This window comes from Triticum aestivum, chromosome 3A, assembly GCF_018294505.1.
Source record: "Triticum aestivum cultivar Chinese Spring chromosome 3A, IWGSC CS RefSeq v2.1, whole genome shotgun sequence".
NCBI lineage: Eukaryota > Viridiplantae > Streptophyta > Magnoliopsida > Poales > Poaceae > Triticum > Triticum aestivum.
The window spans coordinates 7,491,639-7,563,257 of record NC_057800.1 but is presented as its reverse complement, the minus strand read 5'-3'; the positions used below and the strand labels follow the sequence as shown (position 1 = coordinate 7,563,257).

Sequence of the window (71,619 nt, the reverse complement as noted above, 5' to 3'; positions counted from 1 at the left end):
TTAGGCGAAGCCCTGCTGCTGTAGTTCATCAAGATCGTCACCACGCCGTCGTGCTGACGAAACTCTTCCCCGACACTTTGCTGGATCGGAGTCCGGGGATCGTCATCGAGCTGAACGTGTGCTCGAACTCGGAGGTGCCGTAGTTTCGGTGCTTGATCGGTTGGATCGTGAAGACGTACGACTACTTCCTCTACGTCGTGTCATTGCTTCCGCAGTCGGTCTGCGTTGGGTACGTAGACAACACTCTCCTCTCGTTGCTATGCATCACATGATCCTGTGTGCGCGTAGGAAATTTTTTGAAATTACTACGAAACCCAACAGTGGCATCCGAGCCTAGGTTAATGATGTTGATGTTATATGCACGAGTAGAACACAAGTGAGTTGTGGACGATACAAGTCATACTGCCTACCAGCATGTCATATTTTGGTTCAGCGGTATTGTTGGACGAGACGACCCGGACCAACCTTACGCGTACGCTTACGCGAGACCGGTTCCCTCGACGTGCTTTGCACAGAGATGGCTTGCGGGCGACTGCCTCTCCAACTTTAGTTGAACCAAGTATGGCTACGCCCGGTCCTTGCGAAGGTTAAAACGGAGTCTATTTGACAAACTATCGTTGTGGTTTTGATGCGTAGGTGAGATTGGTTCTTACTTAAGCCCGTAGCAGCCACGTAAAACATGCAACAACAAAGTAGAGGACGTCTAACTTGTTTTTGCAGGGCATGTTGTGATGTGATATGGTCAAGGCATGATGCTGAATTTTATTGTATGAGATGATCATGTTTTGTAACCAAGTTATCGGCAACTGGCAGGAGCCATATGGTTGTCGCTTTATTGTATGCAATGCAATCGCGATGTAATGCTTTACTTTATTACTAAACGGTAGTGATAGTCGTGGAAGCATAAGATTGGCGAGACGACAACGATGCTACGATGGAGATCAAGGTGTCGCGCCGGTGACGATGGTGATCATGACGGTGCTTCGGAGATGGAGATCACAAGCACAAGATAATGATGGCCATATCATATCACTTATATTGATTGCATGTGATGTTTATCTTTTTATGCATCTTATCTTGCTTTGATTGACGGTAGCATTATAAGATGATCTCTCACTAAATTATCAAGAAGTGTTCTCCCTGAGTATGCACCGTTGCAAAAGTTCTTCGTGCTGAGACACCACGTGATGATCGGGTGTGATAGGCTCTACGTTCAAATACAACGGGTGCAAAACAGTTGCGCACGCAGAATACTCAGGTTAAACTTGACGAGCCTAGCATATGCAGATATGGCCTCGGAACACGGAGACCGAAAGGTCGAGCGTGAATCATATAGTAGATATGATCAACATAATGATGTTCACCGATGAAACTACTCCATCTCACGTGATGATCGGACATGGTTTAGTTGATTTGGATCACGTGATCACTTAGAGGATTAGAGGGATGTCTATCTAAGTGGGAGTTCTTTAATAATATGATTAATTGAACTTAAAATTTATCATGAACTTAGTCCCTGATAGTATCTTGCTTGTTTATGTTGATTGTAGATAGATGGCTCGTGCTGTTGTTCCGTTAAATTTTAATGCGTTCCTTGAGAAAGCAAAGTTGAAAGATGATGGTAGCAATTACACGGACTGGGTCCGTAACTTGAGGATTATCCTCATTGCTGCACAGAAGAATTACGTCCTGGAAGCACCGCTGGGTGCCAGGCCTGCTGCTGGAGCAACGCCAGATGTTATGAACGTCTGGCAGAGCAAAGCTGATGACTACTCGATAGTTCAGTGTGCCATGCTTTACGGCTTAGAATCGGGACTTCAACGACGTTTTGAACGTCATGGAGCATATGAGATGTTCCAGGAGTTGAAGTTAATATTTCAAGCAAATGCCCGGATTGAGAGATATGAAGTCTCCAATAAGTTCTATAGCTGCAAGATGGAAGAGAACAGTTCTGTCAGTGAGCATATACTCAAAATGTCTGGGTATAATAATCACTTGATTCAATTGGGAGTTAATCTTCCAGATGATTGCGTCATTGACAGAATTCTCCAATCACTGCCACCAAGCTACAAGAGCTTCGTGATGAACTATAATATGCAAGGGATGAACAAGACTATTCCCGAGCTCTTCGCAATGCTAAAAGCTGCGGAGGTAGAAATCAAGAAGGAGCATCAAGTGTTGATGGTTAACAAGACCACTAGTTTCAAGAAAAAGGGCAAAGGGAAGAAAAAGGGGAACTTCAAAAAGAACGGCAAGCAAGTTGCTGCTCAAGAGAAGAAACCCAAGTCTAGACCTAAGCCTGAAACTGAGTGCTTCTACTGCAAGCAGACTGGTCACTGGAAGCGGAACTGCCCCAAGTATTTGGCGGATAAGAAGGATGGCAAGGTGAACAAAGGTATATGTGATATACATGTTATTGATGTGTACCTTACCAATGCTCGCAGTAGCACCTGGGTATTTGATACTGGTTCTGTTGCTAATATTTGCAACTCGAAACAGGGACTACAGAATAAGCGGGCACTGGCAAAGGACGAGGTGACGATGCGCGTGGGAAACGGTTCCAAAGTCGATGTGATCGCGGTCGGCACGCTACCTCTACATCTACCTTCGGGATTAATATTAGACCTAAATAATTGTTATTTGGTGCCAGCGTTGAGCATGAACATTATATCTGGATCTTGTTTAATGCGAGACGGTTATTCATTTAAATCAGAGAATAATGGTTGTTCTATTTATATGAGTAATATCTTTTATGGTCATGCACCCTTGAAGAGTGGTCTATTCTTACTAAATCTCGATAGTAGTAATACACATATTCATAATGTTGAAACCAAAAGATACAGAGTTGATAATGAAAGTGCAACTTATTTGTGGCACTGTCGTTTAGGTCATATCGGTGTAAAACGCATGAAGAAACTCCATACTAATGGACTTTTGGAACCACTTGATTATGAATCACTTGGTACTTGCGAACCGTGCCTCATGGGCAAGATGACTAAAACACCGTTCTCCGGTACTATGGAGAGAGCAACAGATTTGTTGGAAATCATACATACCGATGTATGTGGTCCGATGAATATTGAGGCTCGTGGCGGATATCGTTATTTTCTCACCTTCACAGATGATTTGAGCAGATATGGATATATCTACTTAATGAAGCATAAGTCTGAAACATTTGAAAAGTTCAAAGAATTTCAGAGTGAAGTTGAAAATCATCGTAACAAGAAAATAAAGTTTCTACGATCTGATCGTGGAGGAGAATATTTGAGTTACGAGTTTGGTGTACATTTGAAAAACTGTGGAATAGTTTCGCAACTCACGCCCCCCGGAACACCACAGCGTAATGGTGTGTCCGAACGTCGTAATCGTACTTTACTAGATATGGTGCGATCTATGATGTCTCTTACAGATTTACCGCTATCATTTTGGGGATATGCTTTAGAGACGGCCGCATTCACGTTAAATAGGGCACCATCAAAATCCGTTGAGACGACGCCTTATGAACTATGGTTTGGCAAGAAACCAAAGTTGTCGTTTCTTAAAGTTTGGGGCTGCGATGCTTATGTGAAAAAGCTTCAACCTGATAAGCTCGAACCCAAATCGGAGAAATGTGTATTCATAGGATACCCAAAGGAAACTGTTGGGTACACCTTCTATCACAGATCCGAAGGCAAAACATTTGTTGCTAAGAATGGATCATTTCTAGAGAAGGAGTTTCTCTCGAAAGAAGTGAGTGGGAGGAAAGTAGAACTTGACGAGGTAACTGTACCTGCTCCCTTACTGGAAAGTAGTTCATCACAGAAAACTGTTTCAGTGACACCTACACCAGTTAGTGAGGAAGCCAATGATAATGATCATGAAACTTCAGATCAAGATACTACTGAACTTCGTAGATCAACCAGAGTAAGATCCGCACCAGAGTGGTACGGTAATCCTGTTCTGGAGGTCATGCTACTAGATCATGATGAACCTACGAACTATGAAGAAGCGATGGTGAGCCCAGATTCCGCAAAGTGGCTAGAAGCCATGAAATCTGAGATGGGATCCATGTATGAGAACAAAGTATGGACTTTGGTTGACTTGCCCGATGATCGGCAAGCGATTGAGAATAAATGGATCTTTAAGAAGAAGACTGACGCTGATGGTAATGTTACTGTCTACAAAGCTCGACTTGTCGCAAAAGGTTTTCGGCAAGTTCAAGGAATTGACTACGATGAGACCTTCTCACCCGTAGCGATGCTTAAGTCCGTCCGAATCATGTTAGCAATTGCCGCATTTTATGATTATGAAATTTGGCAAATGGATGTCAAAACTGCATTCCTGAATGGATTCCTGGAAGAAGAGTTGTATATGATGCAACCAGAAGGTTTTGTCGATCCAAAGGGAGCTAACAAAGTGTGCAAGCTCCAGCGATCCATTTATGGACTGGTGCAAGCCTCTCGGAGTTGGAATAAACGTTTTGATAGTGTGATCAAAGCATTTGGTTTTATACAGACTTTTGGAGAAGCCTGTATTTACAAGAAAGTGAGTGGGAGCTCTGTAGCATTTCTGATATTATATGTGGATGACATATTACTGATTGGAAATGATATAGAATTTCTGGATAGCATAAAGGGATACTTGAATAAAAGTTTTTCAATGAAAGACCTCGGTGAAGCTGCTTACATATTAGGCATTAAGATCTATAGAGACAGATCAAGACGCTTAATTGGACTTTCACAAAGCACATACCTTGACAAAATTTTGAAGAAATTCAAAATGGATCAAGCAAAGAAAGGGTTCTTGCCTGTGTTACAAGGTGTGAAATTGAGTAAGACTCAATGCCCGACCACTGCAGAAGATAGAGAGAATATGAAAGATGTTCCCTATGCATCAGCCATAGGCTCTATCATGTATGCAATGCTGTGTACCAGACCTGATGTGTGCCTTGCTATAAGTTTAGCAGGGAGGTACCAAAGTAATCCAGGAATGGATCACTGGACAGCGGTCAAGAACATCCTGAAATACCTGAAAAGGACTAAGGATATGTTTCTCGTATATGGAAGTGACAAAGAGCTCATCGTAAAAGGTTACGTTGATGCAAGCTTTGACACTGATCCGGACGATTCTAAATCGCAAACCGGATACGTGTTTACATTAAACGGTGGAGCTGTCAGTTGGTGCAGTTCTAAACAAAGCGTCGTAGCGGGATCTACATGTGAAGCGGAATACATAGCTGCTTCGGAAGCAGCAAATGAAGGAGTCTGGATGAAGGAGTTCATATCCGATCTAGGTGTCATACCTAGTGCATCGGGTCCAATGAAAATCTTTTGTGACAATACTGGTGCAATTGCCTTGGCAAAGGAATCCAGATTTCACAAAAGGACCAAACACATCAAGAGACGCTTCAACTCCATCCGGGATCTAGTCCAGGTGGGAGACATAGAGATTTGCAAGATACATACGGATCTGAATATTGCAGACCCGTTGACTAAGCCTCTTCCACGAGCAAAACATGATCAGCACCAAAGCTCCATGGGTGTTAGATTCATTACAGTGTAATCTAGATTATTGACTCTAGTGCAAGTGGGAGACTGAAGGAAATATGCCCTAGAGGCAATAATAAAGTTATTATTTATTTCCTTATAATCATGATAAATGTTTATTATTCATGCTAGAATTGTATTTTCCGGAAACATAATACATGTGTGAATACATAGACAAACAGAGTGTCACTAGTATGCCTCTACTTGACTAGCTCGTTAATCAAAGATGGTTATGTTTCCTAACCATGAACAATGAGTTGTTATTTGATTAACGAGGTCACATCATTAGTAGAATGATCTGATTGACATGACCCATTCCATTAGCTTAGCACCTGATCGTTTAGTATGTTGCTATTGCTTTCTTCATGACTTATACATGTTCCTACGACTATGAGATTATGCAACTCCCGTTTACCGGAGGAACACTTTGGGTACTACCAAACGTCACAACGTAAATGGGTGATTATAAAGGAGTACTACAGGTGTCTCCAATGGTCGATGTTGGGTTGGCGTATTTCGAGATTAGGATTTGTCACTCCGATTGTCGGAGAGGTATCTCTGGGCCCTCTCGGTAATACACATCACATAAGCCTTGCAAGCATTACAACTAATATGTTAGTTGTGAGATGATGTATTACGGAACGAGTAAAGAGACTTGCCGTTAACGAGATTGAACTAGGTATTGGATACCGACGATCGAATCTCGGGCAAGTAACATACCGATGACAAAGGGAACAACGTATGTTGTTATGCGGTCTGACCGATAAAGATCTTCGTAGAATATGTAGGAGCCAATATGGGCATCCAGGTCCCGCTATTGGTTATTGACCAGAGACATGTCTCGGTCATGTCTACATTGTTCTCGAACCCGTAGGGTCCGCACGCTTAAGGTTACGATGACAGTTATATTATGAGTTTATGCATTTTGATGTACCGAAGGTTGTTCGGAGTCCCGGATGTGATCACGGACATGACGAGGAGTCTCGAAATGGTCGAGACGTAAAGATTGATATATTGGAAGCCTATGTTTGGACATCGGAAGTGTTCCGGGTGAAATCGGGATTTTACCGGGTTACCGGGAGGTTACCGGAACCCCCCGGGAGCCATATGGGCCATCATGGGCCTTAGTGGAAAGGAGAAAGGGGCAGCCCAAGGTGGCTGCGCCTCTTTCCCCTCCCCTAGTCCTATTAGGACTAGGAGAAGGTGGCCGGCCCCCCTCTCTCCCTTCCCCTCCGAGGAATCCTAGTTGGACTAGGATTGGGGGGAGGAATCCTACTCCCAGAGGGAGTAGGACTCTCCTGCGCCTCCCTCTTTGGCCGGCCAGCCTCCCCTCCTCTCCTCCTTTATATACGGAGGCAGGGGCACCTCTAAACACACAAGTTGACACAAGTTGATCCACGTGATCGATTCCTTAGCCGTGTGCGGTGCCCCCTGCCACCATATTCCTCGATAATACTGTAGCGGAGTTTAGGCGAAGCCCTGCTGCTGTAGTTCATCAAGATCGTCACCACGCCGTCGTGCTGACGAAACTCTTCCCCGACACTTTGCTGGATCGGAGTCCGGGGATCGTCATCGAGCTGAACGTGTGCTCGAACTCGGAGGTGCCGTAGTTTCGGTGCTTGATCGGTTGGATCGTGAAGACGTACGACTACTTCCTCTACGTCGTGTCATTGCTTCCGCAGTCGGTCTGCGTTGGGTACGTAGACAACACTCTCCTCTCGTTGCTATGCATCACATGATCCTGTGTGCGCGTAGGAAATTTTTTGAAATTACTACGAAACCCAACAGTGGCATCCGAGCCTAGGTTAATGATGTTGATGTTATATGCACGAGTAGAACACAAGTGAGTTGTGGACGATACAAGTCATACTGCCTACCAGCATGTCATATTTTGGTTCAGCGGTATTGTTGGACGAGACGACCCGGACCAACCTTACGCGTACGCTTACGCGAGACCGGTTCCCTCGACGTGCTTTGCACAGAGATGGCTTGCGGGCGACTGCCTCTCCAACTTTAGTTGAACCAAGTATGGCTACGCCCGGTCCTTGCGAAGGTTAAAACGGAGTCTATTTGACAAACTATCGTTGTGGTTTTGATGCGTAGGTGAGATTGGTTCTTACTTAAGCCCGTAGCAGCCACGTAAAACATGCAACAACAAAGTAGAGGACGTCTAACTTGTTTTTGCAGGGCATGTTGTGATGTGATATGGTCAAGGCATGATGCTGAAATTTATTGTATGAGATGATCATGTTTTGTAACCAAGTTATCGGCAACTGGCAGGAGCCATATGGTTGTCGCTTTATTGTATGCAATGCAATCGCGATGTAATGCTTTACTTTATTACTAAACGGTAGTGATAGTCGTGGAAGCATAAGATTGGCGAGACGACAACGATGCTACGATGGAGATCAAGGTGTCGCGCCGGTGACGATGGTGATCATGACGGTGCTTCGGAGATGGAGATCACAAGCACAAGATAATGATGGCCATATCATATCACTTATATTGATTGCATGTGATGTTTATCTTTTTATGCATCTTATCTTGCTTTGATTGACGGTAGCATTATAAGATGATCTCTCACTAAATTATCAAGAAGTGTTCTCCCTGAGTATGCACCGTTGCAAAAGTTCTTCGTGCTGAGACACCACGTGATGATCGGGTGTGATAGGCTCTACGTTCAAATACAACGGGTGCAAAACAGTTGCGCACGCAGAATACTCAGGTTAAACTTGACGAGCCTAGCATATGCAGATATGGCCTCGGAACACGGAGACCGAAAGGTCGAGCGTGAATCATATAGTAGATATGATCAACATAATGATGTTCACCGATGAAACTACTCCATCTCACGTGATGATCGGACATGGTTTAGTTGATTTGGATCACGTGATCACTTAGAGGATTAGAGGGATGTCTATCTAAGTGGGAGTTCTTTAATAATATGATTAATTGAACTTAAAATTTATCATGAACTTAGTCCCTGATAGTATCTTGCTTGTTTATGTTGATTGTAGATAGATGGCTCGTGCTGTTGTTCCGTTAAATTTTAATGCGTTCCTTGAGAAAGCAAAGTTGAAATTACTACGAAACCCAACAAGATGTACCTTCTCAAATTCTTGAGCTTGAGGGGTACGGATATCAGTTTATTGCCTCCTGAAGTCTGCAACCTAGAGCATTTGCAAACACTTGATGTCGATGATACGCTCCTCGAGACGCTTCCAAACAGTCTGATAAAGCTGACCAAACTTGAGAGATTGATGTTCTCCCACAGGGAACACTGGTTGACCCTATGGACATTGCCCGAAGGGATCTCAAAAATGAAGGCTCTGCGTGAGCTGAGTAGAGTAGTTGTCAGAAGTGTTGAGGTTGCCAAAGAGATCGGTAATCTACAACAGTTGGAACGGATATTTGTCTATCTCGACAGTAACTCCAGGTCCAAGCTGGACAGTGACATTAGACAAGAGCTTAAGCGCTCCCTAAGTAAGACACCATCACTTCGGTGGCTGGACGTGGGAGAGAAGGTAGATATCCACAGAGATGACATGGACTATATCATAGATCTCGAGACACCACCTCAGCTTCTGCGGTACCTTAGATTTGGTGGATATATTTCTCGGATTCCAAACTGGGTGGGCTCACTCGCATTTCTCGCCGAGTTCACAATTTCAAGCACCAACCTTCTTGGAGACCAACCATTTGAGGTCATTTGTAAGGCTCCCATCCTGAATAGCATCTTGTTTCAGATGTATTTTTACGCTGGTGAAGATCTGGTTGCACGCAGTGCCCACAAGTTTCCGATGCTCAAGAACATGAGAGTGGCCCTTGCTGCTCAAACTCCCAAGGTGTTCAGTTTTGAGAAAGACTCCATGACAAAGGTTGAAGTACTTGAAGTGGACTTCGGACGCTGGCACAAGAGCATTGTTGGCGTCGAGCACTTGACAAACCTTAAACAAGTGCGGCTCAGTGGCAGAGGTTATAACACTTCACTGATCCATGCAGCGAAGGAGCTAAAAGCTGAGAGTGATAGGCGCAGCAACTCCAGTCTGTTCCCATTCACGGTTGTAGTGAGATACAGTTGATCCCTCTCTCCTCTGTTCTTCCTGCACACGAGTTGGTCTTGGTGGGTTAATTTGTTTGTCCGTTTTGTTATCTTAGTCAAGATGTTGCTGCTGCACATGTTTTCATCAGAACTGTTCAAGAAGTAGTTATGGTGCGTGAATTATCCCTATCGTCGTTCTTGAATGTGGTGGTGGTGTTTCTTGTCATGTAAACCTATTGTTCCTCTTATTGTTCAACTAGTTGTTTCTTTAATCAAGGCAATGCATTAGTTCGGCGAACGAGCACATGCATGGTTTCTGAAAGAGAAGGGCTGCAGGCACAAGATATGCAGTAAACAGTAACATAAAAATAACAGCTAGTGACACAACAGATGATCAGCAAGTCATTTGTAAGATGGAAATTTTGCAGACTACACTAGCGCTGACCATCATCGATAATTAATTTTTTTGGCAAAAACATCGATGATTACTTCAAAGAGACGGGTGCCGCAATCTCATCGGAAGAAACAAAACAAAAAAAGCGTAGCCACACAGCAGGGATTTCCATCACATTGGAATGTGCATTCGGTGAGAAACACCAAAATTAACATTGCAGAACTAAGGGTCAATCCACTGGGATTCAGATCAACAACAGTCAGTTACTTAGGCCCTAGCTAAGGAGCTGTGAGATTTCCCGTTCAGAACCACATGGTTGGGTCTCTGGTTTTTCTCCCCAGTTCTAGGGTTCTTGCGTGATAGGAGAGCATCCAGTTCAGGGGACTGGCCAGGGCGGAGGGAATAAAAGTTGATGGAGCGTACGTACCTCAACGGAAGTGGAAGCAGAGCTCCCGGCGACCACCGATGCTGTCGACGCGGCGGCGGCGGTGATCTCTTCCGGCTCCCCATCACTCCCTTTGCACCCACTCTGCTTCCTCGCTTGTTGAATGTAGGGGTGCCTTGTATGGGCTAGGCTGGACAGATTGATGGGCCAGGCCGGCCTGATCTGGTATTCTGTTTGCGTTATCCATTTGTATGATGACTTTTGGTTTGACAACAGTTTGCCCCCAAAATCACTGATTGAGGACTACTCACAAAGATCACTCCCACCCTCCCAGGTTGCGACAAGTGGAGTTTTTTTTTTCCGTAGATTTGTTTATTCAAAATGTTTTATCTCTTAAACCGTGTGTTCAAATCTCGAACCGTTTTCACCGTTGGATTCCTCGCGTCGAGATCTTCAAAAGAGATCCCATGTTGATAGGTTTTGACAAATTTTTTTCACGAAGAAAATCATACGAAAATACGAACCGGGAGTACGGGTTTTTTCCCTTTTCAAAAGAGGCACGCCCGTGCCTCTCATGAAGTCACAACCGTGCCTCTCGCGGAAACAAAACCTTACCTCTCGCGGAAGAAAAAATAGAAGAGAAAACGCATTTTTTTCCGTTTCCGAGAGGCACGGCCGTGCCTCTCGCGGAAGAAAAAAGGGAAGAGAAAACGCGGGGTTTTTTTCGTTTCCGAGAGGCACGGTCGCACAACCGTGCCTCTCGCGGAAGCAAAATCATGCCTCTCCCGAAAAAAAATAGAAAACACGTTTTTTTTTGTTTCCGAGAGGCACGGCCGTGACTCTCGTGAAAGCACAACCCTGCCTCTCACGGAAGCAAAATCGTGACTCTCGCGGAAGAAAAAAAAACCGAAAATATGTCTTTTTTCGTTTCCGTGAGGCACAGCCGTGACTCTCGCGAAAGCACAACTGTGCCTCTCGCGGAAGCAAAATTGTGACTCTCACGAAAGCACAACCGTGCCTCTCACGAAAGCAAAATCGTGACTCTCGCGGAAGGAAAAAAACAGAAAACGTGTTTTTTTCCGTTTCCGAGAGGCACGTCCGTGACTCTCGCGAAAACAAAACCGTGCCTCTCGCGAAAGAAAAAAAAATAAGAAAACGTGTTTTTTCGCGCAAATTTTTTTATCCAAAAGTTAAGAAAGACCGGTGGAAAACTGGAACGTCGAAAAGAACCAAAAAGAAACGGTTAAAAAGCCAAAAACATGTGTGAAAAAAAACCTAAATCCAGAGGGAGCGTCCAGAGCGCAACACATGGCGGGCGGCTGGGAGCGCGCCAAGTGGCGCTGATCGTTGTGAGGCTCCCGAAGGAGCACTCATTAACTAGTTGCTCCCACTTTGTCCCTTGCAAGTATTTCTCAAAAAAAAAGTTGACCCTTGTAAGCTGATTGTATGAAAACAATTGTTATACAAAACTACTAGTGTTAAAATCATAGTATATGTAAGAAAATATAGAACATCATCGCATTGTTTTAACTATCTATATTTGCTAAGTCTGGAAAAAAAATAAAAAGACATTAACAACAAAAATTTATAATAAACTTAAATTTTAGCCCACCAAAGATCAAACTTGTGGGCGTTCCCATCAATAGCAAGACGACTGTGGTAACTTCTTGAATTTTGAAACTCCATGGCTCTGTTTTAGTAGGCATTGTGTGAATATGTGTGTGAGGTGGCAGTGTGCGTGCATGTGTGTATCTACATTGTACTTCGTGTTTCTAGAGAAAAAACGTTCTTTAAAACAAATGTCTGAATTTGATGGTCGCGTCATGATATTTCTCCACGAGTCTGCTAATGAGCCTTTGTTGGATTATAGTTGTGTGGCAGAACCGCCTGCCACCCCTTTTTTAGGTTTTCATGTGATGTATGTTTATGTGTTGGATTATAGTTATTCCGACAATTAGTTTTTATGTATTGTGTTTATTTTTCATATATTCTTTTAAGTGCAGCATATTTGTTGTTTCGTGTAGTTAGACACCTGGTGTCTCGTTACATTTTAGAGCTTGGAGGCAAAAGGCATGGCTATTTTGTATTTTGTAGTAACTTATGGATGACATGGTGAGAACATTGTTTGGTTTGTTTGAAGTTTGATGTCGGTATAGTCACAATGGCTGAAGTCGTAACTACGTGTTTGTGAGCATTATTTGAGCCGTTTTGGTGGTAGTGTTCATCTGTTTGATGACGCATATTCCTTCCTCATTCCTTGTTTCGAGGATGATTGGGATGACGACCAACATTGTTTGTGATGGGGTAGGAATTGTTATCTCTTTGTTGTCATGTGAAATGTTTGGTGTGATGTAGAGATGCATGCCCGCGTGCTTTGGGTATGTGGCAGATCCATTGTTGCACGAAAGCTGAGTCCGCTACACTCAACATTCTTGAAGTTCAATTGTTATAGTGGCCGTACTTGTCTACAGTCAAGTCCAGAGAGTTGAACGTACTTGTTCAAGTCAATAAAATGTCTTATATTTTGATACGGAGGGGCTATCTTTTGTTTTGCAGGAATTGGGAGACTAACCACTAAACTTTGTTAAATAAAGCAAAATACTTAATTAATGAAGTATAAGGGAGAGTTGCCCACTTACTTACCAGAAAACTGGTGAAAACCATGGGAACCCACTAATCAGACGCACAACACATATATGTGAAAAAACATTGTCCTTCGAACTAAAAAACACGGTCGAGGTTGCACATTGACGTCATTGTCATCATTTTTATCGAGCAAGCGACTCCGACTCCTACCAAAAACCGCCCACAAAGTGCAGACAACAAAGGTCACGGTCAACCGCACGAAACGCCATGCCAATAAACCAACTGCACGTGTCGACGACAGTGCAACTCATATTCTAATGGCAAGCTACGAAGGATGCGCAAGGCTGGCGCCACCAAAGATCACAGAATGGATCACCCATTTCCTAGATCGTCAACACCCGGACCCGCCGCCACAACTCTTACTTCACAACTAGAGACAACCAACGCAATCTTATCCCATGCTTATGTGCTACTCTGTTATAATGTCTTGTCGTGCAGCTTTGCTACTCGTTGTTTTTCTTTTTTGCGGGAAAACTTCCAATCTATTCATCTTCAATCATGGTAGTGCAACGAACACTAGAATTAATAAAAATTACATCTAGATCCGTAGACCACCTAGCGACGACTACAAGCACTGGCCTTCTTGCATAGTCATGGGGATCATCTTTGAGCCATTAGTTGTCATTTATACAGATCTTAAACATCTAGAAGGAACGCAGTGATTTCATTTTCTAGGCCAAGATCCATCTTCCCTGAGCTGTAAGGTTTGGTTACAAAGTGATCTTCAAGTTCATATATTTCCTATGAAGTCGGACCTAGCTGAATCCCTGATCGATTTGTTGTTGCAGTTATTTTTTTCTAATTCTTTGTATTTTTCTTTTTCCTTTTCCTGACCGCTTCATGTAAATGTTGTGAAGCCTACTTTCTTACTCTAAAAGTAGGGGACCCCACCTAATTATGTTAGAAATAATAATTATGAAACATACACATTGATGTAGAACCCTCTATTGAGATTATTTCAAAATCTAAAATGGACACAAATCATATAAAGATATGGTACATCCAAGTGGTACAAAACAGCATTACAATGTTGTTAATTTTCTTCTTAGATTTAGATGGAATTCAGTTTAGCAAAATGTCCCAAACTATGTTTTAAATAGCATAACTTTCATAAGTTATACTTTTAGAATGGTGTATTTGTAAACATATATTTTATAATTGCATTACAATGAACTTGGGAGTTTGGATTATGGTAGCCCCGACACAGTTATATGGTTAATATTGTTGAACAACAAAAATGAATAGTATAAAGATTTAGCGATGCATTGATGTTAAAAAAGAAAAAAAATGTATAAAGATTTGATGGTCATTTATTATTAGTCGTCCTGACCAACTACACGACAATATTCACCTGATGTGAACACCGGTTCCAATCCCAAATCCTGATGCATGAGATCCATTTGGAGGACGACACCCTTCATCAAATTGTGGAAAGGCCAACGGCCGAGTCCTTGGCCAAGTGAATGTAACCAAGGAAGAAGGGGTCATACGCCATCTCCTCAAGGTCATCAACACCACAATGTCCGAAGAAGTGCATTGAGCCCGATGAGCTTTGCCGCAAGGGCACGACAGAGATGAAGGTCGTGCAGAATTAGGAGACAGGAGGCTTATTGAAAATATCATGTTTGACCTCCTTTTCGCTGCGAACATGATATGACGTTATGTCGGTTGATCCAATTGATATATAAAATATTAGATAACAATTATAATGTACCAAGATACTAGCAAAGTCAGAGGTATATGGAAGCCTTGGATGAAATTTTTTAGCCTTCTCACTCCCCTCTCCCCTTCATGGTTTGCCTTTTCCCTCTAGAAGAAGTTCATAAATCTAAAAATAGTTAATGAAAAAATAAGAACGAAAAAAAGAAAATAAAAAAGAAAAAAGGCTATAAAAACTCATCACAAGAAACCACTAAGAAACAAGCCAAAAAACAGCCAAAAAATGATGGAAGGTTCCCGATATCGATCCAAAAAAGAATGTTGAATCGCACTCACAACCCCACGATAGAGAGTAGGTGTTCCTTACCACTTGAGACACTGAGTGTTAGTGATTAATAGGCCACACGAACATTTAAGAACTAACGGAGCGGCAGATCCAACGAAATTGAAAATTTTCGACCATTTCTTGGAAATTTGTTAACACTTTTCTCTTTTCAAAAGCTAACATAGTTTAAATTATGAACTAATTCCAAATTTTGAATAAAAATGAAAATTTCAATTTAATAAAAAACTAAAAAAATCAAAAAAAATCAATATATGAGCATTTCTTGAAATTGTGAACAAATCTTAAAAGAGAACATTTTTTAGACCATGAACAAAATTTGAAAACACACCATTTTTTGAATATGTCATTTTTCAAAAACGAGAATATATTTTGAAATATATTTGTTTTGAAAATACAAACATTCTCAAATTTAGTGACTATTTTTTAATTGTAAAAATGTTTTATGAAATCACGGACATTTTTTGATATTTTGGAGAAAAAAAGGAAAAAGGAAAAACTAGCAGAAGATGAGCAAGAAAAACTTGAACAAATTTGGAAAACAAATTAAAATTATCTAAAACTTGAACAATTTTTTGAAGAACATGAACATTTTTTGAAATTATGCACATTTATTTGAAACATGAATTTTTTGAAATATGTAAAAAAAATTAATCTAGAACAAAATTTGGAATTTCGAAATGTTTTTAAAATTCGAAATGAATATCAAAATTCTAATGAATTTCGTACACCATGTATTAATGAAAGAAAAAGGGAAGGAAAATGAATGAAAAAAACGGATAGGAAAACCCAAAAAAACATGAAAGAACCAGAAAAAAATTCGAAAAACAACAGAAAAAATGAATAGAAAAAAGAACTAGCGAATGGCAGCACGCGCTGCCACATACTGGTCGGCCCACCCATGGGCGAAGCCAGTTATGTTTGCCGCCCGATCTGCCGGATTTACCGGTCTTTTTACTACAAAAAAGAAAAGAAGAAAAGAGACAATAAATGTTGTTGGGCCGTACATTGATACGCATTGTTATAAAGTGTAAAAAGGAGATGAAGGGAGCAACTAGTTGAAGAAGGCACAGGACCGGTCCTGAGATTTCGGGGGCCCGGGGCGAGAGTAAAAGTCGGGGCCCTTAATAGAGACATCTTAACAATAACATTGCATATAGGTACATGTATTATCAAGCACTTAAATGCATCCAATACTAGTATGCATATCAAATACTTTATAAATATTACCTTTAATAATAGTTCTAACATTCCTTGATGCAAAATCACTTATGATGGGGTCGTAGTCAATATCATCCAATAGTTTCTTCTCGATTCCATAATGTTGCCAAACCATATAACCACTCTTGGGTCATCGGTGACCTCAGATAGTTCCTCAATAATTTCAACTTCAAAAAGCTTCTTCCGCCTATACGATAGTCACAGGTATAGTAAATAAGATGCGATAAGCAATGGAGATATCTGGATAACAACCAACTTCTCTTGACATGCTCGAAATCTCCATAACATATATTACGGTCATCTGGCAAAGTGAATCCCGCAATTTTCAATTCAGAAATAAGATCATATACCTCAACATCACATGAACTATGAAGAGAGAAAGTTTTTGCAAATTTTGTGCACCACTCTTCAAGTTCATTATCATCTACCCTTCAAAAAAGTGATCGCTATCAACCAAAACAAAAAAAAATTATCTTGGACAGCCTTCTCAAATTCTAGAATTTCTTCTCGACAATCACTTTCCTCAAATTGTTTCTTCCTTGTAACATGACGTCTTACCGGAAACAATGGACCTACACTCATTTCATTTGTAATAACTTTGGCAATTATCAAACTAGCAGAAAACCCCTCATCTCTATATATACATCTTAAAATATTGTGTTATACCTTGTATTTTCTTTCTTTTTCCTTTTATCGCTAGCAGATGCATATTTTCTTCCAGATGATATGATGACACAATGCTGAAAAAAATCATTAATTGTTGAACAGTGCCACTGGGCCGGCTATGCATCTACAGAACCGCATTAAGAATACATGTTATATACCTCGGATGGCTGAATCACCGATGGACGCAAACCAGAGCCGGATTACGACGGGGCCCCGGCGAATTGAAATCGGCGGCGATGGAATGATGATCTAAATTAGGATTAGGAGAAAAGGAGAAAGAAGCGTCGAGCACGCAGTCGCGAATAATCGAAGCCTCGGCGGCCGCTAGAAATCGCTGCGTCAATGCAAGATGAAATAGGAAGGGATCAATCACTCCTACTTTTACGTGAAAAAAAGGAAAGAAGCAATTGCTTCTTTTTTTTGAGACAACGAAAGAAAGAAACAATTGCTGCCGCTGTGCCTCCTCACTGGCCTGATGCGTGCGTGCTGCATGCTGCGTGAGGCCCAGCCGGCCAGCCCGATACGGCATTTTTCTTCTGCCTCGCTGGACATATAGCCTATGTACGCATACCTGGCGAGGGGCCCCTAAACTTTGGGGGCCCGGGGCGGCCGCCCCCCCTGCCCCTCCCCAGGGCCGGCCCTGAGAAGGCACCTTCAGAAGCTTCCAAACGATCACTTGGACTTGGCGCAATCTCAGCCGCCACTACATGTTGCGCTCTGGCGCTCCTTCCAGATTTTTTTAAATATTTTCGTACGCGTTTTCGGCTTTTCAGGCGGTTTTTTCAGGGGTTTTTCGTTTTTTTTGTTTTTTCATCGGTCTTTCTTAGCTTTTTAGCGGAACAAAATTTAAATTCTTTTTCTTGTGAAAAACGTGTTTTTTTCTTCCGCAAGAGCCACGGCCGTGCCTCTCGTAAACGGAAAAAACACATCCCCCCCTTTCGTGAGAGGCACGGCCGTGCCTCTCGGAGACAAGAAAAAACATGTTTTTTTCCCTTCTGTGAGAGGTATGGATTTGCTTTCACGGGAGGCACGACCGTGCCACTTGGAAATGAAAAAAAATGTGTTTTTCTTTTCTTTTGCTTCCGTGAGGCGCGGATTTGATTCCGCGAGAGGCACAACTGTGCCTCTTTTGCAAAGGTAAAAAAAAAATGTGCTCGCGCTTCGTGTTTTTCCGGTTTTTTTGTAAAAAAAAGTTCATCAAAACCTATGAACATGGGATCTAATTTTGAAGACCTCAACGCCAGGAATCCATGGGTGAAAATAATTTGAGATTTGGACGCGTGGTTTAAGAGATAAAACATTTTAAATAAACGAATGTATGAAAAAAGGAAAAAAAAACTCACATGTTACAACAAGTGGCGCACATACAGTGTGCCACTTGTCGCAACCTTGAAAGGTGGGAGTGATTTTTGAAAGGAGTACTCCTCAATTAATGATTTTGTGAGATGAAGCAAAGAAACAAAAAGGACGTTTGGGTCAAAATGGGCCCACTTCTAGCCCATGACCACCAATTCCCTCTCCTACGAGACAAAACCGTAGTGACGCCACATTATATGAACTAGACGATGCCCCGACGCGTTGCTGCGGGAACCATGTTAAAACAAATGCATCAATAAGTGCTAAAACAACTGAAACTAATTAAAGTACAAATGTAAAAATGCTCTTAGTTTATGTTTTAGAAACAATTAAACATACAAAGCATCTGATAAAATGTGTATAAAAAGAGAAAACATTTTAAATTAAACATAATGTGACACCATCTTTCAATAAAAACATGGAACGCAAACTATTTAGATATAGTAGACATCTATTCACCTTGTGTGCCATTTGTTGTCGCCCGTACATCCCAGCACAACCGCCACACCACTCCACCGCCGCCGCCCGCATAGCCCAGCACAACCGCCACACTACTCTACCGCCGCCGAGGAGGAAGAGGAGCGTCGAGCGAAGAGGAAGACCATTATGGAGTCGGTGACGATGGAGATCCTGAAGGAGGACACCGTGAAGGTGTCGACGAAGATGATCATGGTAACGGGGCCGCTTGGAATGCTGACCCGCAACTTCAAGCACTTACAAAATGGGCAAGATTGAAATTCAACTGTTGAAGTAGCTCCAAATCCCGCCAAGTATCTAGGCAGACAGACATTAACACATGCATCTTGGTCGCATTAACATAACAGTAGACCAAGACAACCTTGGTGATATTAACATATATTCCGTAGAAGAAGAAGAAGAAGAAGAAGAAGAGTAACTGATACTGGGCCAGGGCCAGCGCAGATTGATTCACACACATGTTGTCAGGTGTCGTAACTGGGATCAAGAATAAAAGAGGAGTACTGGGCCAAACCAGGGCCACAGCCCACAGCCCACAGCCCACAGAGAGAAAACCCTAGCGACGCCAGCTATAAAAGATCTCACCTTGCCAGACGCGCCGCCGCCGCCGCCGTCCGCACAGCACAGCCCAGCACCGCCGCCGCACCACCGTCACAGAGGAGGAGGAGGAAGAAGCAGCGTCGGGCGAAGATGAAGACGATCCTGGCGTCGGAGACGATGGAGATCCCGGAGGAGGTGACCGTCAAGGTCTCCGCCAAGATGATCTCGGTGACGGGGCCGCGGGGGACGCTGACCCGCAACTTCAAGCACCTCAACCTCGACTTCCAGCTGCAGGAGGGCGGGCGGAAGCTCAAGGTGGACGCCTGGTTCGGCACCCGCAAGACCATGGCCGCCATCCGCACCGCCATCTCCCACGTCCAGAACCTCATCACCGGCGTCACCAAGGGCTTCCGCTACAAGATGCGCTTCGTCTACGCTCACTTCCCCATCAACGCCTCCATCACCGCCGCCAACCGCGGCATCGAGATCAGGAACTTCCTCGGAGAAAAGAAGGTAAATTTCTTTTCTTTTTCCTTGACCAAACAGTCAGATCGGCGAGCTCGATTTAGGGGTTTGGTGATATAAGCAGCTAATTGCCTGACAGTGTAGTGTTCCATTCATCAGATGCCTGGTTTATAAGTGATTGCTGAATTGTGAGTTATTTATAGGCAGTAAAATCTCTGTTCATATATCATTCTGCGTATGTGATTTGTGTAGCTTTTTACCTACCATGACACTGGTGTAGCTTGGGAAATCTGCTTAGAAATGAATGGTTTTTGTGAGTTCTTAAGAGTTTTATAAAACAGATGTTGAGACTGCTGCAATGATGGCAACCTTACTTGAGATGTTTGATCACTCCTTGCTGATATTCCTAGAACAGGCGTCACTACTACTGTAGTAGTGGTGACACTCGTGTCATAATCGGCTCATAGTGCTGGTATGATCAATGAATCTGACTGTGGTGTACTGCAGGGAAGCAAATGCCACTCTTGGCATCGTGTGTTTGCGATGCCCTGTGTGGATTTCATCTGTTTTGACGCTTTTATGTGTGTTACTTGAGTCATATATGAACTGTACTGAGATTCTCCTTTTCCTTGAACAGGTAAGGAAAGTTGACATGCTTGATGGTGTGACGATCCTGCGGTCTGAGAAGGTCAAGGACGAGATCGTCCTGGATGGCAATGACATTGAGCTCGTCTCTCGCTCTGCTGCCCTGATCAACCAGGTTAGAGCCCTTGCCTATGCTCATACTGAAAACTCGCATCATAAGTTGCGTCATTTTACCTGTTAGGCCTATCTCTGAATGAGATTGTATGTTACTGCCAGAATTTTCTGTATCACAATTAGTTGTAGTCATGTAGGTGTTGTAGCACACTGTGGAACGATTGTATGTTCCACTCTATCGCGCTCTTTGAGTGTTGATGCATCTTTTCTAGTTTAGGCGTGACAAGTGCATAGCCTAACCTAACCTGGAAGATGAGCTATAGAATAGAAGAATATCAATGTATTGTTGGTACACGACAAATGCATAACATTTACTGGCGTTGCACTGGCAGCATGTGGTTCCCTATATTGATCCTACACCACCGATCATCCCCATCCTGACCAATGGTTGTTTCGTTTTCCTTGAACCAGAAATGCCACGTGAAGAACAAGGACATCAGGAAGTTCTTGGACGGAATCTACGTCAGCGACAAGGGCGCCATCAAGGAAGAGTAGTGTTGTCGCGATCTATCCATCCGCAGCCCCTTTGTAGCTGGTAGCAGAAACTGTCCTAGAGTTCTTGGAGCTTGTCGAAACCAAGATCAGAAGCCGTCTCTTCTTTTTTTTGGCTCGAGTGAATCAACAGAAGTTTGCTGTAGTTTTGTACCGGATCAATTTATCAGGGATGTCATGTAACTGGAGCTTGGAGATGCCGTCTTTACCTGCCTATAAGACCTCTTGTTATCTATGCTGGTTCTGCTTGGCTTCATGCTGTCTGCTTTGCCTGTCACTGGCTCCTGGTTCTGTTTTTGTGGAATTCTTCTCTGAGATTTTCATAAGGATAATCGGTAGGTTGGTGTCTATTATCTGTGCTTGTGGGCCCTGTAGTTTTATTTCAAGGAATTGTGGGCCGTATAGTTGGGCTGTATGGGCTGGCGCGAGGTCAGGTGAGTGTTTTCCAGCCAAGAATGAAGAGCAGAGCATGGTCCGTGCTTTGGTGAAACCAGCCAGTCTCCAGCGGGCTGTAGCGTCAGTCGCCGCCGTTGTCCCTGCCCAGCCGGGGAATTTTGACTCATCGGAGTGTTTTGCAGGCCGGGGAATTTGACTCATCGAAGTGTCAGTCGCCGTCGTCCCTCCCTGGAACCAAAGGGCATTTCCCCTAGGCGTGTAAGCTTAAACTATATGGGCGCACTGATTCCTGTGGCAAAACTGAGCAATAGGAACCACCTTCATAAACCAACCAGTATCTTCTCAATGTGAAATTGTGGACATGGAAGACCTATTTACAGTTAAATTTTCTCGTTCAGTGAGCTATGAATATGATAGTATCTTATCTTTCTTTGTCAACTACAACTACAGCGCCACATCATGGACAGTGGGTGAAGCACACATTGTATAATTCAACTGTTGTCAGTGATCCACAAAGTCAACGATAAGGAGGGCCCCATGTCATTGTCATGTCATCCTTGAAATCGAAGTTGGTCAATTTTACCGGCGCGTGGCGCTTTCCATTTCCAATAATAGCAGCAATACTGTTTTTTTGTTTTGGAGGTTATCTGGCCCTTTCATTTTCAACGATAGATTAAAGTTGACTGAATCAACTAGTGTTTTTTAGGTCGGCAGACGAAATGCCTATATAAGGCTCATGCTTGGAGACCAAAGTGTATAAGCTGCCTCCCTTCTCCAACCAAAGCGCACGACGTTCTTCCTCATACAAGAGGTGCACAGGCACTGTGAATTTGCATACTCAGGTACTGTACCATTTATTTGCTGAAGCATTTCTGTAAAGGGGAAGAGAAATGTATTCTTTGCTGTGAAAATCGGATGACATGCTCACACTGTTTAATTTTAGATCCCTGCCTATAGCTGTTGCCCAAATGCCAAAAGCTAGCTGATGGAATGATGGCAGCCTAGCTTAAGGCTGATGGAATGGTCCCTGCCTATATTCTCCATCGGCAGTAGGTGTTTGTAATTGTCAGTAATCTTTTATGAGGATTTTATTTTTGTGTGTGTGCATTAGCAAGCTCCTTAAATATACCCGCGTGCAAGAATTTTAAAGAAACCGTCTGATTTGTCAGGTATCATATGCTGAATTTACACGATGCTGTTTTCTCGCAGTCACTTTGCCTTGCACTCCCTCCGTCCCTAAATATAAGTCTTTTTTAGAGATTCTAATATAGACTACATACGGAGCAAAATGAGTGAATCTACACTCTAAACTACTCTAAACTATGTCTACATACACCCGTATGTAGTCCAAATTGAAATCCCTAAAAAGACTTATATTTAGGAACGGAGGTAGTATTTTTTTAGCATCATATTAATTCATGAATAGCCAGCATATATGTGATAGGAAAACAACTGATTAAGTCTTATGAAATTGCAGGAGTTTGAAGAAATATTGCTACTCAGACTGGAAGACAATAGTTATAGTACTTGCTGAAGGAACTTTGAGCATATTCAGATTCCACAAAGAGGGAAACTCTCAAGTGCAACAAAATAATCTGCTCTGCTGCCAGGTACATCACATACCACAAATGGATTTTGCTAAGCGTCTAGTTGGTTATTACCTAAAATTTTCCTTGTTTTTATCTCTGCATATAGTTAACCACGGTCAGTTGAGCAAAGATGCCTGGCCATCCATGCATGATGGTCACTACAGCACGACAGTTTGTGATGGTGCTCATGGTGGCTTACAGTGTGCAGACCATGATCTGTAGTTCTTTGCATGGAAACGAGACAGATCGGCTGTCGCTACTTGAATTCAAGAAAGGGGTCATGCTTGACCCACAACAAGCCTTGATGTCGTGGAACGATAGCACCCACTTCTGCCACTGGGAAGGTGTCTCGTGTGGGACGATAACCACCCCTCCTCGTGTTATTTCGCTCAATCTTACAAGACGAGGTTTAGCAGGGCAAATATCTCCTTCTCTTGGAAACCTTACATTCCTACAGTCTCTATTCCTACCAAATAATTCATTCTCCGGAGAGATCCCTCCATCCCTTGGTCATATGCATAACCTCCAAACCATCTACTTGAATTTTAACAGATTGCAAGGAAGGATACCTAATCTTTCCAACTGTACCAGCCTAATGATGCTTCGGCTGGTTGGGAATAATCTAGCTGGTAAATTTCCTAATTTACCTAGTCATCTGCAAGAGCTGCGCCTCTCCGGCAATGATCTCATTGGAACCATCCCTTCTTCTCTTGCCAATATTACAACACTAAGAGGTATCACTTTCACGTTTAATCACATTGAGAGCAATATCCCAAATGACTTCGCAAAGCTGCACAAGCTGCAGATCCTATTAGGGGCTGTCAATAAGTTGACGGGCACGTTCCCACATGCCATCTTAAATCTTTCTGCTCTCAATCTTCTTAGCCTTGCCTTCAATTATCTAGGTGGGGAGGTACCAACCTACCTCGGTAACCATCTCCCTAACCTCCAACTTCTTCAATTGGCTGACAACTTCTTTCATGGGCATATTCCCTATTCATTGATAAATTGTTCCGAGCTGCACTACGTCGACATGTCAAGTAATAATCTTACTGGTGTAGTACATAGTACCATCGGCAAACTTAACAAGCTGTCCTACTTGAATCTTGAATTCAACCACTTCCACGCTCGTAACAAGCAGGAATGGGAGTTTATGAGCAGCTTAACCAATTGCACCGAGCTACAGAGTTTCTCAATGAAAGGGAATCACCTACAAGGAAATGTACCAAATTCATTGGGAAACCTTTCTGATCAGCTTCAGAATCTCCTTTTGGGAACAAATAAATTATCAGGAGGTTTTCCTTCTGGCATAGCAAATCTGCGAGGCCTATTCAAATTAGGGTTAGGAGAAAATCAGTTTACAGGTGTTTTGCCAGAATGGCTTGGAACTCTGCACAATTTACAAGGAATAGAGCTAGCTAACAACTCCTTTACAGGGGTTATTCCATCATCCCTTGCAAACTTATCTCAGCTGATAGAACTCTTTCTAGAATCTAACCATTTATATGGAAATATACCCCCAAGTTTGGGAAACCTTAAGGTCCTTGAAAAATTGAGCATTTCCAACAACAATCTTCATGGCAGCATACCAAAAGAGATCTTGAGCATTCCTACAATAAGTCGAATTGGGTTATATTCCAATAAACTAGATGGGGCACTTCCTATAGAAATAGGACATGCCAAGCAACTGCTGTATCTGCTAATTTCATCAAATAACCTATCTGGTGTCATCCCTGAGACACTCGATGGCTGCGAAAGTTTGGAAGTCATCGAGTTTGATCAGAATTCTCTTAGTGGAAGAATTCCAACTTCATTAGGAAACATAAGCAACTTGGAGGTGCTTACTGTGTCTCACAACCACTTATATGGATCCATACCGAAGTCCATTGCTGCTCTGAAATACCTTCAACAACTAGATATGTCATTCAACCGTCTTGATGGTGAAGTTCCAGAAGAAGGTGTCTTCAAGAACACAACTGCCATACGCATAGGCGGAAATCATGGGCTCTGTGGTGGAGTCCTAGAGCTACACCTACCTGCATGCCCTGTTACAATTTCAAGCCCGTCCAAGCACACTTGGCCACTATGTTTCAAAGTGATGATTCCACTAGCTAGCATGGTGCTACTTGCCGGTTTCGTGTCCATGCTACTTTTCTGGAGGAAAAAACAAAGGAGAGAATTGATGTCTCTACCTTCTTTTGGTAGAAAATTTCCCAAAGTTTCTTATGATGATATCGCCAAAGCAACTGAAGGGTTCTCCTTGTCCAACGTAATCGGCAGTGGAAGGTACAGTTCGGTATATAAAGCCAAACTGTTTCGAGATGGAAATGTGGCTGCTGTGAAAGTCTTTGCTCTCGAGACAAGGGGAGCACAAAAGAGCTTCATCACAGAATGCAATGCTTTGAGGAACGTGCGGCACCGCAATCTAGTCCATATCCTTACTACATGCTCTAGCATTGATTCTAGAGGAATCGACTTCAAAGCACTAGTCTATGAGTTCATGCCACAAGGGGACTTGCATAAATTTCTACACTCTGCTCGGGGTGACGAAAGCTCTTCAGATTCGAACTACATTTCACTGGCTCAAAGGTTGAGCATCGTGGCAGATGTATCAGATGCAGTGGCGTACCTTCACCAAGAGGGTATTGTTCATTGTGATCTGAAACCTAGAAACATTCTCCTAGACGATGATATGGTAGCTCATGTTGGGGACTTCGGGCTTGCAAGGTTGCCGATTCATACCACAACATCGTCTTCTGAATCAACTTCGACGTCTTCGGTTGCAATAAAGGGAACCATAGGATATGTTGCTCCAGGTACCATCCGTCCTTGCATTGGTTTTTCTTTCTTCATATGAACCTTGACAGTTTGATCATGCGAATGAGTCGGAACTAAACTCTTGCTGGATCTACAGAATGTGCAGGGGGCGGTCAGGTTTCAACTACTTCGGATGTTTACAGCTTTGGAGTCATCCTCCTTGAAGTATTCATCCGAAGGAGGCCAACGGATGCCATGTTCAAGGACGGATTGAGCATTGCAAAGTTTGCAGAGATCAACTTCCCCCATAAAGTGCTGCAGATTCTTGACCCAGAACTGCTGCAGGAGCTGAACCTCTGCCGGGAAACTCCGATGGATGTTGTCGAGAAAAATGGAGCGCAGAGTCTCATTTCTGTGATTAGTATTGGGCTGTGTTGCACCAGGTCGTCCCCAAGTGAGCGCATCAGCATGCAGGAAGTGGCTGCCAAGCTGCATGGGATCAGAGATGCATATCTCTTTACACAAGATTGAGACGAAAGCTAGATAAGGATTTGTCTATATAATTTATATGGCAAATATAACAACGAGTGTTTGCCTTCTCTTACTATATTTGGTCCTTTGTTTGCTCGAAATGAGAAACTAAGCATGTAACCGATTGGGAAAGAATGGTACTAGTATTTCTTGGTAAAGTTTTGATATTACTTTTCCCAAACAGACCCTTATTGTTATTCTTCTTTTGACTTTCACCATCACTAATTGATTCACCATGATCGAACCACCTTGTATAGGTACTGGACATACCATTGTTTAGGTGAGTCTTAACTATCCTTGAATTATGCTGCATCAAATCCTGGCATTGGATGCATGAGCACAAGATGGCACAAGATTGAATCACCTTCATTGTTGTGTTCACGTGTGAATTTCATAAACTCCTTAACACGATTTATGTATGGCGGGGTAAGCTTGATTGATTTAGTCATTCAATCTCGATCCATAGCCTGCAAAGCATTATTGGCATAACAATGTGTGTCAACTAATCGAGCAGATCGAAACACTTTTGCTATGATGTATGTTAATAACTGGATCACACCTGAAATCGCTTGTGCTTCGCCGTGCCGTCCTCGCGCATCGCCTCGCCTCATCGGGGACATGGTCGTTGGTCTTTTCGTAGGCCAATATGGGGATGTTCCCAATTCCTTTCTTTACAAGGGAACTGAACGATCCCTATTCCATGCAATTTTTGTCTATTAACAATGGACATGCCACAAAATAATTCAGCTACAAATATAATCACTAATTTTCTATTATATTTCCTTTATTAACCCATCCAAGATACTCCGTGCCACTGAAAATCGTCACCGAATAAGTACATATCTTGTGATAGTGAACATGCGTCACCTAAAACCAGAGCAAATGGTCATCAAAAGTGCTGAGAAGGGAGGGTGGGGGGGGGGGGGGCTGCCTTGGGAGCCCATCAGCTACAGATGGTCACCGTCACCGAAAATGTTTTTAGGGATCGTTAAAACTTACTCCCCAGGATTTTCATCACAACAAATAGGGATTTTATAGTGACATCTTTGATCATTCAAATGACGAGGTGTAAGTCGGTGGCGGGTGGGAGTTTTCATGGTAGTTGGGGGTTACTGGAGGAACGGTGTTCTCTTCCTAGATATGTAGGGGGGATGGGATTGACCGGAGGTTCGTAGAAGAGGGAGGTGAGTAAGAGGAGGCTTGGACTCTATTTTGTTTGTTTTTACTAAAAAAAACCCTAATGTATGGGATAGAGACAGTAAATAGTTGGAGTTGTTGTCCACAACCAGAAGATCATCCTCTTGGACTCAATACAAGATCCGACACTAAATACATATCCACGAGAATATCATGTATATCTATTAAAAAGCTTGTACAGTGGTGCGCCCGCCAAATAGGGGGTGGAGAAAAAATAACTTGATTCGCAATTGACGAGTCGTCCCCTACATTGTCGCATGGAGATCCAAAGATGATGCCGATTTGGGAACCTATGGGCGGGACATGCATGGAGCTACCGTCCAACTCAGAGGACACTCGAGGTCTTCATCGTCAAGGGTTTCATGGTGCTCTAGACATGCGAGGTCGAGCATGTGGAGGCGCGAATCCTACTCTTATCCGGAGTAGTGTCCTATGACTGACACCGACATGCCTACAAGAATGAGGGGCTAATGCAGGTCTTGGCAGTAAGGCCATGGTGTGGGCTGGATCTGGCGACACGACTCTGTATTAGAAGGATAAATCACATTGATTGGGGCGATGGTAGACGACGCTAGGGTGGTGGCCCCGGGGACATGGTGGGAAGATCCGTGAGGTGGCCGCAACGACGACAATCTACATGGTGGTTGTAATGGTGATTGGATCTGAAGACCATCCTACGTCCAAGAGACTCTTACTCTCTCATCATCGGGGATTGAAGGAGGTGCGACGGTAACCAGAAGTAAGACGGCATGGTCCTCAACCTGCATCCACCATCCTCTTGAGCGGTGCGGGATGGCTTTGGGCTGTCTCGGTGCTAGGATTTGGCTAGCGAGACGGCATCATCTTTAGAGGCTGCTGGCAATGACAGACATGCCATCAAATATGGCCGTACTTCGAGTGAGAACCCAAGATCTTCTCTTTATGGCTAGCTAAGGCAAAGTCAGTATGCGAGCGTCCCTTGTTGAAGGTGTTAGCTCGAAGCTTGGCTTCGTGGTTGAAAATTCTATGTCTGGCCTTTGGTTGGACTGGTTAACATCGGCGCACGTACGACGATCTTTTCTTGAAGGTTTTGTCTGGGAGTAGCATATTTCTGAGTTAATTTGGTCGCATGTCATAGTGTTTGTGGTAGGATTATGAAAATCTTGTCACAAGACTGATCCATTTTGGATAGCCTTGTTTTTTCTAAACCGAGTCATTCGACATCGATGCTAGGCTTACGTTGACATTGTTAAATAATCAATAATATATGAATTTGTGCATTAATCGATGCAAAGGCCAGAATGCGAAATAATGCGATTAAAATAGTGGCATGAAAAATGGGCCATGCGGTGTTTGTTTAACAAGGGCTCAAAGAAAAGTAGAAAACGTCAAGCACGTGTATAAAATGAAGCCGTAAGTGATATAATGGCAGAACTCATGTATCTTTACATCATTGCATGAGCAAAGCTTAAGCGTAATCAAGAGCGGCAGCAAAGTGTTTGCATATATTAAAAGGTCGTTTTTAAAAGAAAATGAACACATGAAAGTGATTTTATTTAGTGGTTACAAAGTTGTATTTGAGCACATATGGCTCCACACATAACCAAGGTTCGTCTTATGGAAATACTCCTTTTGTGTTTTTTCTGAAAAGAAGGAGAGACCTCGGCCTCTACATCCTAAGGGCATCTTCAGCCGCGCCCCAGGAAGGTCTCCTCAGGCAATTTTTTCGCGCCGGCGCCAAAAAAATGGCCCAGTCGCGCTCCTAAGAGCCCGATTTTCGCCGGCCTGGGCCGAAAACAGCGCCGGCGGACCCAGGCCGAACCCGGCGCGCTGGGGGGCGCCCGGGGGCGCTGGGGCGAACTGTTTTGGCGCGAAACAGCCGCGGGCCCGCCGCGTCAGCGACACGGCACCTCGTATTCCCCCAACGGCCTCGGTTCCTGCGGGGAATCAATGCCAAGGCTGCCGCCGGTCAACCTTGCCATTGATTCCTCACGGGCGGCGCGTCACAGGACGACGCGCCGACGCCTCCCCTCCCTCGCACGCGTACACACGGGTGCGGCGCGGCTATATAGCCGGTGACCTGCACTCGCCTGTGCCCACACCAGCCCCGCCCCTCGCTGCCGCCCAGCTCCTCACTCTCCCTACCTCTGCCGAGCGCCGCCGCCCAGCCCCTCCCTCTATCTCCCTACCTCTCTCGAGCCCGTCACCATGGCGGAACGCTACCCTGGAGACGAGGCGGCGGCCAACGGCTTCGGCCGCCGTTCGCTCCGCGAACAGGAGTCCTGGCTCCTATTCCAGGCGAACATCCTGGCGCCACCGGACATGCGCGCCGGGCCGACGGGGTGCAGGCTCAGCGCCGGGGGAGTGCCCATTCCCCCGTTGCCCGACGCCGTGGCGAAGCTGACGTACTTCGCCGAGGAAGTCGAGGTCGTGCGGGCCTCCCTCACCGACGCCCAACTCTCCCTCCCCCAGTACGCCGCCGACAACCACGCGACTTGGGCGGCATATTTCGAGCGCCGCCGCCAGTAGCAGCGCTTGGCGTCCATCAACGGCGCGCCGGTGGTTGGCGGCCGGCAGAACAGCGAGGGGCGCCACCTGTGGTGGGGCGTCCCCGGCCGCACACTCGAGGGCATGCTGACGTACCTCGAGGGCGGCAACGACCCGCCGTCGGCGTACCCAGCGAGGGCGGCCGCCCCGGCGCAGCACCGACGCGCCGGGCCATGGGCGCCAAGGAGGTTCGGGTCCTCCTCCTCTTCTTCCTCCTCCCGATCTTCATCGCACTCCTCCGGCACTGCTCGGCGTCAAGGCCGAGCCCGCGACGGAGACGCCGCTCGGCCGGCGCACTCGCAGCGCCGGCATCATCATCAACGAGGGCGGCCGGCGCGCCTCCTCGTCGGCTCCTCCTCCGCGCTTCGTCAAGCCAAAGGCGGAGCCCGGGCTCGCGCCGGTGAAGAAGGAGCCGGCCGCGCCGGTGACGACGGAGCTCGACAACGACGACGTGGCCCTGGAATGGGCGCGCAGGGACTCCATAGCGATGGAGAAGGAGCGTCTGGAGAAGGCGAAGGAGCGCCAGCGCGCCGCCCTGCTTCGCTTCGCGGAGCGTCGACGCAGCCGTGACGAAGGCGGAGTCGTCGTCATCTGCGACAGCGACGACGACGACGACGATGCGCCGCCACCAGTCCGCCATGGCGATGCCGGGCAGGGGTCCAGCAGGGGCGCCCGCGTCAAGGAGGAGAAGGCCGCCGACGACGATGGCGGCGACGACGGCGACTTCAGCCAGTTTTTCCTTTAGATTAGTTTATATATATGTGCTATGTAATGAAAATCCGCGAACTTCGCTGAAATGTGCCGAAATTTATCGTGTTTGGCCGAATTTTATCGTGTTTAAGCCGAACTTCTTTTATTTTAAAACGTGCCTGGGGGCGGCCCTGGGGCCGGCTGGGGACCAACTCGCCCCAGGCCCAATTTTTACGCCGGCTCACCCCCAGGCGGCGATTTTAAGCGCCCCCGGGGGGCCAACGGCTGAAGATGCCCTAAGTGATCCACACATCCATGCAAACGAAATAGTGCGGAAGTATGTGGGTGACTGTTCATCACATACTGAATGAGGCCAGCTGATCCACGTGTACGTACGGTGATTTGGACATGAGGAGTGGAATCATGTGGTCATGCACTCCTCAAAGCTTCCCAGTGAGGGTTTTTGACACTGGTTTGGTCACAACCTTACCGGAATTTTAAGACTTGATGTAATACAGCTGGTTAAACCAAAAAGGTTGGAAAATTAGGCCAAGAGTCATTGTGTGTGATTATTGTGTTTGTATCCTCTTAATGTTTCATTTTGAGCCAATAAAATCCATCTTTGTCGAAAAATAATACACACCCGAAAGCCCAGCGTACGCAAATACCGGCCGGGCAGGAAAAGGGTAAAGGTGACCACAGGAGGATGTGACGCAACCAGTGGAGACTGGAGAGTGGCATCCATCGATGCTATGCGGTTGCTAGTGCTGGCACATCCGTCCGTCCCTTTGTCGGCCTCTCGACCGGCTCTGCTCTCGGGATGAGATTTTGCTGCCTGCTTAATCTCTTCTTGCATTCCACCGCAAGTACAATACGAACAGTATTTTCTGGACCATCCAACGAAAAGAGTATTCTCGTGTCACCCGAAAGCGTCGACATTACCGCTAGCTGCTGATTCAGATTAGCAGCTAATCTTGGTTAATTATCGCATGCACGCGTGCATCGATCCATGTGGGGGTCGGAGTTAAGTAAACGCCGATACCTGGGGGACCATTCACTAATTTTTTCAGCTCACAGCGGGGAGATCTAGCGAGCGAGCTAATTATGTACTCCCTCTGTAAAGAAATATAAAAGCGTTTAGATCACTAAAATAGTGATCTAAACGCTCTTATATTTTTTTATAGAGGGGGTATGTATGTTCAACAAGCGAGTCCGTCGCATGCTCCAAAGAACAGCTGATCATCACAAGCAAGTTACCGAAAAAGGCTTTCGCCCCGCTTTATAAATAAAGCAACCACCAAGCATTCAACAAGGTATCACCCAGCACACACACACACACACACAACGCCACCGCAACAAGGTCCAACACAAACAACACAAAGTCTGCTATGGGCATAGCTCAACAAGCCCAAACACCACAAAGGTGGCACACCCAACACACGGCGGCGGCGTCAAAGACGTAGAATAGCTAATCTGGCTCAGGTGGTGGAGGGGGAAGCTGCGGAGCCATACGGAGAGCCATCGCGCGAAGCTGGGTGATGATGGAGGTGATGGCATCTCTCTCCCTAGGGCGGCTAAGCGGCCGCCAAAGCTGCAGGTAACCAGACCATTTGAACAAAGCATCAGTAGCGCGCCGAAGAGGAATACGTTGAATCACAAGTTTATTCCTAATAGTCCACAGCGTCCAGGCAAGCACGCCGATGGTCAGCCAAGTAATGTGGCGGGACGGCGGTGGCAGTGCCTGGAGTTCGGCGAAAAGGTCGGGGAAGTTGTTATGGTCCCATCTGCCCCCAACCGTCTTGCGGAAACAGCTCCAGAGAAACTGCGCGGACAGGCAGGTGAAGAAAATATGGTTCGAATCTTCTTCCGGTCCGCAGAGCGGGCAGCGTCCGTCGCCGGGGCCGTTGCGCTTCAGGACTTCCACCCCAGATGGAAGGCGGCCACGAATCCATTGTCATAGGAATATCCTAATTTTCAAAGGGAGCCGGATCTCCCAGATGACAGTAAGCGCCGCAGGACCCGGAGTGGGGGCTATCGCCTTGTAGAAAAATATATATATAAACTAAAAAATATATATATAACTAAAAAATAAAAAAATCATTAACAAAAACTAGAAAAAATTATGCTTAATTACGGGGGCGGCGACGGCGGAGGGAGACGACGACGACGGGGGAGGGCTAGGGCGGCGAGGCGGCCGACGACGACGGCGAAGGGGACGGGCTGGAGCGGCGACGGGGGCGGGCTGGGGCAGCGACGGCGGAGGGCGACGACGGCGATGGGGGCGGGCTGGGGCGGCGACGACGATGATGGGGACGGGCTGGGGCGCGACGGGGGCGGCGACGGGCTCGGCGACGTACGGGGCGCGCGCGACGGGGGCGAAGACGAAGCGGATGAATTGAAAAAAACCGAAATTTTTGTAAGTGTTGTATATATAGGAGAGGCCATTAGTACCGGTTGGTGCCACCAACTGGTACTAAAGGGCCATTAGTACTGGTTGGTGCCACCACCCGGTACTAAAGGTCAAATTTGGCCAGACCAAGTGGCGGGAAGCGACCTTCTTTAGTACCGGTTCGTGGCACCAACCGGTACTAAAGACCCCCCTTTAGTACCAGCTGGAGCCACCAACCGGTACTAAAGTGGGTGCGCTCCCACCCCACGGTGCAGAAAGTTTAGTCCCACCTCGCCGCGCGAAGGACAGTCACACTGGTTTATAAACCCAGCCGCGGCTGCTCCATCGAACTCCTCTGTAAAGCAGGCTTCTGGGCGTTACTATGGCACGCTGCCCTGTGAGCCTGCTAGCCCTAATGGGCCTGAATTTCCACGCCCAAGGCCTAGCAGGCCCACTGGACAGCGCCCCAACAATTTTTTATATAGTTTTTTTCCTTTCTGCTTTATTTATTTTTCTTCTATTTATTTCTGAGTAGTTTTTATATAGTTTTTTCTTTTCTGCTTTATTTATTTTCTTCTATTTATTTCTGAGTAGTTTTTATAGTTTTTTTTCTTTTCTGCTTTATTTTTTTCTTCTATTTATTTCTGACTAGTTTTCCCCCTTTTTTGCTATATTTATTTTCTTCTATTTATTTATGAGTAGTTTTTATATAGTTTGTTCCATTTCTACTTTATTTATTTTCTTCTATTTATTTCTGAGTAGTTTTTTATATAGTTTTTTCTTTTATGCTTTATTTATTTTCTTCTATTTATTTTTGAGTAGTTTTTTATATAGTTTTTTTTGCACATGCCATGTGGGTGAAATGATGATATCATGCCAAGTGTCAACCTTTTCAGAGTTCATATGTAGTGCTTTTCAATTTCATGGTCATTTACCTCAAAACAAATTAGTAAATGCATCAAAAATATCAAATTATGTCAGAAAGGGTTCAAAGTTGACGACATGGCTTTGAATGGTGCATAATGAATGCAAAAACGTCCGGAGTTGTAATAAGTTATTAAAATTTTAAATAGCTGGTGTAACATATGAGTTTTAGTCCGAAACCCTGATACTTCGAAAGAGTGTCCAGTTTGTACACGAGGTGCATCCAGTTTTTGCCGTAACCATCTCTACTTTTTTGCACATGCCATGTGGGTGAAATGATCATACCATGCCAAGTTTCAACCTTTTCAGAGTTTATTTATAGTGATTTTCAATTTCAGGGTCATTTAGCTCAAAACAAATCAGTAAGTGCATAAAAAATATCAAATTATGTCAGAAAGGGTTGAAAGTTGACGACGTGGCTTTGAATGGTGCATAATGAACGCACAAAAAGTCAGGAGTTGTAATAAGTTATTAAAATTTTGAATAGCCGGTGTAACAGATGAGTTATCGTCCGAAACCCTGATACTTCGAAAGAGAGTGTCCAGTTTGTACACGAAGTGCATCCAGTTTTTGTCGTAACCATCCTTACTTTTTTGCACATGCCAGGTGGGTGAAATGATGATACCATGCCAAGTTTCAACCTTTTCAGAGTTCATTTGTAGTGCTTTTCAATTTCAGGGTCATTTAGCTCAAAACAAATCAATAAATGCATCAAAAATATCAAATTATGTCAGAAAGAGTTGAAAGTTGACGACGTGGCTTTGAATGGTGCATAATGAACGCACAAAAAGTCTAGAGTTGTAATAAGTTATTCAAATTTTGAATAGCCAATGTAACAGATGAGTTTTCGTCTGAAACCCTGATACTTCGAAATAGAGTGTCCAGTTTGTACATGAAGTGCATCCAGTTTCTGTCGTAACCATCTCTACTTTTTTGCACATGCCACATGAGTGAAATGATGATACCATGCCAAGTTTCAACGTTTTCAGAGTTCATTTGTAGTGTTTTTCAATTTCAGGGTCATTTAGCTCAAAACAAATCAGTAAATGCATCAAAAATATCAAATTATGTCAGAAAGGGTTGAGAGTAGACAGTGTGGCTTTCAATGGTGCATAATGAACACAAAAAAGTCCGGAGTTGTAATAAGTTATTAAAATTTTGAATAGTCGGTGTAACAGATTAGTTTTCGTCCAAAACCCTGATACTTCGAAAGAGAGTGTCCAGTTTGTACACGAAGTGCATCCAGTTTTTGCTGTAACCATCTCTACTTTTTGCACCGGTTCGTACAGAAATATAAGAGCATTTAGATTACTAAAATAGTACCATAAATGCTCTTATATTTCTTTACAGATAAATACATTAAAAATACATTGATCATCAATGATCTTTTTGTGTATAATCTGAATTGACAATATGAGTCCTCATCGGTTTAGAAACCGGAGAAAACTCATATTGTGGCCACAAATTCTACACATAGAGTTCAATAAAGACCAAGTGGTTGTGATAGTTTGAGAAGTAATATATTTAAGATGGTAAGAACCCTGTTAGCGGAGCGAGGTGGGACTAAAAAACCGCTGCAACTAAAAACCTCTAGTACCGATTTGTGGTAAGAACCGGTACTAAAGGTGCTGGTGGGGCCCCATCTGGACCACGGCGTGTCACAACCTCTTTAGTACCGGTTTGTGGCACGAAACGGTACTATAAATTCGTCATGAACCGGTACTAATTTGCTCCGACCGCCTAGCCGTTCGAACCGGCGCTAATGGTAACATTAGTGCCGGTTTTGTTATAAACCGGTACTAATATGCTTCACATTAGGCCTTTTTCTACTAGTGCATGAAATTGATTTTATTTAGTGGTTACAAAGTTGCATTTGATCATATATGGCTCCACACATAAGCAATGTTCGTCTTATGAAAATACTCCTTTGTGTTTTTTCTGAAAAGAAGGAGAGACCCTCGGCCTCTACATCCTGAGTGATCCACACATCCATGCAAACGAAATAGTGCAGAAGTATGTGGGTGACTGTTCATCACATACTGAACGACTGGAGGCCAGCTGATCCACGTGTACGTACGGTGATTTGGGCATGAGGAGTGGAATCATGTGGTCATGCACTCCTGAAAGCTTCCGAGTGAGGGTTTTCGACACCGGTTTGGTCACAGCCTTCCTGGTATTTTAAGACTTGACTAGCAAAAATGCCCGTGCGTTGCAACGGGTAATGAAACTATCATCATAGAATCTCACCATCCCCGTTATCCTTCCACCATTTCCCTATCATCATGCAAGACGCCCTTATGATTTCACCATCATCGTTGCATGAGCCGCCCCATATCATCGATGCACTCAGGCCACATGTGCACATCCGCGACGCTCATGCTGCCGAGCTCCTTCGCCTCATTTGTGACTATCACCACTGCCTCCACATCCTCCAGCTCGCCGTAGGCATCCTAAGTGGCGGCAGCAATTGGGTTGGCACAACCAGAACCATAGAAACTTAGTTTGGAAGGACAGAGAGCCAAGGGTTCGTAGGGTTAGGGGTGTCAATTGTGATCATCGTCGATTGATTGCAGCCATTATTTCCTTTTTTGTGAAGAAAATGGTGATCGTTTGGTTTGAGATAAAACCAGGTGGGGTCACCGAGGGAAAGGTGTAACATGCGAGATGAGGATGACGTATATGAATTTTAGGTATGAGCAATCGAGGCTTGCCCCAGAAACAATCCTACCATTTTTTGTACTCGCTTTGTTTACTTTTATAAGACGTTGTACACAATTCAGACATCACCTAAAACAGTTCAATGTCAAACTGTCTAAAACGTCTTATAAAAGTGAACGGAGGGAGTAATAAAAAAACAACTTTCTTTCTACGTAAATAGGAGAATCACGTCTGGATCCATCTAAAAACGGAATCACGTCGTTGAATCATTTTTTAGTATTTTTTAAATCATGTTTTAATTTTATAAAATGTTCGTGCTTAAAAAATATTCAAAATTCGAGTACAATACCTCCTATTTTTTTAAAAACATTGTTCATATTTTACAGAAAGTCCAAATTTAAAAACCTGTTTCTTTTTAAAAAATGATCGAGTTTAAATTTTGTGTTCACAACTTTGCAAAATATTCACGTATGTGTTTGGATCAGGTGCTGCTGCTTGTATTGTTTAATAACAAATCAAGATTTGGAAGCTGACACGCGAAGTTGTCTAGTGTATTGGATAACACGTCCCAGTTACCTCCTCTACCACCCCGGTACGATTCCTGATGTCACACTTTCCTTTCTTTTTTTATTTTTTGACAAGAGCACACTTTGGCGCTGTGGTATAGCGTCCGCCAATGGGCCGGCCCATCTCGGCTTGCTATGGCGACGTACGAATTTTTGTTACAGTTTTTGTATCGGACCGGCAGACTAAATTTTGTACCACCTCGAGTAGCCACAATTTAAAATATGAAACGACATCCAAGCGGGACGAAACCAAGAATATCACCTTGCTATATATAGGTATAGGTATAGATAGTAGGTATAGATATAGATATAGATATAGATATAGATATAGATATAGATGTAATACAACCGGTTAAAACAAAAAGGTTGGAACATCAGGCCGAGTGTTTGAAGTCATTGTGTGTTGAGTGTGCGTTTATTGTATTTGTATCCTTTTAATACTTTATTTTAAATCAAGAAAATCTATCTTTGTCGAAAAATAATACACTTCCGGGAGCCCAATGTACGCAAATACCCGCTAGCCAAGAAAAAGGGTAAAAGTGACCACAGGAGGATGTGACGCAACCAGTGGAGAGTGGCATCCATTGCCGAGGCAGGCGATGCCGTTGCTAGTGCTGGCACATCCGTCCGTCCCTTTGTCGGCCTCTCGACCGGCTCTGCTCTCGGGATGAGATTTTGCTGCCTGCTTAATCTCTTCTTGCATTCCACCGCAAGTACAATACGAACAGTATTTTCTGGACCATCCAACGAAAAGAGTATTCTCGTGTCACCCGAAAGCGTCGACATTACCGCTAGCTGCTGATTCAGATTAGCAGCTAATCTTGGTTAATTATCGCATGCACGCGTGCATCGATCCATGTGGGGGTCGGAGTTAAGTAAACGCCGATACCTGGGGGACCATTCACTAATTTTTTCAGCTCACAGCGGGGAGATCTAGCGAGCGAGCTAATTATGTACTCCCTCTGTAAAGAAATATAAAAGCGTTTAGATCACTAAAATAGTGATCTAAACGCTCTTATATTTTTTTATAGAGGGGGTATGTATGTTCAACAAGCGAGTCCGTCGCATGCTCCAAAGAACAGCTGATCATCACAAGCAAGTTACCGAAAAAGGCTTTCGCCCCGCTTTATAAATAAAGCAACCACCAAGCATTCAACAAGGTATCACCCAGCACACACACACACACACAACGCCACCGCAACAAGGTCCAACACAAACAACACAAAGTCTGCTATGGGCATAGCTCAACAAGCCCAAACACCACAAAGGTGGCACACCCAACACACGGCGGCGGCGTCAAAGACGTAGAATAGCTAATCTGGCTCAGGTGGTGGAGGGGGAAGCTGCGGAGCCATACGGAGAGCCATCGCGCGAAGCTGGGTGATGATGGAGGTGATGGCATCTCTCTCCCTAGGGCGGCTAAGCGGCCGCCAAAGCTGCAGGTAACCAGACCATTTGAACAAAGCATCAGTAGCGCGCCGAAGAGGAATACGTTGAATCACAAGTTTATTCCTAATAGTCCACAGCGTCCAGGCAAGCACGCCGATGGTCAGCCAAGTAATGTGGCGGGACGGCGGTGGCAGTGCCTGGAGTTCGGCGAAAAGGTCGGGGAAGTTGTTATGGTCCCATCTGCCCCCAACCGTCTTGCGGAAACAGCTCCAGAGAAACTGCGCGGACAGGCAGGTGAAGAAAATATGGTTCGAATCTTCTTCCGGTCCGCAGAGCGGGCAGCGTCCGTCGCCGGGGCCGTTGCGCTTCAGGACTTCCACCCCAGATGGAAGGCGGCCACGAATCCATTGTCATAGGAATATCCTAATTTTCAAAGGGAGCCGGATCTCCCAGATGACAGTAAGCGCCGCAGGACCCGGAGTGGGGGCTATCGCCTTGTAGAGCGACGTGGTGGAGAAAAGCCCAGATGGCTCTAGACGCCATCGAGTGCGGTCCTCACCATTCTCAAGCATAGGTTCGTGAAGCGCAATGCATGCGATCAGGTCATCCCAAGCCGCAGTCTCTGCCGGGCCGAACTGACGCCGGAATGCGAGACGCCCTAAGTCAATAAGGGCCGTAGCCACCGATATGCGCGCGTCTACCGCGATGGAGAACAGGTCTGGAAAACGAGCCACGAAGGGGGCATCTCCAGCCCAGCGATCAAACCAAAACAGCGTGGCAGTACCAGATCCAACCGTAATCGAGGATCCAATGCGCAGGACCGGAAGCAGCTGTATGATAGATTGCCAGAACTGGGAGCCACCTGACCGCTGGCAAAAGGCGAGGGGTTGGCCTCGTAGGTATTTCCGCTGAATGATGCGGAGCCACAGGCCACCCTCGCCGTTCGTAATCCGCCAAAGCCATCGAGTTAGGAGGGCAATGTTCATCCGCTTGGAGCACATTATCCCAAGCCCGCCCTGATCACGCGGTTTACAAATTTCAGACCATTGTACCATGTGGTATTTCTGCTTGTCTCCCTCACCAGCCCAGTAGAAGCGACCCTGAACCCTGGCAATCTCATGGTGCAGAGTCTCGGGCAGGCTGTAAAAGCTCATTATGAATAGGAGCAGGCTGGATAGGGACGAGTTGATCAGCACCGTTCGGGCGGCTTTGGAAAGCCACCTTCCCTGCCATGGCTCCACGCGGTGCTGGAGCTTGCCAACCGTGGGCCGAAGCTCGGCCACCGTGAGCCTTGAGTCACTAATGGTATCCCCAGATAGGTTGTGGGGAAACTCCCGAGCGGGCAATTGAGCCGGTCCGCGATACTCCAACGCTCGGCGTCGGAGTATCCCAGAACCATCACCGAGCTCTTATCGAAGTTAATCTTGAGGCCAGACATCTGCTGGAAGCAGAGCAAGAGGAACTTCAGGTTCAAGATGTCGCTCGCCGAACCTTCCACCATGATAATGGTGTCGTCCGCATATTGTAGGAGGGACACGCTGGTTCCTCCTACTAAGTGTGGGACTATGCCTTTGATGTGGCCTGCAGCTTTTGCTTTGTCTAAGATGGCTGCCAGGGCATCGACCACCACGTTGAATAGGAACGGAGAGAATGGATCACCCTGGCGTACCCCACAAAAGGTGGGGAAGAACGGGCCAATCTCGCCGTTAATATTCACTGCGGTTCTGCCTGAGCACACCATCTGCATCACCCGGGTCACCTATCTCTCGTCAAAGCCCTTACGAAGCAGGCATTCACGCAGGAAGTGCCAGCTAACCGTGTCGTAGGCCTTGTGGAAATCTAGTTTTAGGAAGACTGCCTTGAGGTGCTTGGAGTGCACCTCGTGTAAGGCTTCGTGAAACACTAGGACTCCGTTCAAGATATACCGGCCCTGGATGAAAGCCGACTGATCCGGGTGGATGATTCAGTCCGCAATTGGGGCCACCCTATTGGCGTACCCCTTCGCGAGGATGCGAAAGATGACATTGATCACCATGATTGGGTGGAATTGGCGGATGTCCGAGGCACCCGTAACTTTGGGAATGAGCGTGATTATTCCAAAGTTGAGACGGGTGAGATCAATGGCCCCAACATAGAATTCTTCAAATAGGGCCATGACCTCAGGCTTAATGGATTCCCAGAAAGTTTGAAAGAACTTTACTGGAAGGCCATCGGGGCCGGGGGGCGAGAATGAGTTCATGCCCTTAATGGCCGCCCATACTTCAGCTTCAGAGAACGGTGCCGTAAGAGCAATGTTATCCTCCTCTGAAACACCGTATCGGGGCGGCCAAATATCATGGGCAAGCGCTAATCCTCCCCGAGGGGAGGCAGAGAATAGGTCTCTGTAGAAGCCATCAACATGGGCCCGGATGGCCTCCGGCTGTCGAAGCAGGGTATCACCATCCCACAGCAGGGGGATGGTGTTGCGGCGGCGGCGGCCATTCGTGATTGCCTGGAAGTAGGCTGTATTAGCGTCCCCCTTGAGGACCCAATTCTGCGTACCTCGGAGGCGCCAGAATGCCTCCTCATCCGTGTAGATGACCGAGAGTTGGTCTTCCAAGTCGTATCTAAGCATCCATTCCTCGGCCGAGAGGCCCGCGGCATCTGCCCGGAGGTCTAGAGCCTGGATGCCTTCAAGGAGAGTCCGCTTCCGCTCTCGAATGTCGCGACCTAAGTTAGCACCCCACCCTTTCATGAATTGGCGTGACCGTTTGGCATAGAAATGCCAGGAGTCGACGGCCAAGAAGGAGCGGTGGGGCGCCTCACGAGCCTCACGCCACCTAGCGGCAACCGCAGCCGCGAACCCGGGCTGGTTCAGCCAGAATGTCTCGAAGCGAAAGCGGGGGGGCTGGGGAGGTCGCTCGTTCTCCGAGGAGAGAAGTAAAGGAACATGGTCAGAATCGATCCTAGTAATCGCGCGTAGCGACGCGAGAGGGCACCGCAAGTCCCATTCCGGGGAGATAAAGACCCGGTCAAGGACCGACCTGGTCGGGTTGGCCTGGCGGTTAGTCCAGGTGAACCTGGCGCCGACCCTATCTAGTTCTTGGAGGCCCATGTCTGCGATGCAGTCATTAAACATTTGCATCCGGGGAAAGTTGACCAAGTTATTGCTTTTATCATCTTCAGACCGAATGAGGTTAAAGTCTCCACCCAGCACAACCGGGAGCTGGGCGGCCAAGACTTTCGTTCGGATCTCAGCGAGGAAGGTCTCTGAGCGGCTATGGTCAGCCGTTCCGTAGACGGCAATGACCTCCGCAATCTGGACAAGCGGGGGGCCAACCTCCCCTCGGAATATGATGGCCGAATCAGTTGCCACCTTAGCTAGGTGGCCTAACGGAGCGGACTCTAGAGCGGAAAACGAGCAAGTAGCGGGGGTTACTGGGACGAGCGGGGTACCTGGCTTGAGGTTCTGGGCGGCTGCCCTGAGCTCCGCCCGCTCGGGGATGGGTAGAGCTGGGGTACCCTCCGGCCTGGCCGCCTCGATCTTGGCGCTGCGACGAGATGACGTCACTGGTGTCGAGGTCGACCTGCCTCTCCTGGAGTACGCCGTGGTCCGAGGGAGGAGGGGGTGGGCAACCACCGGGGTGGTCACCTCCGCCGTCACCCCTCCGGGCATCGGACCGTGAGACGGGAGCTGGGTCGGTGAAGCGGTGGGCTCGGGCCGAACTGTAGAAGCAGCGGGAGGAGACAGTGGGGCATCATCCGAAGAGCACGCGCCAAGGCCATCGGGTCCAGGAGCACCGGAGTGGCCAGGGAGGGAGGGCCCGAAGGCTGCGCCACAGCCAATCCCAGCCCAGCCGAGACCGCTGCCACCGATAGCGACGCGTCCCGAGGAGACAGGTCTGGGGGTGGCCCGTGCGCAACCGGGTCGGCCAGCATCGGTTCGGCAAGCATGCCAGAAGCCGGGCGGCCCGGAGCCGACTCCATCCCAGCCAAGGGAGCATCCAGCGTGGGGGGCACATGCGAGCAGATGGCGGTGGTGATGACGACTAGGGCGAGGGTCGGGATGCCGGGGGAGCGGGGAGTTGACGCCGGGAACACCTGAAGGCTGGCGTCAGAGGAGTCGTTGCCGTCAGCCATGGCGTGGGAGCGGCCGGTCCCCGCGCCGCCCCTCGAGGCCGGAGCGGCAGCCGGGGGGTGGGGCGGGCTATCCTCGGAATCATCATCATCCTCCTCCGAGCCGGGGTTGGGACCGTGGCGTGGGTTCCTGTTGTTGTGCCGACCCGGCCCATCAGAGTCGCCACCCAGGAAGTTGTCGTCGGGGATGCGTGGGCGGCCAACATGGTTGGGCGGCTCGGGGGAGATCCTGAGGTCGAAGCCCTGGTCGTTGAAGAACACCCGGATCTTGGCATGGAGTTTGGACAAGTCGAGGGACTTGACTTTGACGCGCACCTCCTCCTCCTTCCGGAGGGAAAGCTCATCCACCACGACCACCTTGCCAAGGATGCGGGACATGCTTCGGATGACACGCTCCGAGCGTGCGATGTCGGGGAGGCCGGCAATGAGGATCCAAGCCGTGTCAAGGACGGCAACCGCGAAGGGGTCCCGAATCGGCACCGAGATGTCCACCACCAGCTTGTTGAGAGCAAGAGTGATGTCACCACTGTGGGTGCCATATCCGTGGCTGACGGCGTCGGGGAAGATGACCGAGAACTGGTTTCCGTCCATCATGGTGACCTGCCAATCCCAGGTGCAGTGGTATAGGTGGTTGAGCTCCGCTTCAAGCATCTCTGGTGACGCCACCCCCTCCCGAATAGAAACAATCGCCTGAAGCGAGGGGGATGGTGGGGGGATGTCCGGCACCTCGATGTGGAAGAAGCCCATGCCCTTAATGTCGTGCCCATACATCATGATCTCCTCCGACATGGGGCGGTCCGGGCATAGGAAGGCCGGGTGTCCCGAGTCCGAGCAAATGTAGCAGCACGGTGGACTGGTGCAGGCGACCTGCGAATGGCTGGCGAGGCCGCAATTGAAGCACTTCTGGAGGTCTTGTGGTTGGTTCCCGGCGTGGGCTGGGTTGGTGGAGGTGGTTGCCGGGTCACGGGTCGGAGCCAGTGGAGGGGCACCACCATTCCCACGACCGAGACCGTGCTTCTTCTTCCTCTTAGCCCCCTGACGGCCGCGGCCTGCCCCATTCGCAGTGGGAGGGAAGGCCGGCTCGTCGCGGGGGGGCTGGTACCGACAACCAGGGGTGGTGGGGGCGGTCTGGGAGAGCTGCTGGTTGGAACGGGGAGGCGAGCGCGAGCGGCTTGAGCGGACGGGGAATCGGTCGTCTCGGAGCCGCGTCGGAGATGGGGAGCGACGCCGTTGGTTGCGCCAGTCCGCCATAGGAGCGGGCGAGCGGGACCGAGATCGGCCCCGGCGATCAGCCCGTCCAGGCGAACAGCGTGGCGGGGAGCGGGTGTCCGTACGGGGAGGTGAGCGACGGTCAGGGCGGGGAGGAGATCGACGGCCATCGCGCGCCGATAGGTGCCGGCGCAGGTCGTCTTCGCGGCGGAGATCCTCAGGCGATGGACGCACAGCATCACGGCGGTCGTCGGCGCGTCGCTTGGGGCGGGTCCCCTCATCACCCCAGTCCCGTGGCATGGGGGCGGGTCCGGGGAGGGCGGCCTGCTGCGCGAGCGGAACAAGCGCCAAGGGGAGCTGGGAGGGGGCGGCGGTGGAGGGGGGTGCGAGGGGAAGGGTTGTCGCTAGGTTGCGCCTCGGTGGAGAGGATGGAGGCCTGGGAAGCCAGCAGGAGGCCATATCGACCTAACTGGCGGACCGAGCAGCCCAGGACCGGACCGGGGCAGAGTGGGCTAGCCCAGCATCGGAGCGGCCCACGAGCCAATCGCAGGGCCCATCCGCGGTCGGTCCATCAGAGGACGGCCTGACTGGAGTCGGCTCAGCCCGCGAGGAGGCGAGGGGGCAGCGAGGGTTTCCCCTCCCGCCGCCGCCGCCGCGGCCGGGACCGGCGTCCTGGACAGGACAAGTGCGGGTCGATGCTGCCCTGGAACGTGACGAGGAGAGGAGCTGAGCTTGGAAGCCCCGAACGACGCAATGAACGGTCTGAACGGCTAGCGGCGCACGAGCACGGGCGGGCGAGTCGGAGTGGCCGTCAGGCGGCCCGGCGACGCGCCGGCAAGGGAGGAGGGTGCCAGAGGGGTGGAGGACCGCCATGAGACCCGGGCACACCCCTGGTCCGACCGCCCAGCGACGCCCCACGCCTGCGCGCGGCGGCGGCGAGCGGTACGGGACCCAAGGGGAGCCCTTTGGCCCGGCGTCCGCGGGGAGACCGCCCCAGGGTACCGGCGCGACCGCGGGATGGAGCATGATCCGTCCCGGCGAGGGGGGAGGGCGCAGTCCCGGCGGGTCGACGGCGGCCGAGCAGGGGGTTCCCGGCGTACCACCGGCCGTCCGGCAGCCACGTCGTCCTCCTCCGCCAGGTCGGCCCAGCGCGGTGGCTCGACCGGTTCGGGGGATGCGGGGTCAGCAGGCGTCGGGGGGGGGGGGGGGGGGCGTGGACGGGGGGCTAGCGGCGCGGCCGCGACCGCAGCGGACGGGGAGGTCGCGGGGTGGAGGTCCGGCAGCAAGGCCGCCGGCGGTCGGGGACCGAGCGGCGAGTCGCCCTCCGCGTCGCTAGAGCCCATTTTCTGAGCAGTCAGGTTCACCTTCGTCCACATCTCCCTCATCACAAGCAAGTTAAGCAGGTACGCTAGAGATCGATAAGGTGAGACATTGTTGTCAGAAGTTGGTAGATTAGCAGGATGTAGTGATCAAGATAGAAGTATATAATGTTTTGGTAGGAATAAGTGGAATCATTTTCTGGCCAAATGATGATGCTGTGTGTCGCTGCAGAAGCAAGCAGCATGTCCCTGGAAAGCTGCGAACTAAAGGGCATATGTGTCGATCAAAGTATGCGCTGGAACCAAGGGAAAAAACAGCGCACTACATCAAAATAACGTCGGCCTCGAAATACGCTATTAGCATGCTATATCACGCTATAGCATGCTATTAGCGAGATATTATACTAATTTATTTAAATAGCAAAAATATTAATATGTTATAGCACGCAATTAGCGGCACTATAACATGCTATTTTTTCAGTGACCGGAACCGATCAAATATCGAATATGTTAAGTTGTAATCAAAATTTCAATAAAGGCTAACTTCTGACGAAGCGAAGCTGAGGCCTATCATCGGTAGGTATCGGCCGTAGCAGAGTGAAGTGTAGCCCCTGTGGTATGGATCAGTCACAATCTAGGTCAACACCGCTATATATATCGTTGTTTGTAAGTTACCGCACGGGATAAAATCATTGTTGTAAATCCCTAGCATTTGTAACCTCTTCCAGCACAGTGAAGTTCCGCTGGCTGGCGCCCATGGCTTTTTCCCTTTGCATTGGAGGGTGCTATCTATTGCCTGTCGTATCTCTACCGGAATATACTAAAGTGTCCCGCTCTCTGTGCATCTTGTACCGTTGCACTGCCTAGCTAGCTAGTGTATGTGTGTGCGTGGGATCGACATATAGATCGAAACGATTGAACGACATGCATGATTCGATCTATGCTGCCCTGAAAAGGGCCTTGATCAGGTTCGAGCATGCATTTCTCCGGTTTCCTCCTTTTCCAACTTTTCACCTTGCCTTTTGCATTCTTAATTACTATCCGTCTGTCACCCCTAGCTCTTTTCACCTGCTTTGCTGAACCGGTCTTAGGTAACGGAAGGGACCAGCACATGCGTATATATTTATATATTGCTTCTCAACATAATGCAGATACATCGACACATATCAGAAATTTATATGTCCTCAGACCAGAAAGAGTCAGTTTCAGATATATATATATATACACATGCGTATAAATTTATATACTGCTTCTCAACATAATGTAGAGCATTCAGATACATTATCAGGACCTACCACTGCCAGTATGGTAGTATTGGTGGGTGTATGCCCCGGAGAAGACATACAACAAATGCACGCACACAAATGATAACTTCATCCTTCAATTGGTCTAATCATTTAGCATTACCAACATATTCTAGTCTTGCCCTCATTTCGATCCATCACTCTCTCCTTCGCTTTGTGTCAATCGATCTGCAGTTAGTGGAGTGGCGCCAAACGAAATGCCATTAAACATACCAGTCCACTGCTGTCTCTTCATCAACTCGATCTTCAGCAGTTGCTAAAGCGAGTACCGACAACCGAGAGCTAGCATGGCAGCAAGCATGTAACTACAAAGGACAAATGACACACACAAAACATATCACTTCACACAAACACTAGCGAGTGTAACTTTGCATGCGTCGTATTAATCTCGCAACTGGTTATAGATCTTAGCTTGAACGTGAATTTCATTAGCACCACTATTAACTCAGCGCTGTTTCTTCTTCATCCAAAGAAAGTAAATGCATGCCTAGGATGTCAACCATACAATTTTCACATCTATGATCGAAGTAGTGAACAATCATTCAAATAGTAGTTTTTCTAGCGGGCAAAAAGTAGTTTGGACTTGTTATTTTCTTCAATAAAAAAGACACCCAAAGGGCACCTTATATCTAATAATTGTAACAATACGGATCCAGTATGATCCGAATCTTTGTGTGTTGGAGTTCCTGAAACCCGCAGTGCCGTCGAGCGACGACGTATTTGTTCGAAAGGGATGCATGCAGTGGGTCGAGATGGCAAGGCACGAGACGGCTGATTTACTCAAGTTTGGGCCCTCCGGGAGGAGGTAAGACCCTACTCCTACCTTTGGTGGTTGTATTTCTCGAGTACTTTCCGGCAATCAGGAGGATCGTCGGGGAGATTGGTTTATTCGGTTCCAAGCTCTCGATCTTGGCAGCGGAGAGGAAGAAGATAGTGGTAGGTGAGATCCTAGCCCTACGATCATCTAGGATGTATTGGATCTCTATGTACCCACCCAAGCTCACCTTATACACTCGATCGAGCTAGGGTTACATGACTCAGGCCGACTTAAGGTGGCCTCGCGCCACTGGTTTCGCTCGGACCCCCCTATCGCCCATCTTAGCAAGGCGATGGTTCAGCGAAAGGGGGCTTAAACCATTTGCATAGGACACATCTACACTAGTGGGTGTCCCAGACATGGTCGTGCGCGTCGACATCCCACTCTTCTATCTGTGACATGGTCAGGTCCATCATGCGGAGGCATAAATCATACTTCTTTTCCAGAGTGGTGTCCTACAGAAGGCACCGGCGTGCCTGCGAAAATGGCCGGCTTATGCAGGTCTTGGTGGTGAGGCCCTGGTGTGGGCAAGATCTGGCGGTGTGAGCTTGAATAGAAGGACCAATCCCATTGATGGGGCCGATGGTAGACTAGCCGGGGTGGTGGCCCAAGGGACGTGGTGGGCGAACTCGTGAGGTGGCTGCAACGATGTGAATCTGCATGGTGGTTGTAATGGCGGCCGCATATGAAGACCAACCAACGTCCAAGAGTCCCTTTGTTTCCCTTCATTAGGGATCGAAGGAGGTGCAACAGTAACCAGAAGAAAGACGTCATGGTCCTGAACCTGCATCCACCGTCCTCTCGAGCGGTGCGGGGCAACTTTGGGTTGTCTCGGGGCCAAGATTGGGCTAGCAAGACGACGTCATCTTTAGAGAGGCTGCTGGCAGTGACAGATTTTACGACAAGTACGGACGTACTTAGGGTGAGAACCCATGACAGTCTCTTTTTGGTTAGCTAAGGTATGTTGTCGTGCGAGAGTCCTACCCTTGTTGAAGGTGGTTGCTCAAAGCTTGGCTTCATGGTCCTTGGTTGAACTAGTTAACATTGACGCACGCACGACGATCCTTTCTTAGAAGTTTTGTCTCGGAGTAGCATATTTTTGAGTTAATTTCATCACATGTCATAGTTTCTGGAAGGATTATGAAGATCTTGTCATGAGGCAGATTCATTTTGGATGGCCTTGGTGTTTTTAAAATGATCCATTGGGAATAGATGGTAGGCTTCCGGTGACATCGTTAAATAATCAATAATATATGAATGTGTGCATTAATAGATGCAAATGTGGGGTGTGTGTGTGGAAATCCCCAATTAAAATTCTGTCACGAAAAGGGGGCCTGCGGTATTTGTTTAACAAGGGCTCAAAGAAAACGCCAGGCACATATATAAAACAAAGCCGGAAGTGATATAATGGCAGACATCATGTACCTTTACATCATTGCATAAGCGAAGCTTAGGCGTAATCAGGAGGGGCGCAGCAAAGTGTTTGCACATCTAAAAAGGTATTTAGACAAAAATGAGCACACCAAAGTGATTTTATTAAGTGATTACAAAGTTGTTTTGAGCATATATCGCTCCACATAATGAAGGTTTATCTTATGTGAATACTCCATTTGTTATTCTTGAAAAGAGGGAGAGATCCATGGCCTCTGCATCGGAGTGATCCACACATCCATGCAAACGTAATGGTGCGGAAGTATGTTGGGTGACTGTCCATCACATACTAAAGAGTGGGTAAACTACGCGAGGAGTAAATCAGGCGAGCTGATCCATGTATAAGGTGATTTGGACACGAAGAGTTAAATCATGTGGTCATGCACTCCTGGAAACCCAATACACGCAAACACCGACTGGACAGGGAAAGGGTAAAAACGACAAAAAATAATATTTTTCCAAAACAGGTGCAAAAGATTTGCCTCACGGATTAATTAAGAAAGAATAGAGTTTGTTACAAATAACCCTTGGTTGTCACATGAAGGACTACTCGCGTAATAGAATAGACCCTAATTTCTTCGTCCCCACAGCGATCCACAAGTTGGCCCCGGTCATGATAATATTATATGTTGAGAAGGATTGACGGGAGGGGCGCTCTTGTGGCGGAAGACCCTAGCGTTATGCCCATTCCAAATGATCCAAGACACAAGCATGGTAAGTGAAGCCATGTCTTTTCGGTGAGGCATGCCCGCGCCAGTTCTACTTTCCCACCAATCCTTCATGGAATCGTCCGTATGTCATGTACATGTGTCGATGTCTTCAAGGTGGGGCTTCTCGATGACCAAGTTCCAAAGCACTTGAAGTAGAGATGTGCCCTGCATTCGGGATCCCTCTTGCGAAAGGGGTAAAGACCTTAATTCGTCCAAACATGGTCTTGGATTTCCAACCAAGCAAATAATTTAACATTGGACGGCGCCCAAACCTTTCAGACCATGCGCTCCATGCGAGATAGCATCAATCCTAGGAATTGCGCCTTATACGTGGAGGCCGCCGAGTAGTGTCCACTAGCCTTGTGCTTCCACGCAATGCCGTCCTAGGCATTCTCATCAAGGTGGAAGTTGTGATCGAGCATCCGAATAGTGAAAATTTGGTGGATGTGTGGATGACGGTGGAAGGGTTGATCTTGGGGTCATATGCTGGCCGCAAAACTTGGTAGGTCATATGCGAGTCACACGAGTATGGTGGCTTTGGGGTTCTCAACACCGACAAGTTTGGTCATGCATTACCATTGAGATGGTTTTGGTACGAGTGGAACGAGCCAAACAAGTTATGAGTTGGGATTGGAAATCCATGCGACAAGGGGGGCCTTAATTTTCTCTATGCCTTCGCAACAATTACTGTGAGGAATGAAGCGAAGACCCCCTTTTGAGGCGCACATACAACGAAGGGATGTGACGCAACCGGTGGAGAGTGGCGACGACGGTGCGCGCACCCATCGATGGCGTGCTAGTGCTGGCACATCCATCCCTTTGTCGGAGTATCGACCGGCTCGGCTCCCAGGATGAGATTTTGTTGCCTGCTTAATCCCCCTCTCTTCTTCTTGCATTCCATCATACGTATTTGGACCATCCAAAAGAGTGTATATTCTCGTGTCACCCGAAAGCGTCAACATTACAGCTAGCTGCTGATTCGGATTAACCCTACTCTTGGTTAATTAATTATATCACATGCATGCGTGCATGTGGGAGTAGGAGACACCTGGGGGACCATTCAAATACATTTTTAAGGTAACAGCGGGGAGATCTAGCGAGCTAGCTTATGTTAACCAGGCGAGTGCGTCGCATGCTCCAAATAACAGCTAGCTAGCTGATCCTATCGATCATCACAAACACTCCAGCAAAAGTTAAGCATCTCCGCTAGAGATCGACACGGCGAGACATTGTTGTCAAGAGTTGGTAGATTAGCAGGCTGTAATCGTAGTACTAGTACATGCACCCATGGTAATTAAGATAGAAATAAAAAAATTGTAGGAAGAAGTGGAATCATTTCCTGGTGCAAATGATGATGATGGTGTGTGTGTCGCTGCAGAGGCAAGCAGCACGCCCCTGGAAAGCTGGGAACTAACTAAAGGGCATATGTGTCGATCCCACTATGCACTGGAACCGATCGAATCGAATATACTGAAGTGTCTCCGCCCTCTCTGTATCTTGCACACTGCTGCACTACCTCGCTAGCTAGCTAGCTAGTGTATTGTATGTGTGTGTGTGGGATCAACATGCATGCATGATTCGATCTATGCTGCCCTGAAAAAGGGCGGCGATCAGGTTCGAGCATGCATTTCTCCGGCCTCCTCCTTTTGCAACTTTTCACCTTGCCTTTTGCATTCTTAATTACTTTCCGTGTCACCCCCTAACTCTTTTCACCTGCTTTGCTGAACTGGTCTTAGGTAACGGAGGGACCAGCACATGCGTATAAATTCATATATTACTTCTCAACATAATGCATATGGAGTATGTATCATCAGACCAGAAAGATTGAGTTTCAGAGCATTCGGGTACATTCTCTAGGCCTAAGAAAAAAGTATTGCAATATTGGTGGGTATACGCCCCGCCTCGGAGAAGACATACAGTACAACAAACGCACGCACACAAATGATAGCTTTTTTTTTGCGGGTGAATGATAGCTTTTATTAGTCTAATCATCATTTAGCTTTAGAAATATATTCTGCTCTTTGTTGGTCCTGCTTACATGTATGACATTGTGGTTTCTTCCAATAGAAATCTCAGAGGAAGCTCTCTTTATCAAAAAAGAAATAAGCATTACCAATATATTCTAGTCTTGCCCTCATTTCGATCAATCATTTTCTCCTTCGCTTTCTGTCAATCGATCTGCAATTAGTGGAGTGGCGCCAAACCAAATGCCATTAAACAAGCTAGTCCACTGCTGTCTCTTCGGCAGTACGATCTTCACCAGTTGCTAAAGCCACTACTGACAACCGAGAGCTAGCAGCAAGCACATGTAACCACACAGGACACAGGACACATGACACATGACACACACATAACATAGCACTTCACAGTTCAGTGCTCACACAAACACTAGCGAGTGTCACTTTGCATGTGTCGTATTAATCACACAAACACTAACGTGAATTTCATTAGCACCAGTGCTACCTCAGCCTGTTTCTTCTCCCTCCATAGAAAGTAAAAGCATGCCTTGCATGCCAACCATACAATTTTCACATCTACTCCCTCCATCCAAAAATAAGTGTCGCGGATTTGGTACAAAGTTAGCACAATTTTGTATTAAATCTGTGACACATATTTTGTGATGGATGGAATTGTGTTTTTAATGGGCAAATAGTAGTTCACAGTTGTCACTTTCTTCCAAGAAAAAGACACCCAAAGGGCACCTGACGATATCTGATAACTGTAACGACCCAGATCCAATACGACCCGAATCTCTGTGTTTCACTGTGTGTTCTTGAGACCCGCAGTGCCATCAAGCGACGAAGTATTTGTTCAGAGGGGATGAAAGTGGTGGATCGAGATGTAAGGCATGAGACGGGCGATTTACTCAGGTTTGGGCCCTCCGGGAGGAGGTAAGACCATACTCTTACCTTTGGTGGTTGTATGGCTCAAGTACTCACCGGAGATCGGGAAGATCGCTTGGGAGATTGGTTTCTTGGGTTACAAGCTCTTGGTCTTGGCGGTGCAGTGGAAGAAGATGGTGGTAGGTGAGAATCCTAGCCCGAGGATCATCTAGAATATATTGGATCCCTCCATACCCATCCTAGCTCACCTTGTACACTCGATTGAGCTAGGGTTACATCACTCGGGCCGGCTTGACGTGGGCTCACTCCACTGGTTTCGCTCGGACGGGGCAACACGCCAGTCAGCTATTTTGTGCACACCATAAAAGGACAAAGTCTCAGTTCCTCCATCGCACACCTTCTCTAATGAGCACATTTTGTGCACATCACAAAATACCTATGCGAAGATGTACTAGAGACGAAATTAGAAGGAGAGACGGGTAGACTACTCAGGACGACGACATAGTATGAGCACATCACAACAGCCTTATTTTTGTAGTTACAACTTCGTTTCATATGTTGCCAGGAAGTGTGTTCAATGTACTCCCTCCGGTTATTTTTACTCTGCATATAAGATTTGTCTGCAGTCAAACTTCGTAAAGTTTGACCAACTTTATAGAAAAAATAGCGATATTCACAATACGAAATCAATATCATTACATGCATCATGAATTTAATTTTCATAATAGAGTATTGTAGATGTTGATATTTTTCCATATAAGTATGGTCAAACTTTATGAAGTTTGACTTCAGACAAATCTTACATGCAGAGTAAAAAGGACTGGAGGGAGTACTGGTTTGGACACCCAATTATATGCTTGTGTGTTATGAAAAGCAAAGTACTTATGTGAATGAATGATGTGTGCCTACGTATTGTGTCTGTTTGTTTTCTGTCAATTTCATTTGCATGACTGGTAACTAAAAATAAGTGCTCAGCCCAAAAAAGGTAATGGATCAGAGTTATTCTCGTTGACTGCCTTGTCTGTGATACCGAAGTTATCACTGACCTAGAACCGCCCCTGGGCCTCAAGATGACCTATTTTGACCCGTGAAAGGTATATCGACCTATACTAGTGCCTCCCCCAGGCTGTCTTTCGACACAAGCTCTCTTTTGTGGCATAAAAACATTCTCTGATTTTTAGACATGCAGAAATACCTTTTTTTTCTGGAAATATTACTAGAAATAGAAACTGATACTCTTGCACTATATTAAATATTTTAGTACGAAAAATCATTAAAATATTTTATATAATTATGGCATGAAAACTATAAAAAATTGTAGATATATTCATGGAGTATCATGTATTTTTATTTTTTGTGGGTGAGTATCATGTAATTATTAAATGCAAGACCTACTGGACCTCAAAAAAATACGAGAAAATCCAGGAGGTCATAACTTCAAGAAGGGGCAAAACTTCCAAATTGAGTGTAGCTCAGACTATTAGGTTCATTGTGATGGAACAAACCCGCCAGGGTTCAAGTCCTACACTTGGAACTCGCGGTCGCATTTTCATAAATTTATATCAGCCCTTTCGGCGATGTGCCTTCAGTGGCCGAAGGGACTCACGTCGACTACGAAGGCGTCATACTACTAGCGAACCTATGAACAAAAGTCCAATTTTCTACGTAAGAAACCTTCTCCAAACTCATTTACATTCATTTGTTTACAATAATTTGTTATTCCATAAATAAAAAACACTTCAAATAACATATCTTTAACCAATTGTTGCAAACTAGCAAAGCGAATGAGATTGACAACTTCACTAAAACTATTGGGACACAAGAAAAAAAATCTTAATTTGTATTGTAGTACTGCTCAAAGAAGTTAGGGTTATTATCTCTATGGATTGATACCTTGATTTCTCAACCGAGCAAAAAATTATCACTTCTTGCAAACCTGTGCACTTGGAGACTCAACAACTACTGCCTAGCGGTAATTCCTTGGAATAGCATGAGTTAGTCAATGAGACCCGTCAGCTGTGTGCCACACACGAGCAGCCGCCTCTCGTGATAATAACTGGAGGAACTAATTATCCTTTTAATCATGGTAGGAGTGAGGATTGGTGTCTAGTACACCATCCGTGGCCCTACTGCCTTAGCCAGTAAGCCCTAGGTGACTTCTCAGCTTTTCTCATTTGTTCGTTCTTTGGAGACAAGATAATGGCTGCCCCTTGTTCTATACAAGTGTTGCTATTGCTTCTTGCAGTTCAAGAAACATAGCCTGAAAGTCCAGCTAAACAAAGCCGACAACAGTTTTTCGCAAAAGAACAGGCCAGCAGCGGTTGGCCAGTGAAGATCGCAAGTTGTTCAATTTTGCAGCACACAGAAAACTATAGCTTGCTAAAGTGTGTGTGTATTTCCATAGGAGGTACCCAAGTGGATCGTACCTATGACATTGACAGCTCTGGACAAATACTAGACTTCCGACTGTGATCTCAGGAACCTTGAGGCATGATAGGTGTGTGATGAAATGGTCGGTCGGCCTATGCCTACACATGAAGGTCTTCTGCAACCCTTGCTCACTTCACTGCCAGAGCCAGACCATTACCTTGACCTCTAGCTGAGTGTCATTCTGGAGCATGCTTACAAACCTACTCCCTCTATTCCTTATATAAGGTGTGTCTGTTTTTTTTAAGTCAAACGAGTACCTGTTTGAGTGTCACTAGAAAAATGTTACAAAAAACTATGTCAATTGAAAGATGTGAAATCAACCTATTTCACTAGAACCTATTTAACCCAAATATGAAACTGAAATGTCACCTTGTGAAACTGTTTATTTGGAATGAGTGAAAAATGTATTTATGAAATCTATTTGGAAATGAGTAAAATATGCTAGTATGAAATGAGTGAAATATGCTATTTATGAAATCATTGTTGAAATGAGTGGAATATGTTATTATGAAATATTTTTTGAATATGTTATATAAAATGGGAGAAGTTAGTTTTAAAATATGTGAAATCTATTTTAAAATGAGTGAATATGTTGTTATGAAATCTTTTTTGAAATGAGTGGAATATGTTATTATGAAATATTTTTGAAATGAGTGAAATATGTTATACGAATTGAGTGAAATCTGTTTTAAAATGTGTGAAATCTATTTTAAAACGAGTGAAGTATGTTATATGAAATGAGTGAATTCTGTTTTAAGATGTGTGGAATCTGTTTTAAAATGAGTGAAATATGTTATTATGTTTTTTTAAATGAGTGAAATATGTTATATGAAATGAGTGAAATATATTATTATGAAATATTTTTTGAAATGAGTGAAATATGTTATTATAAAATATATGAAATGAGTTAAATCGGTACTTTAAACTTGTTCAAAATTTTATAATAACATATTCAAGGTCGGTCTTGTTTTAACGGTTTATTCACCAATAATTCAAATATGTAAAATCTAAAAAGTTGCAAAAACAAAATTTTGGTACCAAATTTATGAGCCATTCAAAATGATATAAAAATAAAATAAAATGTAAGTCTTTAGTTGGAGAGGGAACTCTGCGCATGCCACGCTTCTCTCCTTCCTCATCTGACACAAAAAACTGTTACTATGGACCCCTCTATGTTTGTATTGATGTTTATTATTCGTGTAAGGAAAAGATTGACATCTTATAAAAAAAAGTACTCCCCTCTGTAAATAAATATAAGAGTGTTTACATGACTACTTTAGTGATCTAAATGCTGTTATATTTCTTTACGGAGGGAGTAGCACTAACCTTGACGTAGAGAGGAATGGCTAAAGATGTGCCGGTACCTAACGGTAGTGCGCTATTTTCCGCTTGGGAGAAACATGGCCTGGAAAGTTCAGCTGAGCAAAGCCAACAACGGGTTTCCTGGGAAAAAAAGGCAGCAGCGGTTGATGGTTGTCCAGTGAAGAACTCAAGTGGTTCAACTTTGCAGCACGCACAAGACTACAGCTTGTTAAAGGTGTGTGAGTATTTCCATGGGAGGTACCCAAGTGGATCGTAGCTACGACATTGACAGCTCTGGAGAAATACTATACTTCCGACTGTGATCTCAGGAATCCTGAGGCATTCATGATACGAGTGGGATGCATGAAGGGGTCGCTCGGTCGGCCTATGCCCATGCATGAAGGTCTTCTCCGACCAACCATCGCTCACTCCACTGTCTGCCTCTAGCTGAGTGTCACTCTGTAGCATGCTTACCTACTGTCCAAGTGGAATGTCGTCTATATAGTAGACACCCCTGGCTGCACTTCTCACTCACCTCATCCCTCCTGGCCTAGGCCGTCCTCTCTCTCGTCTCTCAGCGTCACCTCGCTCCAGCAGCTTCGAGCTCGATCTCAAGCGAGGAAAGGGCAGCAGCAATGGCGGACGCGGTGGATGCCCGTCGGGTCTGCGGGATGCCGGAGAAGGCGCAGCTCCACGTGGCGATGCTGGCGCTGCAGTTCGGCTACGCCGGCTTCCACGTCGTGTCGCGCCTCGCGCTCAACATGGGCATCAGCAAGCTCGTCTTCCCCGTCTACCGCAACATCATCGCGCTCTTCCTCCTCGTCCCCTTCGCCTACTTCCTCGAGAAGAAGGACCGGCCGAGGCTCACCCTCAGCTTCGCCGTCCAGTTCTTCTTCCTCGCCCTCTGCGGCATCACCGCCAACCAGGGCTTCTACCTGCTCGGCCTCGACAACACCTCCCCCACCTTCGCCTCCGCCATCCAGAACTCCGTGCCGGCCATCACCTTCGGCATGGCCGCCGCGCTCCGCATCGAGAAGGTGCGGCTCGACCGCCGCGACGGCGTCGCCAAGGTGCTGGGCACGCTCGCGTGCGTCGCCGGCGCGTCCGTCATCACGCTCTACCAGGGCCCAACCATCTTCGCCCCTGCCGACGACAAGCCGTCGTTGCAGCAGGAGGTGCCGTTTCTGGCGGCCGTGGCTGGGGAGGGCAAGAACTGGACGCTGGGGTGCGTGTACCTCATCGGCCACTGCCTCTCGTGGTCCGGCTGGCTGGTGCTGCAGGCGCCCGTGCTCAAGAAGTACCCCGCGAGGCTGTCCGTCACCTCCTACACCTGCTTCTTCGGCGTCATCCAGTTCCTCATCATCGCCGCCTTCTTCGAGAGGGATGCCGGCGCCTGGGTCTTCCACTCCGGCTCCGAAGTCTTCACCATCCTCTACGCCGTAAGCATATTCATTAGTATCTTATACAATTTCGCAGTTAAGAATTAACTACTCCGTCTCATAACATAACATAAGAACGTTTATATAATATATATTAGACCTGGAATCTCAATCACGTACTAATTACTACTCTCTATCTGTGGTGCAAATGATACGATAATTTGCTAAAGGAGTAGAGGTAAACAAATTGATTTAAAAGTGGTGCAATGCAACAACCTGTACACCTCTCTGCCAGGATCAACGATCTGTAGCAGTACTCCTTTAGCAAATTATAGTATTATTTTATTCAGTGTAAATATATATCAAGTCAGTGAGTGGAAGGCATGATGATCCATGTCTCAGATCTTAAGCTGCTTGCTTTTGACTCTCAAGAGATATGGAAATGATTATGCAAACGGAAGGTGGCAGCTGACATGGCAAATGAAAACGGTAATATATACATGCAGGGCTTCATCGCGTCCGGCGTGGCGTTCGCAGTGCAGATCTGGTGCATCGACCGCGGGGGCCCGGTGTTTGTGGCGGTGTACCAGCCCGTGCAGACGCTGGTCGTCGCCATCATGGCCTCCCTCACCCTCGGCGAGAAGTTCTACCTCGGCGGGATCATCGGCGCCGCGCTCATCATCACCGGCCTCTACCTCGTGCTCTGGGGCAAGAGCGAGGAGAGGTCGCGCATCGGCAAGGAGGCGGCGGTCATGGCCGCAGCTTCCTCCGGCAGTGGCGAGCGCGAGGTCCGGAGCGCCAAGCTGGCCTCCTCCATCACCCAGCCTCTCCTCCCGCCTTCCGACAATGTCTGAAACTTAATTGCTACTGTACCCTACTGTCCTTCTCGACGACCGACTGAGAGGAACTTTCTTGTTTAAATTTTAGGCGGGCATGCATGCACGCCTAGCTATGGTGTGGTGAGCGAGTATGCAGACGGATTTGATTGTTAAAACTAGCTAGGATTGTTTGGGTCGTGCTTGATTATGGTGTGTGCATTAAGGCTTGTTAATTAGTACTGTAGATCAGAAAACTTGCGCTTGATGTATTGGTACTTTACCTAATTATTATTATCACAACAGGGTTTGTTCACTACGAAGGCACCTTCATGTTTACACTAATTTTGCAATCAGTAATTAAGCACTTTCTCTTTAGAGAAATATAAGAGGTTTAGATCACTACTTTAATGATCTAAATGCTCTTATATTTCTTTACGGAGGGAGTACCTGCCGAGCTTCACACGGACAAAGACATGTGGCAGGTCCTCCTCACCATTTTGTGGAAAATTTGGAACTCAAGAACGCTAAAGTCTTATGCAACGAGACTCGCCACCCTCACCTTACTTTGTGGAACATTATTGATGATTCCACACTCCAGACTCATGGTCACAGGTTTAAAGAACTTAGTCAAAAGGCAAATGCTTTGTTTTGACGTCACTACCTCTCCTTGGGCCTACCTTGTAACCCTTGTAACATGAACCCGTGGTTCACCCTTGAGTAATATTTACCGGTTTGGCTATATACCAAACACCCAATTTTTTTTCTTTATGGTTAGTCGATTCCTTAGGTCGACATAGTTGGGCTCGTCTCATGAGCTGCAGCCACGTCCTAGACCAAAACGATTTCAACACGTACGAAGTTTTTTTTTTTGACGGGGTATGAAGTACTGTCTGTATACATACTAATAAAGAGATGACTGCTTTTACCCGTCGATCATGCATTTTGCAGAAACACCCCTGCCTTTTCTGAGAATCAACTTGTGGTCTAGTTTTAAATCAGATTTTTAGAATTGCAGAAAACCCCTTGATGTTTCTATTAATTAACCCGCAGTCCAGTTTTATTCAGTGTATATAATATAATCCATGTCTCAGATCTTAAGCTGCTTGCTTTTGACTCTCAATAGATATGGAAATGATTATATGTAGACGTATGCATATCTCACGACTAAGCTAGCAGCTGACATGGCAAATTAAAGCGGTAATATATGCAGGGTTTCATTGTGTCCGGCGTGGCGTTCGCAGTGCAGATCTGGTGCATCGACCACGGGGGGCCGGTGTTCATGGCGGTGTACCAGTCCGTGCAAACGCTCGTCGTCGCCATCATGGCTTCCCTCACCCTCGGCGGGGTCATTGGCGCCGCGCTCATCATCACCAGCCTGTACCTTGTCCTCTGGGGCAAGAGCGAGGAGAGGTCATGCATCGGCAAGGAGGCGGCGGTCATGGCCACGGTGTCCGCCGCTTCCTCCGGCGGTGGCGAGCGCGAGGTCTGGAGCGCCAAGTTGGGCTCCTCCATCACCCAGCCTCTCTTGCCTCCTTCCTCCACCACTTCCGACAACGTCTGAAACTTAATTGTGCTACCTTGCTACTATTGCCTCTCAATGATCGACTGTGAGGAGTTTTCTCGTTTAAATTCAAGCATGAATGCATGCAGACCTATGGTGTGGTGAGCGACTATGCAGACGGATTTGGTTAAAACTAGCTAGGATTGTTTGGATTGTGCTTGATTATGGTATATGCAATAGGGCTTGTGAATTAGTAGATTAGAATACTTATGCTTGATGTATTGGTACCCTATATAATTATTACTATCACAATAGGGTTTGTTCACTATTGTTTCGCCTTAATGTTTACACTCCTTTTGCAATCAGTAATTAAGTAATTTCGCAACAAAAAAGATCAGCAATTAACTAGTACTTTGTCGAACTTCGCATCGACACAAACGTGTGGCAGGTCCTCCTCACCATCTTGTGGAAAATTTGGAACTCAAGAAACGCCAAAGTCTTCCGCAATGACACTCACCTTCACCTTTCTTTCAGGAGCATTATTGACGATTTCACACTCTAGACTCATAGGCTTAAAGAACCTAGTCAAAAGGCAAACACTATGTCTTGACGTCTCTACCTCTCCTCACATACCGGCGCTACCTTGTAAATCTTGTAACTTGAACCTATGGTGCACGTACCCTTGAGTAATATATACAGGTGGAGATCCTCTACCCTATATGACTTAATAAAAAAAAATCATGCAATACAATGTTGACCCTCTAGTATAATGTGACCAAAAAATGCACAATATCCTCAATCATGGACATCACATATCTCGGTTTTGTAAAGCTAGAAACAACCATGTTCATGTAGAAAGATAGTTGTTGGGCTGGAGCTAGATAGGTAAAAACTGTTGTCCATGTGGCAGCCTGTCAGCCCAAGAAGCCACATCCAGCAGCCATGCTGACCGAGAGAAAGAAAAGTTCTCCGAAAAAAAGAAAGGAAGAGAAGTGGGAGGAGGAAAAAACTGCAAATGGTGCACGGGCACCTTGGAGCCCGTTTCTAAAAAAATCATTTTCTACGAGCAACTTTTTTCTTTCAAATTATGTGTAAACACATATACACATATATACTACGTATGTGCAAAATTTCACAATATTGTGCTTCCACACGTGGTGTACAAAGGAAAGACAAATATGTATTTTTTTTCAAATGGGTCACTTTTTTTGCTTTTGGGCCGAATTTTTTTGTATAGTTTCGAAATTACATTTTTTTAAACAAATGGGTCACAATGGGTCAGAACGCAGGTGACTATTTTTAAAATAATTCCTAGGGTCCCCTATAAAAAGACCTTAATATTTGGGTCCAGGGAGTAGCTTCCAATGAACGATTTCGTTCGCTAGGCCATGATTCTAAATATATAATTATAAAAATACCATGATTCTAAAAATATGATAAATGCCATGTTACTTTTTAAAATCATCATTTTTCTAATTTATAAATTTACAATGGTATGAATAAAAATATCGTGTGATCTGCAAAAAAATAAATTTATGAAATTGGCCGAGGAGATGTTTCAGTGTGCAAAAATGCCATGTTTTGGGGGAACATTGTTTTCTTTATTTTTTCCATGTACAGAAACAAAAAATGCTCATGTGTAATTTTTTGATTTATTTGGCACCTTGTGCGATAGGTCATAAAAATTTCAGCAGCAATGAAAATAATAATAATGACGATCAAAAATGAAATTGTCATGCAAACAATAATAAAAATTCTATCCTCTCAATAATAAAACCGCCATCCTATTAATAATTAAAAAACCATGGTCTTAGCAATAAAACCGACATCCACCTACTTTTTTCATATTATTAATAAATAAATATCTCATGCTCTTGATAGTAAAACTACCATCCTCTCATTAATAAAAATACAATTTATTTATTATTGAAATTCAATGTTCTGTATAACAAAACTGCCATGTGAGAAATTAAAAATATTTCCAAAATTGCCATGAATAAGTGAAAAATTACGGAAGTTTGCCATGGGCCATTGCAAAAAGACCTAAAACTTGCCAGGATTTGGAACGCAAAAAATGTTATGGATTAAAATACAAAGAAATTGCTATTCCACCTATAATTAAAAATGCATGTGGAAAGTTTCACAAAACCCCCTCTAAAAATAGTGATTTTTGTTCTATAAAAAATCAAAAATATTCGGGATTTATAGAAAATTTTCAGAAGAAAATCCAAATTTGAAATAAATTTAACTTTAAAATACATACAGCAGTTTGGTCCCAAATGTTCACAAAACCCTACTTCAATCGAGTGGTAACTGGTAAGTGGCCCTGCCCCATGCGCAGGAGGACGTGAGTTTGAACTCCTCCTCGCGCACCTTGGTTGTGGATTTTTTGGAGAGAAAAACATAAGGAACGTGCGCTAGGAAACGCTCGACAACGAACGACTTCAGCTGATCTATACATGGCGTCGGCCTTGCGCCAAGATCCGTGCAACTGCGTTAAGTCGTTCGCTGGGATGGGCTCCCTGGCCGACGTTTGTTAGATATCATTTCCGAAGGAGGAACAGGGCAAGCATCGTCCTCGTTTGGTCAAACCATCGCTGCGCTCAAAGGTGATTAGCTGGCCCACGCGATACCGATGGACTTGACCGGCAGGCGGCATCTGCTGTCTGCTAGCGCCAGTCTCCGGCGGGCGGGCGACGACCTGTACCGTCAATCGCCGTCGCCGCTGGCCGGGTCAATCTAACCGGTCCTGCACGGCCAAGGAATTTGAGCGCCATGTCCAGTCTCCGGTGCCCGATCGTGCGTGCGTGCATATAAACCGCGGCTCATCTCCTACGCGTCCGTGCTCTCAGTGATCTCTCTGCTCCCCGGCTTGCAAGCTCAGCGAGTAGCCGTCTTCATAAATCGGCGAGCTCCCGGCCGTCGGGCGACATGGCGAGGCTCCCCCTCTTCGCTGCTAACCACACCGCCGGAGCACCCGGGGCGGCGACTCTCGTCCTTGTTATCCTCGTCGTCCTGGTGGTGGCGGCGGTCGTGGTGTCTCTGTGCACCAGCAGCACGCACGAGAAGCTGTGGGGGCAGCAGCGGGGGTCCTCCTCGTCCGCGCCGCTGGCCAAGGCGGACAGCAGCGTCGGCGCGAGCAACCGGAAGCACCTGCTGTCGGCCACGCTCAGCGGGATCGGCGGCAAGGCGGCCAGGATGGTGTCGTGGAACAGGCGGTCTCCGTCCGGCAGCAGCGACGACGACGAGGAGGCGGTGGCCGCTCTGGGGCCGGAGGACGACGAGGCCGTGTGGAGGAAGGCCATCATCATGGGGGACAAGTGCCGGCCGCTCCAGTTCTCCGGGCACATCGCCTTCGACTCCGACGGCAACCAGCTGCCGCCCCCGCCACCGGCAAGCAAGAAAGCCGCCCCCGACGTCCAAGCCAAGAACTAATCAACGTCTCGATCACCGGTGGATTGATGCTCGCGCGCGTCGACTAATCGAATCAAGTCGCCGTTTTTTCTGCTCGATTTTGGTGCGCGTGTACGTACGCGCGCGACGGCAAAGGTTGACGACGCGTCCGGTGTATGACCGTACATCAGTCAGATGCGACAGAGCGTAGTACACACATAAGTGTGTAATCAGTGTGTACTACTACTCAACTCATGTCGTGTCCATTTTTCTTGAAAAACCTTAATGAGATTGTTCGATGATAAACTTTTTCTTTCTAAAAGGACCTTACAAATACATTTCTCTTGAGCCCGAGACAATGTGATGGGGAGCTTGCTGTTAACAATGATTCTTTTGTGTAACTCTTAGCCATTGAATCTGGTAATTACGGATGGACATGATTGATTGCGTCAAAAATGAGCCGTGTTTTGTGATCTATTATGATCAAATTTATTAGGTCATTATTTTATCTTGTGGTAGTATCACTAGCAAACAAATGATTAACTTTTGTCCCATCCAAGTATATCAAAACATAATATTATTATTCATAATGAGTGCTCAAGTTATGATTCTATGATTATTACTTAGGCGCATACCATGCAAAAAATCTACAAATGCATAATAAACCACAATGCAAATACTAAATTCTAGTAACGTGCATTGCACGTGCACGGTTACTAGTGAATCAGAAGTACACGACAATATATACAGGGTCTTGACAAACTATTCAGACGTGCGTTTGTGCAATTAGGTTGTAACAACTAGTCTCCGGCAAAGTAGATTTGGTCATCTTCCACTGCTAGCCCGAGACACGTCGCTTCAAGCATTGACCGATGAGGTTGATGCGCTGTTATACCCATGTAATCCAGTAGTAATGTTGGCCGGGGCTGGCCAAGACAGGGCCGGCAGCGTGACGTCCTTTGACTGCAAGACATTCATGAGCTGCACAATGGACGGTCGCGCCTCTAGGCATGGGTGCGTGCACCAGAGCCCGACGACCAGCGCATGATGCAACTGCCACTTACAGTTGTGGTCGAGCTGCTGGTTGTCCCCGTGTAGCCTTTTATCCACCGCTTCAAGGATGGTGCCCTTCTTGTACAGGTTCCAGATCCACATCAGCAGCGGGATGTCCTCGTTGACCCGGAATTTCATCCTCATTCCTGGATGCTGGCCGGACACGACCTCCAACAGAACGACACCGAAGCTGTAGATGTCCGCTTCCGGGATGGGATGGTGTGAGAGAATAAACTCCAGGTCCATGTACCATAGGGTGCCCTTGATGTTCTTCGTCGTCTGTGGCCCGGCTCCATGATCCACGAGCCTCGCCAGCCCAAAATCTGCTAGCTTGGTGCTCCATGATGAGTCGAGGAGTATATTTTCAGGTTTTATGTCACCATGCAGCACACATTGATCACACTCTGTGTGGAGATAGCGTAGTGCAGATCTCAGGCCAAGGATGATCTTGTATCTGTATGTGTGTTCGTTCAACAAGGCCGGATTAATAAATTAGTACCATGCATATTTACACATTGATTTGCTCAATCTAATAGTGCTTAAATTAATTTATAATAACGGCAATGATGGAAAAGGAGGTAACAATCATTTGGTGATTCCAAGTTAACTGAAGTTCCTGATTTTTTTTTTCTAAGTCAAACCAAGTTTATAGAAAAATGTGTTGAGGTCTAAAACGTCAAACATATATAGTATAGAAATGCAATATAAAGTATCTAATAAGAACTAATATGATGTCGTAGATGTTGGAATGTTTTTCTATAGACTTTGATCAGATTCAAAGAAGTTCAGAACAAACTTAAATTTTCAATTAATTTATAAGGCATAGTCACGTACCTTTCTGACCAAGTGAGGAGACGGTTCTCGCTGTAAATGTGTTGGTCGAGACTGCCTTTCGGCATGAACTCATAGACTAGCAGGAGCCCCTTGCCGCTGTCGGACCAGCCTAGCAAGTGCACAAGGTTTTGGTGCCTCAGCCGGCTTATAATCTTCACCTCCGCCTCGAACTCTTTCCTCCCCTGCGCAGACGATTCCATGGAGAGCATCTTGATGGCCACCGGGCTGTCTGTGGTCGCTAAGGCCGCCGCCCCGGTAGACGTTGCCGAAGCCCCCTTGCCCAATCTTCCCCTGCTGCGCGAAGTCATTTGTGGCTGCCGCGAGCTCACGGTAGCGGTACCGTCTAGGTCCTACCCCTCTCTCGAACTCAGCTTGCTCGTGTCCTTCATCGTCGGAATCAGCTAGCCTCTTCCGTTTCCATCGCTGATGAACTATGACGGCGGCGGCACCGCAGAGCAACACAAGAAAAGCTGCTGTTGCTGATGGCACCAACACATGCACTGGTGGTAGGCGTCGCCGTGGACTGTTATTGGTAGGCACCGGCGCATCATCTAGAGTGGAGCTGAACGACCAATACGTCACCTGGTGCAGCTCGGCGCAGAGACCAGTTGATGCTGCGAAGCCGACTGAGACTTGCTGGGGTAGTTCCCTCTTCAAGCCCACCCACGTGCTTACGCTGTACCATGGTCCGTCGCCGTCGATGTGGAGAAGGGCGACCAGAACGCCCGTGCGATTGTCGTAGCTGATCTGGGCGGTCAAGATGGCGTCATTCGAGACTAGGCGCTTGGTCAGGTTGGTGTAGGCCCTGGAGTCGAGGGAGTTGACGTCTATGCCCATGTGGTTGTCGCTGTGGTCCCAGAAGTTGAGGTAGGTGTCGAACTCCACCGCGACTAACTGTGCATCACCGGTGGCGTTCAAGCCATTGCTGAAATCAAACAGAGCGAGGTTTGCGCCCCCGCTATTGGGAAGGAGCCTTGACGGGTAGTGTGCCAGGAAGAAAGATATACCGTCAGCACTAGCGTCGTTGGTGAAGCTCGAGTTACATAGACCAACATTGTCTTCTGATCTGTTTTGGGGCTTGATTTGGAACGTGAAGTTGGAGGAGAAGCTGGCCGCCTCGCCGGTGGCGTCGTCCCAGAGCGGCACTGGGCGAGCGTACGATGCCCGGCCAACACTGAAGACGTTGGCTGCGATGTAGTTCCTCGTTAGGTCGATGGCGCCAGAACCCACCATCCATGCGTCACGTTCGCACCTGAGCTCCGTGTCGCAGAGGTCGCCGGAGCCGGGGCTGGAGAAGTTGAAGCTGAAGGAGAGCGCAGTAGCTAGACCTACCGAGTAGGAGAGGCAAATGATGATGCACACTGACATGGAGAGAAGGCGGTGAGGGCGCATTATTGCACCAGCCATTGCTGCTGCTAGGCGAGTAGGGACGCGAGAGGGATCTGCTACCTACATATACATATACCTATATATTTAATACAGAGAGATTTGTCAGCTTCGGTTTTGGTGGCAGCAGCTCCGCCCGGCCAGCTTGAGGCCGAGTTGTCAGCACGTAGGATCGATGTGATATGTCTCCTAGGCTCCTAGCCATAGCTTTGAGTTTTCTATATGCGCTACGGCCGGCATATTCCATATTGCGTCGGTTTCCACATGTGCAAGTACGTCAGGGTGCAAGGGCATCTCCAGCCGCGCCCCTAAGGAAGGCCTCCCCAGGCGTTTTTTTTTCGCCGGCGTCAAAAAATCGGCCCAGTCGCGTCCCAGGAGCCCGATTTTCGTCGGCTTGGGCCGAAAACAGCGCCGGCGGACCTAGGTCGAACCCGGCACGCTGGGGGGTGTTGGATCAGGCCCAGGATCAACAAACACACGCGAGGTGGACACTCACACGAGACGAACTGAAGGAGAAAGAAGAACTGCACGAACGCAATGAATGGAGAGATTTTTTTGCGACGCACTTAACCGCTTTTTCCTCCTTATTCTCAAGCATAACAAACTCGCAGCATGCACTGCCCATGATCCGTTTTACCCGCGCCATCCCACGGACAGAGTCGTGGCCAGTACACCCACGATTACAGCAACAAAGAAAACTACGACAAGTCTGAAGAAAAGACTAGCCTGACACTAACTGTCTAAACTGAACCTGACCGTGTACACTGCACGTTTCAGGATTATTCAGAGAACTAACTTACTGAAAATAGAACAGGTGCAACTAGATTACCATAACATTTCACCTCCTTAAGATTGTTGCACCAGCTAAACATTTTGTAACCCAATCTTCTCCTTCATTTCCTGAAACCGCACCCTTGCTAATGGTTTGGTCAATATGTCAGCAAGTTGCGCCTCTGTTCTGACATGTTCCACTGAGATTTGCTCTTCTTCGACACAGCTTCTCACATAATGATATCTAATGTCTATATGCTTGCTTCTCTCATGGAACACTGGGTTTTTGCACAATGCAATTGCTGATTGGTTATCAACCTTCAGCAATACTCTGTCCGGCTCCCTGTTCAACAATTCTCCATGGAGCCGAGCTAGCCACACTGCTTGGCATGCAGCTGATGCGGCTGCTACATATTCGGCTTCACAAGACGATAGAGCCACAACTCTCTGCTTTTGCGTTGCCCATGTAATTGGACTCCCACCCAGGAAGAAGATCATGCCTGTAGTGCTCTTGCGGTCATCCACATCCCCAGCTAAATCACTGTCACAATATCCCAGAAGTTGTGGATTCTCTCCAGCTTCTTTCTCATAAAAACATCCAAGGTTCAGAGTTCCTTTCACATACCTCAGGATGTGCCTGATTGCTACCATGTGATCAGTCGTGGGCCTCTCCATAAACCGACTGACATAACCAACAGCATAGCATATGTCTGGTCGAGTGTGGACCAAATAGCGAAGGCTCCCAACCACGCTACGATACTGAGTATGATCAACCTCTGGTGCTTTACTGGACTAAGTCAACTTTAACCTCGCCTCCATGGGAGTGTGAATTGGATTGCAGTCCTGCATCCCCATCTTGTTCAGAATTCTAGATGCATATGCTGACTGACATAGGGTAATTCCCCGAGCTGATTGCTTCACTTCTATCCCAAGATAGTAACTAAGAAGCCCGAGATCGCTCATACTGAATCTTGTTTTCATTTGCCTTTTGAAAACTGCTATATCAGTGTCATTGCCTCCTGTAATTATCAAGTCGTCAACATACACCCCAACAATCAGAGTGTGCTTGCCATTTGTTCTCTTGTACAAACCATACGATGCCTTCCGCAGTCTGCACACCTTGCTGTCCTGACCCACGACTTCGAAGCCTGGAGGTTGGCATACATACACCTCCTCAATCAGATCCCCATTAAGAAAGGCTGATTTAACGTCCATATGATGCATCTTCCAACCAAATTGAGCTGCCAGTGCAACTAGAAGTCTGACGGACTCAATGCGCGCGACAGGGGCAAAAACTTCTTCAAAGTCAATTCCCTGTCTCTGTACATAACCCTTTGCAACCAACCTCGCTTTGTGTTTGATTACTGTTCCAGTGGGATCTTTCTTCAGCTTGTAAACCCACTGCAGCCCAATTGGTTTGTGCCCTTTCGGGAGATCGCACAACTCCCATGTGTTGTTCTCATGGATGGAGCTTAGTTCCTCTTTCATTGCCTTCTGCCAACAGGTCTCTTTTAGAGCTTCATCATGATTCCTAGGCTCCTCAAGGCCGAACAGACATAGCTTGGCATCTATTTCTTTGATCTCTGTTTCCTCGTAGATCTCATCGAGGAGTCGCTTCCCTTGTGGCCCCTGCGAAGGCTCGGTGTACGGGGTGTTAGGAGAACCAGGAGCATAAGCAGGGGACACCGGAGAGGCTTCTAGGTCCAGCGGGATTGCAGCCCCGTCGTTGGCACGTCTTGTTCTATGACTCTGCCGAGGCGCTGCTATGGTAGGAGTTCTGCTTGATGAATCTGCTGCCACGGCAACGTCTTCTGCTACCTCTTCTCCATCACAATCTGGCTGTTCTGGGTAGCTGACAACAAATGAACTTCCATCGCTGCTTCCCACTGATCCCGAGAGGCTCCAATCCCATCACCTGTCTTCCTCAAACACTGCATCTCGTGATACAACAAGTTTCTTACTTTCCGGGTCATACATGCGATAAGCCTTGGAGCCAGTTTCATAACCAATGAAGACCATTTGTGAGCTTCTGTCAGAGAGCTTTGACACGCCGGGCCCAACCTTTTTCACATGAGCAACACAACCAAAAGTGCGAAGATGTTGGACTGACGGCTTTCTCTCATACCATGCCTCATACGGTGTTTTTCCCTTGACACTCTTTGTCAACGATCTGTTCAGCAAATACACGGCAGTGCTCACTGCTTCACCCCAAAACCGAGCTGGCACCCCCATACTTTTCAGCAGACTGCGCGCCATGCCCACGACGGTTTGGTTTCTCCTTTCGACCACACCATTCTGTTGTGGGCTATACGGTGACATGCAAAAAATGCTTGATTCCGTGCTACTCACAGTGCTCTATAAATTCTCTTGAGGTAAACTCACCCCCTCGGTCTGTTCTAATTGCCTTCAACTGATGCCCACTTTCAACTTCAGCTACCTTCTGAATTTTCTGCAGTACATTGAGAGCCTCATCTTTGCTCCGCAACAGAGTAATCCACATGAACCGAGAGTGGTCATCCACTACCAGAAGAAAGTATCTCTTTCCACCAGGCGTTTCAGGCGTTATAGGCCTGCACAAGTCTGCATGAATGAGCTGAAGTTGCTCCGTTGCACGGTAAGTGGCCTGAACCGGGAACGGGAGGCGTCTCTGCTTAGCAATCATACACCCATCACAGATCTTATCTACATGGTCTAGGTACGGCATACCATCTACCATACCCTCTGTTGCAAGTGCTCGGAGTGACCTAAAGTTCACATGTCCATACCTCATATGCCACAGCCATGATTGCTCCTTAGCATGCGCCAACAGACACACAGGTTCAGTTGGTTGGATGTTTAAGATATACATCCGGTTCTTAGTCCTCTTTACTCTAGCTAGGACATTTCTCTGGTGATCCCATACTGTCATCAGCCCATCTTCACTAGAATATTTGCACCCATTTTCATCTAGCTGCCCCAGACTGATGATATTACTCTTGAGCCGAGGAATGAAGTATACATCGGTAAGAACACGATGCTCGCCTGTGAGACATTGTATGAGAACCGATCCACGTCCACAAATGTCTACTGCAGAACCATCACCAAATTTCACCTTTCCCTTCACTGTTTCATCCAATTCAGAAAACTTATGTGCATCTCCAGTCATGTGGTTACTTGCCCCTGTATCTAGGTACCAAGCGACGTCGTGGCTACCCGTCAGTTTAGGCGCCACTTTCTCTTCATTCAACAGTACTTGTTCAGAGGTGATGGGGTCTGAAGGCATCATCTCACATGTCTCCAGCATAAGGAGTGCAGCATCTTCAACCACTTATGCCTGCGCAAAGTTCACCTGCTCGCGCTTCGGCTCCGGGCAGTCAGACTGAAAGTGGCCCATTTCATTACAATTGAAACACCTAACCTTTGTGATGTCAAATTTGCGGTGCTTCTTCTGCTTCCCGACATCCTTGCTCTCACCGCGCCCGGCTTGTCCACGGTCACCACGGCCTCCGCGGCCAGCGCCGCGACCTCGACCGCCTCCACGTCCACGACCGGTGTTACTGCTGCCGGCTCCAGGTGACCCCTATTTTGCCCTTCATCAGCTGTTCAAGTGCCTGCATCATGAACATCAGTTGGTCCTCCTTCACACCGGAGTGACGCCGCCGCCCGCGTTGGCTCTCTTCGAATGCGGCGAGGCGACCGACTGCCTCCGACACGGTCATGGTAGTGAGGTCACCCCACTGCTCAATGGTGTTCATGATGTCCCCAAACCGGCTCGGGACGGCGTTGAAGAGGACCTCAATGATCGACTCATCTGACACCGTCTCGCCCAGCGATCGGATTTCTCCAACGAGCGTCATCAATTTCTGCGCAAACACACTGACAGACTCACCGTCGTCCATCTCCATGCGGTCGAGCTGCCGCTTCAACTGCTTGACCCGCGCCTTCTTGACACGGTCCTCGCCGACGCGCATGCGCCGGATCGCCTCCCAGGCCTCGTGGGCGGTAGTGCATTCAGCCACCGCCATCATCACCGAGTCGGGAACCGACTGAGAGAGTGCCGCAAACGCTTAGTCGTCCCTGCTCTGGTTAAACTCGCCCGTGCCCTCGAGCGCCGGCCACACGCGGTACGGACGCATCAGGATCTTCATCTTCACCGCCCACAGACCATAGTTCGAGTCCGTGAGCATTGGGTACTGGATCAGGACGCCGCCGGTCCTCGACGGCGCACGCGGCATGATCGCCACCTCTGCGCCCGTGTCGTCATCCCCGGTCCTCTTCGCCGGCGGCGTCTACTTTCCGCCGCCGCCGCTCTTCGGTGAAGTATCGCCCATCACTGCTCGCCGCCGCCACAACTCCTCCTATCTCCGCCGCCGTGCTCCGCCTTCGTGAACCAACGCTCTGAATACCAAATGTTGGATCAGGCCCAGGATCAACAAACACAC

General features: G+C 46.8%; 4 protein-coding genes and 1 pseudogene across 4 annotated transcripts; 4 read left to right on the top strand and 1 right to left on the bottom strand.

Annotated features, from left to right (window-relative positions):
• The first annotated feature begins 19,309 nt into the window (after positions 1-19,309).
• On the top strand, positions 19,310-21,226 carry LOC123059770 (60S ribosomal protein L9). The gene is made up of 3 exons (XM_044482253.1): positions 19,310-19,767; positions 20,357-20,479; positions 20,890-21,226. The coding sequence occupies exons 1-3, from the start codon at positions 19,405-19,407 to the stop codon at positions 20,971-20,973; spliced, it is 570 nt and encodes a 189-aa protein (XP_044338188.1). The 5' UTR covers positions 19,310-19,404; the 3' UTR covers positions 20,974-21,226.
• A 1,549-nt stretch (positions 21,227-22,775) lies between these two features.
• LOC123059769 (probable LRR receptor-like serine/threonine-protein kinase At3g47570) lies at positions 22,776-26,360 on the top strand. The gene is made up of 3 exons (XM_044482252.1): positions 22,776-22,976; positions 23,062-25,771; positions 25,870-26,360. Exons 2-3 carry the CDS (start codon positions 23,086-23,088, stop codon positions 26,241-26,243), a joined length of 3,060 nt encoding a protein of 1,019 aa, XP_044338187.1. The 5' UTR covers positions 22,776-22,976; positions 23,062-23,085; the 3' UTR covers positions 26,244-26,360.
• Positions 26,361-56,586: 30,226 nt separating this feature from the next.
• Positions 56,587-58,573, top strand: LOC123059767 (protein WALLS ARE THIN 1). Its single transcript, XM_044482251.1, has 2 exons — positions 56,587-57,502; positions 57,949-58,573. The coding sequence occupies exons 1-2, from the start codon at positions 56,699-56,701 to the stop codon at positions 58,294-58,296; spliced, it is 1,152 nt and encodes a 383-aa protein (XP_044338186.1). The 5' UTR covers positions 56,587-56,698; the 3' UTR covers positions 58,297-58,573.
• A 3,962-nt stretch (positions 58,574-62,535) lies between these two features.
• On the top strand, positions 62,536-63,497 carry LOC123057468 (uncharacterized). Its single transcript, XM_044480426.1, has one exon. It carries the CDS (start codon positions 62,693-62,695, stop codon positions 63,194-63,196), a length of 504 nt encoding a protein of 167 aa, XP_044336361.1. The 5' UTR covers positions 62,536-62,692; the 3' UTR covers positions 63,197-63,497.
• Positions 63,498-63,979: 482 nt separating this feature from the next.
• Positions 63,980-66,353, bottom strand: LOC123057467 (L-type lectin-domain containing receptor kinase IX.1-like; annotated as a pseudogene).
• Between the last annotated feature and the right edge of the window lie 5,266 nt (positions 66,354-71,619).

Coding starts and splice junctions, on each gene's coding strand:
- LOC123059770 (XM_044482253.1), top strand. CDS start 19,405: ATGAAGACGATCCTGGCGTCGGAGACGATGGAGATCCCGGAGGAGGTG. Junction 19,768..20,356: donor ACTTCCTCGGAGAAAAGAAG/GTAAATTTCTTT, acceptor TTCCTTGAACAG/GTAAGGAAAGTTGACATGCT. Junction 20,480..20,889: donor CTGCTGCCCTGATCAACCAG/GTTAGAGCCCTT, acceptor TCCTTGAACCAG/AAATGCCACGTGAAGAACAA.
- LOC123059769 (XM_044482252.1), top strand. CDS start 23,086: ATGCCTGGCCATCCATGCATGATGGTCACTACAGCACGACAGTTTGTG. Junction 25,772..25,869: donor CATAGGATATGTTGCTCCAG/GTACCATCCGTC, acceptor CTGGATCTACAG/AATGTGCAGGGGGCGGTCAG.
- LOC123059767 (XM_044482251.1), top strand. CDS start 56,699: ATGGCGGACGCGGTGGATGCCCGTCGGGTCTGCGGGATGCCGGAGAAG. Junction 57,503..57,948: donor TCTTCACCATCCTCTACGCC/GTAAGCATATTC, acceptor ATATACATGCAG/GGCTTCATCGCGTCCGGCGT.
- LOC123057468 (XM_044480426.1), top strand. CDS start 62,693: ATGGCGAGGCTCCCCCTCTTCGCTGCTAACCACACCGCCGGAGCACCC.